This window comes from Rhamphochromis longiceps, linkage group LG3, assembly GCF_057381845.1.
Source record: "Rhamphochromis longiceps isolate RC_006_pf linkage group LG3, R_longiceps_female_GT1.1, whole genome shotgun sequence".
NCBI classification, from domain to species: Eukaryota; Metazoa; Chordata; class Actinopteri; order Cichliformes; family Cichlidae; genus Rhamphochromis; species Rhamphochromis longiceps.
In genome coordinates, this window is record NC_140559.1 from 26,096,540 (window position 1) to 26,168,628 (window position 72,089).

At 39.1% G+C, this 72,089-nt stretch overlaps 4 protein-coding genes across 4 annotated transcripts in view; all 4 read right to left on the reverse strand.

Moving 5' to 3' along the window:
• Positions 1 to 12,036: 12,036 nt before the first annotated feature.
• On the reverse strand, positions 12,037 to 13,510 carry LOC146673683 (Fc receptor-like protein 5). Its single transcript, XM_085384526.1, has 4 exons — positions 13,480 to 13,510; positions 13,196 to 13,255; positions 12,541 to 12,807; positions 12,037 to 12,305 (listed from the first exon to the last, which is right to left on the reverse strand). The coding sequence occupies exons 1-4, from the start codon at positions 13,508 to 13,510 to the stop codon at positions 12,037 to 12,039; spliced, it is 627 nt and encodes a 208-aa protein (XP_085240652.1).
• A 20,053-nt stretch (positions 13,511 to 33,563) lies between these two features.
• Positions 33,564 to 37,146, reverse strand: LOC146673684 (low affinity immunoglobulin gamma Fc region receptor II-like). The gene is made up of 10 exons (XM_085384532.1): positions 37,116 to 37,146; positions 36,940 to 36,984; positions 36,447 to 36,707; positions 36,123 to 36,368; positions 35,738 to 35,854; positions 35,496 to 35,552; positions 35,066 to 35,131; positions 34,420 to 34,488; positions 34,108 to 34,212; positions 33,564 to 33,742 (listed from the first exon to the last, which is right to left on the reverse strand). Exons 1-10 carry the CDS (start codon positions 37,144 to 37,146, stop codon positions 33,564 to 33,566), a joined length of 1,176 nt encoding a protein of 391 aa, XP_085240658.1.
• Positions 37,147 to 52,445: 15,299 nt separating this feature from the next.
• On the reverse strand, positions 52,446 to 56,096 carry LOC146673685 (low affinity immunoglobulin gamma Fc region receptor III-B-like). Its single transcript, XM_085384540.1, has 6 exons — positions 56,051 to 56,096; positions 55,805 to 55,849; positions 55,391 to 55,651; positions 55,054 to 55,299; positions 54,726 to 54,842; positions 52,446 to 52,576 (listed from the first exon to the last, which is right to left on the reverse strand). The coding sequence occupies exons 1-6, from the start codon at positions 56,079 to 56,081 to the stop codon at positions 52,446 to 52,448; spliced, it is 831 nt and encodes a 276-aa protein (XP_085240666.1). The 5' UTR covers positions 56,082 to 56,096.
• A 13,243-nt stretch (positions 56,097 to 69,339) lies between these two features.
• The window catches only part of LOC146673686 (uncharacterized), a 3,811-nt gene continuing 1,061 nt past the window's right edge, over positions 69,340 to 72,089 (reverse strand). The window contains exons 5-9 of the mRNA XM_085402310.1: positions 71,405 to 71,524; positions 71,142 to 71,198; positions 70,200 to 70,265; positions 69,971 to 70,056; positions 69,340 to 69,663 (exon numbers count right to left, since the gene is read on the reverse strand). Of these exons, the coding sequence (XP_085258436.1) occupies positions 69,619 to 69,663; positions 69,971 to 70,056; positions 70,200 to 70,265; positions 71,142 to 71,198; positions 71,405 to 71,524 (374 nt within the window). The 3' untranslated portion in view covers positions 69,340 to 69,618. The remainder of the gene's footprint in view (positions 69,664 to 69,970; positions 70,057 to 70,199; positions 70,266 to 71,141; positions 71,199 to 71,404; positions 71,525 to 72,089) is intronic.

Genomic DNA, 72,089 nt, shown 5'->3' on the forward strand with positions numbered 1-72,089 from the left:
TCTGTTCTTCCTCTGGTACCTGCACAAACTGTTTCCAGTCAGCTGGCTACTGCCGATTCAGTTTTAAATACAAATTACATTTCAAAATACACATTTGTTATTTTAAATGAAAGCTGAATCATTCTGGGAATTACACTTGCAACAACAAATAATTTATAAATGGTAAATGGCTTCACTAGTCCCTAAGGACCCCAAAGCGCTTTACATATCCAGTCATCCACCCATTCACACACACATTCACACACTGGTGATGGCAAGCTACATTGTAGCCACAGCCACCCAGGGGCGCACTGACAGAGGCGAGGCTGCCGGACACTGGCGCCACCGGGCCCTCTGACCACCACCAGTAGGCAACGGGTGAAGTGTCTTGCCCAAGGAAACAACGACCGAGACTGTCCAAGCCGGGGCTCAAACCGGTAACCTTCCAATTACAAGGCAAACTCCCAACTTTTAAGCCACGACTGTCCCATAATAAATGTGGCGTTATAAGTTGTTGCCCATCTAAATAATTTACTGTAATAAGTTTTGTTCATTTATGAAATGCAATTATGAAAAACATAATGTATAAAATTTAAAACTGTTATGTGTCCTGTTTGCTACTGTTGGTTTATATATTTTAAATATCCCACTCACGTGCAAACACACTGCTTGAGCTGTCAAGTAGCTGACCATGTGACCGCCAGTTAAAAATAAATCTGAGGTGCACAATACCACATAGCATTTTCATTATGCAAGTGTGGTTATTGTCAGAGATGTTAAAAAGGAAGCTGGTTACGTGTGTCTTTCTGTCTGTGAGAACATCTTCAGCTGCTGAAACACAGTGTAACAATGACTAAATAATGACAAGACTTTCGAAAATGCTCCAAAACCTCAGATATATTTAAGTCTTACTCACTAATTTCTGTCTGTAGCACTTAAGTGATGGACTCTTCAACACATTTTCTTTTTCTTTGATTATTATTATTATTTTATTCCACTAGCCTTTTAAGCAGCTAGGGATGTTATATTTTCAATATGTTCACATTTTAGGCAAAATACCTTTCATCATTCTAGGTTTTGTGATCAGGGTAATATGTCTGTGAAGGTTCTCAGGCATCCTTCACAGACAGGGTAATCATCACCTGATGAAAATTGTTTTCTCAGCTTCACTAGCACACATGAAAAACAATCTTAAAGTGCAGAGAGTGTAAAATAAAAAAAGCATTTGTAACATTATTTATTATGTAAACATTTTGTAAGTATTATGAGGTTACTGTGTTGCATACCAATCAATATGATCCAATTTGTAATGTTTCTGCTGCTAGAACTTCTTCGGTAATTTCATGACAGCAACATGTAATATTTATTCACAACCCCCACTATAAAAATTATATTTTTATGTAACCACCTAAGAACAGACTAAAATTGTAGCATGGGCATGTATTGATTAGTTTTCAGAATATGCTAAACAGATGTGTAAGTCTGCATTTTCCCTCTGGATTGACATTGGAAAGGACAGGGAAACTGGTGCTTATTATTATTATTTGTTTTAAAAGCTAAAAAAAAGTTCCGTAATGACAAACCACGTAGCGGCGCTAACGGCTACAGACAGGAAGATACTGCCAGCACCGGAAACGTGCTCGTCATCTCCGAGCATGAAGTAAGGAGAGCCTTCAAGAGAGTGAACACCAGGAAAGCAGCAGGACCAGACGGCATCCCAGGTCGTATCCTAAGAGACTGCGCATACCAGCTAGCTCCTGTGTTCACTGAGATATTCAACATCTCTTTATCTCAGTCGGTGATCCCCACATGCTTCAAAGAGTCCATCATTGTTCCTGTCCCGAAGAAACCCCACCCTGCTTCTCTCAATGACTATCGCCCTGTAGCCCTCACCTCAGTAGTGATGAAGTGCTTTGAACGCCTGGTCAGAGACTTCATCATTTCTTCACTACCAGACACACTGGACCCACTACAGTTCGCTTACCGTCCAAATCGTTCCACAGACGATGCCATCTCTCATCTCCTCCACACATCACTCACTCACTTGGACACTAGAAGGGGGAATTATATTAAAATGCTCTTCATAGACTACAGCTCTGCATTTAATACCATAATTCCCTCCACACTCACCACCAAGCTGGAGCATCTGGGACTCAGCTCATCTATGTGTCAGTGGATCTCCAACTTCCTAACTGGCAGACCACAGGCAGTAAGGATGGGCGGACATGTCTCAGCCTCCACCACTCTCAGCACTGGAGCCCCCCAGGGGTGTGTTCTGAGCCCCCTGCTGTACTCTCTGTACACATATGACTGCGTGGCCACTACCAGCTCCACCACCATCATCAAGTTTGCTGACGACACCGTCGTGGTGGGCCTGATCTCTGATAACAACGAGACGGCCTACCTGAAGGAGATTAGGAATCTGGAGAACTGGTGCCAGAGGAACAACCTCCTTCTAAACGTCAGTAAGACAAAGGAGCAGATAGTGGACTTCAGCACTAAGCAGGAGAGGAACTACCAGACCCCAGACCCCTGTCATCAACGAGTGCCCAGTGGAGAGAGTGGACAGCTTCAAATACCTCGGAGTTCACATCACGCAGGACCTGTCATGGTCCTGTCACATCAACACCGTGGTGAAAAAGGCCCGTCAGCGTCTCTACCACCTCAGACGCTTGAGAGACTTCCAACTGCCCTCCAAGGTGCTCAGGAACTTTTACTCGTGCACCATAGAGAGCATCCTGACGGGAAACATCTTAACCTGGTTCGGGAACAGCACCATGCAGGACAGACGAGCTCTACAGAGGGTTGTGCGATCAGCTGAGCGCACCATCCGCTCCGAGCTCCCTGACCTGCACTCAATCTACAGCAGGCGGTGCTGGACCAAGGCCAGGAAGATCGTGAAGGACCTCAGCCATCCCAACAACAGACTGTTCTCTCTGTTGAGGTCAGGAAAGCGATTCCGCTCCCTGAAGACCAACACAGAGAGACTGAGGAGGAGCTTCTTCCCGCAGGCGATACGGTCTCTCAATCACAATCACACCACCACACAGTACTGACCCACACATATAGTTCTTACACACACTGGACATTCTGGACTTTGTTTTCACTTCATCACTTAAATCACTGCTGCCGTTATTGTGTATATATTTATTTATACTTCTTGTGTATTTTGTTCATACATTCTTATATAGTTCTATATTGTGTATTGTGTATTTTGTTGTACAGTTATTTTATTTTCAATTTAATTTATATATTTTATCTTATTCTTTCCCAGTGTGTTGTACAGTTATTTCATTTTTAACCTTAATCTATATTTTATTCCTTCCTAGTTAAATTTACCCTTTTTAATTTTTCATACTTATTTCCTATTTTATTCATAGCCTTTTCCTTTTTTGTTTTCTTTAGGTCACGAGCAGTTGTCCAAGCATTTCACTACATATCGTACTGTGTATAACTGTGTATGTGACAAATAAAATTTGAATTTTTTTTTTTTTTGAATTTTTTTAAATTGTTGATAAAACGTATCTCCAACAGCTAGACAGCTCTTTAGTGATTTTTTTTTTTTTTTTTTTGTCTTTGAGATGTTACATTTTTCAAGCCCTTCACCAGACTTGGAAACTATGGGGCTCTAGCTTCAGTTTCCTTTTGTAGCTCTATTTTAGTCCAAAAATAAGTGCAATAGTGGCCGAACCTTTCAAGTTATCTTGAGATAATATTTAACCTATTATATTTTTGTTAGAAATACATAAATATACATTTTTAACTACTTGCTATGTGTGAGTCACTGAATTCAGCTACTGTAACCATCATCTACAGCACATTAATCATTGTAAGGATTAAAGATGACAGCTTTTTAAATTATATTTTCCTCATCATAAGTGTTGAGTCCTGTATTTATCACTGAGCCTTTACAAATTCCACAATGAATTCAAGAATGAAATAAAGCTGTGTTGCTTGTAAGAACTTCCTGTGTTTCTGACTAACTCACCAACAGGTTTTGGTCTTCCTTAGAGAGAGAAGGGTGGTCTGTGTTTAAAAGAACATCTATTTTGTAAAGTATATAATCTGGCAACACTGCCTAGTAAGTTTCTTTTTTATAGTGTTTTATACTATTAATAATACTAGTTGTATACGTTTACTGTGTAAGTTTTGACAGTGGTAGCTACATGATGTGAGTCAACACTTAGTCTGCTAAGCTAGTTGTTACTCTACAAAAGGTAAAAGGCAAAATGTATTTTTTTTCCATGTAATATGTGTTAACCGTATGACTGTTCCCACCACTAACACATGACCCTACGCTGTGTTCACTGCATCATTCCATGTTTGGCACTGATCACCACCTGCACTCATGTATATATCATGTATATATCTATCTACTTAGCACTTTTAATTCTTATTCTTATTTTTATTTTCATGTCTATTTAAGCGTAATTTATGACAGTATGTTTGCACTGAAGCACCGCAGCAATTTCCTAATGTTGTAAACCTGCTCAACATTTGGCAATAAAACCCTTTCTGATTCTGATTCTGAACAAGCCCCTAAAACAGTCAGTGATCACTGTCAGCCTCTCTCAGTTTTTATTACCACTGTTCATTTTAAAGTTTAGTTTTTAAAACCTTATGATGTAACTACAGCCCAGCTCATGCAGCAGCATATTAATGACTAACCTCATATTGTGGATGGATTATCTCGGTTGTTCTCCTGACTGAAGTTTGGTCTGTTTGCAGCATCCTGCCATGCGATTGCATTTGTCTCTAACCATCAGGAACCCTCACATTAACTTTTATCGAGTGGAAAAAAGTTAGCATTCATCCTCCAGATTCACTGTGTTTATATTAACATTAACATATAACATATGCTAACATAGCTGTGTAGCTAGCCACCACAGAGCACATCATTATATACAAGCTAGCCCAACTTCAGTAACCCTACAAACATCACTGTTGTTCAGTTGTCTGTCTTCATTTATGTCGTTAGTGAAAGCAGAGCTGTACGTTTTAATTTTTGCTGTGGATGTTAAGCTATGGATTTTTGGCTTCACACGTGGTTCGTGCACGTCGAAGCTCAGTTTGCGCTTCATGCCGTTTCAGCCAACGACCCGAAATACCATCATGCAGTGGCCTCACTGGATCTGCTGTACACCCACCATGTGATGACTCTCCTCCGGGATCCCCCCCACCCAAGGGAAATAGACCGCTTTCATAAATAAAGAAAATTGAATTGAATTGAAAAAGCCAGCCCAAGGGTAATGTCTCTTAATTACAAACCTGTGCCGTGAAACAAATGTGAATTAGACTGTAGTTTCAGTTGTGCCTCTTCTTATGTTTTATTATGCATTCATACATGAGTGTAGTTTTGAGAGTTCATAATACATATAACCTTACCTTTGGACTGTTGCGTTGTTGAACATTAAAATATTTTGTCATTTCCTTGATTCTGTAATATTTACCAAGTTGATAAGTTAAAGTTTAAAATAATAAGCAGATTTGCAAAAAGCAATTGCATTTTAGAAGGGCATGGCTTAAAATTATTGTAATTTGGAAGACTTTATATATTTATTGACCACATTTATTTATTTACAAATCTTTATAATGGTTCTCAAAGTCGGTAATCAGGCCCCACTGCTCTGCTTGTTTCCCAGCTATTAATACACTACACTCTGTTGATTGCCTGGTGTGTTCAGTCTTGCAGAATTAGAAGACTTAATTGTAGAGTAAGGAAAACAGTGAATTGGTATGTTTTAGCTTCTGATTCACTAAATGTGCCTTGTCCAGGTAATGAACATGCTACATTTTCTTTTGTTACTGACGTTGTTTGTGGAGGGATTGTAATGAAATACATTATTGTTTTGCCCACTCATTCATAATTCAATGGCTGCTGTAATGTTTGATTTATGTTCTATGACACAGAAGTGCATTACTTGGAAAATGTCTTGCATTGTTTTTTTTTTTTCTTATTTTTGCAGAAAAGTTACTCAATATTACCAGAAAATCTAAATTAACATTAGGTTGCTTAAACGTAACTATGCTTTTAGATGTCAAAGTAAATAATATTGGTTGGTTAAACCAGCTGAGTTAGCCAAAGCTGAAAAATAATAGCTGGATTTACTTAATAATATACAACGTTTATTACTTAAAAGCTGATTGTAAATTGTTGCAACAAATTTTTGAAATTGAGCCAACAAAACATTTTTTAGAGTGTGAGATGATATAATAATCATGTATACAATAATTAAAACAAAATTTAAACATAACTATGTAGCCTGTGTTAACTTTTATCCTTTTGATCCACTGAGTTATGAAAAACAGATACATATATAAATGATGATTGCTTTACTAATGCACTTACCTAACAATATTTCCATTTATTCACTGTAAAATTTAATTAGTTCCCAGAACTACAAAAAACAAAAAAACAAAACTATGCAAACTCATTGCCTCAAACAAAATTGAGTAACGCTTACTTGAGATGACAGTTAGGCAACTTTTTCTTTGCAAGTATGCAGTACTAAGAATAACTTGATGTTTCAGACTGGTCAATACTAATTGTTTACCCACTGATAAACACTCAAAGTTCTACTAAATTAAAAACAATTTGTGATTCAAAAAGTATAATTAACAACGCTTCTCGTAATTGTGTAAAAATCAGTCCAACTTTTATTTTCAAATGCAAAAAAGTATATCAGCCAACATACTGGACACTGTTCTGCTGAACAACAAACAATTATATTGTTACAATCTTACAGTGAAACAAAGTCTCATATTTAATTATTCCGAAACTAAGCTTAGGCTTTCCACAACTTTGTTTTGCAAGTTACATTACTTACATAATCAAAATATAATATACTTATTGTTCTGTCACAAGTGCAGTCTCTGGTTTAAACAAGACATTTGTTTTGCATTCAAACACAGAAGCTGGTATGTTGTAATATTTTAAGAATGGATTGTTTCCAGTCCTGGTATTAATGACTGTCATGGGTTTAGGCGATCCAAATGTAAGCGCAGAAGAAAGTCTTTAACTTCCCTTAAGTACAGTGGCACTGAATGTGAGTTGGAGATCCAATGAGCTGTAACCTGCAGGTGACCATTTTCACTTACCACACCATCTGTGATGGAGGACTCATCTCTCCTGGTGCCCTGCAAGCAAACAATCATATTTTGGCATGTTGGGGGAGCAGCTAGTTATTTCCCATCATGCCTTGGGACATGTTCTTGTTTTACTGTTTACGGTTACATGACTTTTAACTGTTCTCTTAACTGTTCTGCTTATACTGCGTTACAAAGTCACTGACAGTTAATCATAATGAATACAAAGTTTTATTTGGCTATCTGTCATTCAGTCAGTGTTTTCTTCTGCTTGTACATGATCCCTGAAAAAGAAATTAATAGAATGAAATGAAATGGAGGGATTTGTGTGTACCAGGGATCCCAGGGTCTATGATGTCTTTCAGGCTGCCCCGAACTGATTCTGGTAAGCCATCAGGAAGGGAAAGTGGTGGTAAACCCACATATGTATAGTGCAGGTGGAGTGCTGCTGATGCCCAACTAAGGATATTGTCAGGGGGTGGGAGGAATACTTGAGGCCCTCCTAAAGTTCAATGATCTGTCTTCTATAGAGCACAGTATGGAGATAAGGTAGATGACTCATCCACTCTGGGGTGAGGTCACACAGGCAGTACACAAATCCTTGATGGCAGAGCCTTTGGTCTGGATTAGACTCGCACAGTGTTCCTGAATGCTCTGTAGAGGCGTGTCAACCAAGACAGCTCTACAACATCCAATGTTCCATGGAAATCGGGCGGTACCTCTGGATTGGCAGATCAGGCCAGGCTGCTGGAAAAGAGAATTAGTCCATTAATTGAATCTCAGATACAAGAGGAACAATGCAGTTTTCATCCCAATCACAGAACATTGGACCAGCTCTTTACCCTCTAGAGGATATGTGAGTGTGCATGAAGGTTAGCCCAACTAGTCTACATATGCTTTGTGAACTTGGAGAAGCCATTCGACTGTGTCGCTTGTAGTTTTCTGTAGGAGGTGCTTCAGTCTGGGTTTTCTGGCCCGTTACAGTACGAGACATTCGGTCCTTATAAAACCATTGCAAAAGCTTGGACCACATTGTCAGCAATAAGTTGAACTCATTCCCAGTGGGTGGTGGATTCCTCCGGGACTAGACCTTGTCAGTGATTCTGTGTATATTTTTAAGGACAGAATTTTGAGGCCTAAACAAATGGCAGAAGACTTCGACTTGGTTGGTCTCAGGATCTCGCATTTGATTTTTGCAGATACAGTGGTCCCTCTCTAAAACATGGCTCGCCTATCGTGGCTGTTTCGTGGATTTTTTTTTTAGTGCAATTTTGCATGCCCTATTTTTTTATTTTATTTTTAAAGCGCATTGTGTTCTGCGTCCTGATTGGCTGTAAACCATGGTCAATCAATCTCCTCTGTGCCGTGTCTCCTGTACAGAACAGAATGCGTGAAATTTACATAAAACTTCAATTGTTAGAAGTGTGACTCTGAAGTGCGCAACTGTATGTTTGTAAGTTTTCTGCCCAACAAAAATAATATCGACTAAATTTTTTGCACAGTCAAAGGCACCTGTGGTAGCCCTAAAAGGCAGAGGAGGATGCTAACCATCGCACAAAAAGTTGGACTTCTGGGACACCGGATTATAAGGCGCATTAAGCGAAACAAAACAGTCAGATAAGTCAAATCTCACTCAACTCATTCTTCTTGCTTTCTTTACTTCCATACCATTGAGTCTGCCACCTGGCTGTAGCTCAGGTGGCAGAGCAGGTCAGCCACTAATCAGAAGGTCGGTGGTTCGATCCCAGGCTGCCTCCTGGCTGCATGTTAGTATCTGGCTTGCGCAAGATACTAACCCCGTGTTTGCCTACTGGTGGTGGTCAGAGGGCCCAGTGTCCGGCAGCCTCGCCTCTGTCAGTGTGCCCCAGGGCAGCTGCCAGTGTGTGAATGAATGACTGAATGTAGTGTGAAGCGCTTTGGGGTTCTTAAGGACTAGAAAAAGCGCTATACAAATGCAGGCCATTTACCATTCATTATGTTGAATTCTCTCGCAGCTGCTCTATTCCCAGGTTCTGGACCTGAAAACAGGGTCTGGACTTATTTTTCTACGGAGGTCTGACATGTGAGTGTGTTTAAACAAGGGAGAAAAATTTCAATTGTCTGTCTGAGAAAAGTGTATGAAGTGTGTAGTGAGGGGTTTTACAGCTTATAGCCTTAAAATACAATAATAATTAAAATAATAATAATTAAAAAATAAAGCTTGCTACTTGGCCACGCAGATTTCACCTATCGCGGGTTATTTTTAAAACTCCCGCGATAAATGAGGGACCACTGTAATGTGGTTCTGTTGGCTTCATCATGTGGTCATCTCCAGTTTGTGCTGGAGTAGTTAGCAGCCAAGTGTGAAGCAGCGGGAAGTATAATCAGACATCCAATGAGTTTAAGTATCTTTTGGTTCACGAGTGAGGGAAGAGGAGAGCGGGAGATTGGTAGACTGAGACAAATTGGTGCTGTGACTGCAGCTTTGTAGTGAAAAGAGAGCTGAGTGTAAAAGTGAAGCTCTCGATTTGCTGCTCACTCTACACCCCACCTTTGGTGATGAGTTCTGGGTAGTGACCAAAAGAGCAAGATCACAGATACACGAGCTTTCATGGAAGGGTGGTTGGCTTCTTCCAAGTTAGGATAAGGACTTAAATCATCCAGGATTGGCTCAGAGTAGAGCCACTACTCCTTCATATTGAAAGGAGCCAGTTCAAGTGGATGAGGCATCTGACAAGGATGCCTCTTGTGGAGGTGTCCTGACATGCCCCACCCAGAGGACGCTCTGGGGCAGAACCAGGAGAGACTGTATAATCTGTCACTGGTCTGAGAATGCCTTGGTGTCCCCATGGTCAAGCTAGAGAAGGTGGCTTGGTAGAAGGAGGTCTGGGCTTCTCTGATTAGGCTGCTGCTCTTACAAAAAGTTTCCTGAATAAAGTGTAACAAAATAAAATAATCAGACATCTACAAAAACTCACATTAGCTTATATAACTTTTCAGTAGCATTTGTAGAAAAATGTTTTTCAGACAGTTAAGATCTGCATGCTGGTTCAAAATGTAAAAATAATTGTCTTTCTCTTCTTTAAGTTAATTAAGTTCTAAAGACAAGTCAGTGACATACTGGAAACATCCACTAGGGAACTGCCCTAGTGAATTATAGCTTTCACCCTCAAATTAAAAGTTATGCCTTAATTTTTAATTTACCAGTTTATTGTTTCTACAAATTACACTTCATGTCTAGTCATAACGTATTAATTTTTTTATTAATTATTGTTTGTTTGTTTTTTGTGTGTTGATAATGTAATAACTAGAATTTAGATTGCATTGGCTTGATCTAGCATTGATATGTTTGATTTTGTTTTTTTAGATTTATACACAAATATATAAAATAATTCAGTTTTCCGTCTAATTTATTAACGATTTAGATAGACAAACTGTCTCACACCAGAGAGCATTCAAGCAACATGTGAAAAAGCAAAGGTTCAAATGCAGTCTTCCATTTTATATATGCCATTATTTATAAAATGACCATCTTACATAATTAGTAAAGACTTTGCTAGCTTAGATGGTGTAACATTGTTGTTGAGGGATTCATGTTGTCATTTTTATCTGTGCATTTCTAGGTCTGATTCTAAAATGCTTATGAACACTTGTATTCTCTCAGAAGACACTCTCCGACAATCTTAAAAGGAACAAACATTAAAACATGTTCTACAAAACCATTTTCTGGTTTTCACATTAGAGCAGTCTGATCATCAGGATTAACAGAAACTATAACTGAGAGGAGATGTGATTTAATGTTTAGTTCTATGTACAGTGGTCCCTCGTTATAACGTGTTTCACCTCTCGCGGCCTTGCTGTTTCGCAAATTTTTTTTGTGCAATTTCCAACAAAAACTATGTCGATGAAACCTTTTGCACCCAAAAGGCAGAGGAAGATGCTGACCATTGCACAAAATAGTTGGACTTCGGGAAAGACTAAAGGAAGGTCAAAGCCGCAGTATTTTTCGGACCATAAGGCACACTGAATTATAAGGTGCATTAAACGAAACAAAACAGTCAGATAAGTAAAACTGTACTCAACTCATTGTTCTTGCTTCCTCTACTTCTGTACGATTGATTCATTGATGTTGAATTCTCTGGCAGCTGCTCTATTCCCATGTTCTGGACCTGAAAACAGGGTTTGATCTTTGGTTTCATTCTATAATACTGGACTTATTTTTCTACAAAGGTTTGAACTTTGAGAGTGTTTAAACAAGAGGAAAAAGTGTGAAAATGTTCATGCCTTTGTAAGAAAAGTGTACAGCCTTACAACATCTATAATAATTGTAAAAAATAAAGTTGAATTGCATATGTTGTCTGTGGAGACAATGAAAAAAGTGTGAATCATTGTTGTTGGTTGGTTATGAACACTGACAAATATGAGGTAGATATCAATAAAGTTTTCCCTAAAGTAACTAATTAAGCAGTAAAACAGAAATTTTGTCAAAAAAAAGTTAGTTGTGGATGTACTAGCACTGTGTCAAGGTTATTAACGATGGATGTCTGTTATAACTGAACAGTTAAAATGTAAATGTAAAATTTATAAAACTTTATTTTTCTGTTTGAGTACCTCTAATGACAGTTTATGTTTCCAATATCGTGGTAGTCCCACCGACAGAAGACAAGTCACCAACAAACACATGAGACCAAGGGAGCGCAGCACAATAAGTCCGGTGGGTTGAGAAAGCCCATGTCCTTGAAATGAAATGTGATTCTTATTCACCAGTTCAATCAAATATATTTTCATTTACAATATTCTAAATGTTACGTAAACCACATTAACAATTAAAACCAGCTAGGAAAAAACAACAGTCAATATCACATTAAAAAAATATGTTTTTCTTTACAAAATCTGACTTTAGAAAGCCTTGAGTCTCAAAATGCTTCAGTTGTAGGTATTATCAGGTATCTGATAATTAGTTTCAGCTAAAACAAAATTAAAACAAAAGTATCACAGGTATAGCGCACCTTTGATGTTAAGCCAGCTCTCTGGTGAGTCTCCAGTATCGACAATACTACATTTGTAGAGTCCTCCATCAGATTTGGATACAGTCGGAATCATTATGTTTCCTGATGAGCTGCTCCCAATGGAGATGCTATTTTTATAGAATTTTGCAGTGTAGTTGGAGGTTGAATCCTTTTTTCTACAATGCAAGGTCACATTTTCTCCCTCGATCACAGGATAGACAGGACTTTCCAGAATTACATGACCCTCTAAATTTAAATGGCAGGAAATACGACAGTTATTTTGTCTGTAAAAGTGTTTTCTGTTTAAATTATACATATACATATATATATAAGTATATATATGTACATATGTGTGTGTGTCTGTGTGTGTGTGTGTGTGTGTGTGTGTTATTTTATTAAGGTTACGATGCATTTTCTGAAGAAAAATTATCACTTACTGCCAATGAAAGAATACAAATGGACTAAATAAGTTTTTTTATGTGCATACCAGTTACAGTGATGTTGACAGAGTTGCTTTTTTGTATTTCTCCATGTTCACACCAGTATTCTCCACTGTCTGTTGATGGATATGCATTAATAATATTGCAAGGTCCAGTGGGTGTTTTCCAGAATGAAGCACATCTTCTAACATCTCCTTTTGTCTTTTTCATCACTCTCCATCCAGTCAGCCCATTTAGCCCTTCACAGCTGATAGTGATGGGCTCTGTTTGAAAGAACTGCTGCCTGTTCGGAACAACTTGAGGAAAACCTGAATCTGAGACACAAAATCCAATAAAGACTCATTTTTCAATTTGAACAAAATAGTCTTAAACTTAAGGTTATTGCACATGTGCGCCTTCTTATTGTTGTTGTTGTTTTTTACTTTTTCAGACAAAGACAAAAGTATACACATTAAGCATGCAAGCTTTCAAATGATAAACATTTATGCATATATATATTTACTGTTATGGTAAATATAGATATGCAACTGTTTCAGAGGTTTATGTAGTATCTCTATTTTTATCTAGAAAATAATAACTGCAGTAATTTACAATAATTTCAGATTGTTAACAGATATATTAAATCTATTACAACACACTATTATACAAACATGCAGCCACACACCTAAAAATCCACACAAAATTTTTTTAAAAGAAACTTACAGTATGTTTGAGAATCACTGTATTCGACTACCATAACCAACAGAGTCAGAACATTCCTCACTGAAAAGATTGAGAATGACAGTTTTAATGTTTAACATGTTTTCATTTTTTCTCCATCAGTAGTAATAAGTCCTATGCATTTATTAGTGGGCAGTTACAAATGTGCAAAATGAATACATTGAAATATATGGGTGCATTTTGGATATATTAATTTCCCTTGTGTTCATTTTCTCTGTTGCTGACTCAATATCTCTTATTTATAAACAGACAAGGTCAGTACTCACAGAGTCTGATGGTGGGAAATCTGACCTCCATGTTGCCTTGCTGCTGACTGTGTAAGTGTCAGACTGAACTGAAGATATATATTTTTTGTCAGAACTTCCTCTTCCTCTGTTTCTGTGGTGACTGAGGCCCAACAGGGTTCCACTTCAGTCACAAGTGGTAGCGTCTCTCTGCAGCCTACTATTTGTTTTAGCCATTTCTCTCTCTCTCTCACACACACACACACACACACACACACACACACACACACACACACACACACACACACACACACACACACACACACATATATATATGTGTGTGTGTGTGTGTGTGTGTGTGTGTGTGTCTTCTTTATCATATCAAAACTGACATTTTTTATTGTAACAACCAACAATTTATACAGGAAAATCATGATTATTAACAAGGTTGCCCAAACTTTTGCATCCCACTGTACATATGGTGCATGGAGGCCAAGATAAAGGTAGCATCGGAGCTATTGAAGCTGCAGAAAGTTGCACAAGTAAAGACTCACTTGAAGAGACACACCAGAGAGACAAAGGGCAGGAGAATAAACCAGCTGGTCTCCACAGAACCATCCAAGGTGTACTCTCAGTGGCAGGGGGGCAACATGAGGACAGCATCACCAAGGCTGGAGACGGCCTGGAAGAGCATATAGGAGAAGGATGCAACCCATAACAGCAATGTTCAGTAGCTAGGATGGCTTCTTCTATGAAGATGAATAGTAGATGAATACAACACTGAAATCACAGACAAGTTCAGTGAGTTACTTAGATCCCTGGAATAACATCATAACATTCTTGTGACATCTACCAATTATGTGAACACGGCAGACTATGCACAAGGCATTGCCAACCATGCAAGAGATTTCCCCCATATCATATTGCAAAACTGCTTGATGAAGCACAACAAAGCACCGAAGGTGTTCACCCACCCTTCAAGCACTGCAGAAATCCACTGTGGAAAACACTTAATGCACTGAAGCCCCACTGCGTAATGCACAGAACCCAAATGATCCTGATAACTCCTGGTGGCACACACCATAGAAGTCCCCTGTTTAGGCCCCAGTGGGTTTGACCTGATGGGCACCCTCTAGAAACATGTTAACTGATGTATCACCTTTGTTTACTTTAACATCCATTTAAGCAGGAAGGTAGGCCAGTTGAGTGAGTATATACCAGTCTTTATTGGGCAACTTGACATTTTGGTAAGCAACCGTTTCAGTGTAATGCAAATTAAGAGTGTGAGCAGACCTCCCCCGTACAATCATTCTCTCACTGCTATTGATTATGTTGCTGCCATTTCCTGTGCAATATTTTGGCAGATTTGCAACTTCCATCCCTATCTTCAATGACCATAGCCCTTCCAGCCTTATTTATTATATGTACACATGCCCTTGTACACCCACACAATGCTTCCCGTAACTCACAAATTGTGTATATAGTGTTCTTATATTGTTCTTCCTTTTTTGTATATTTTTTTCTTTATTTGTGCACCTCTGTGGTGCTACCTAATTTTGCTGTGTAAGCAAATGTTCAATAACAATTCAAAAGTTCAAAGTTCTAATGTAATTATGATAATTCTGATGAATAAGAGTAAATCCTAAGTTTTGCAAAAGCTTAAGTTTTGCCAGATTTGCAGAGTAACTTTACCAACAGCTACATAAGTATGTACAAACTTACTCAGTCAGACACCCACAGACGGTGGAGTTTTAAGAAGTCTGCAGTTGTTGTGGCATTTTCCGGTTGCACTAAACAATTTGTTCATTCTCCTCATCACCTTCAGCAATGTCAGCAGTAAACACTAGATGGCAGCATAGGAGAAGCTTCTTCACTATGGTCTGTGGTCATCAACTGAACTGGAATTTTTATTTGTTAATTACCCACTCAAACACATATTTTGAGCTAAAACCACTTTGTTTATGAATGGATAATACAATTCTTCTAGCACAAACTGGATTTATTTTATTATAGGTGCAAATCCAGAACAAAGCAGAGTTGCACTCCTGTTAATACAACGTTTATAATCAAACATTAAGTTTGAAGTAACTACAACATTCTTAAATACAACTTTTTATTTTATGCTCACTGAAATCATTCACAGACTCTGACTTGTTCAGTTTTCTTTTTAAGCATGTGCACACAAATGTTTCTATCCCATCATGCTTTGCAGGAATGTCTGTTTTTAGTATAAGCAGTCTTAAAAAAGTCCCCTGAGGGTTGTACTTTAGTGGAGCCAGGTACAGTGTCAGTACATCAAAGTAGTACGTGTCTTCAGAGACAGCTCAAACTTGATATCGTGATACTCAGCTATGCCTTTATGCTGGTATGCAGGGCCTCAATAGGGGATGTATGGTGAGGCTCTTAATATGCCTCTCTATCTCTCCTTGTAGCTGGCACTTATATACTTTTTGACCTCAGAAAACAGAACTTATGTCTAAATAATAATTATAATATCCACATTTTAAGATTGAATTCATTATTTTGATTTGATTTGATATACCTTTATTAGTCCCACAAGGGGAAATTTCATAATTTCATAAGGCTGCTGACCTATTGCACGCAATGGCGGCGCCATCTTACCCTCCGACCATACATATATGACACAAAACATCACATGGGGAAGACAGGTCAGAGAGGTATAACAATGGAAAATGCACCACATGAGGCAAGAGAAGGAGAAGAAAATAACTCCCCCCAGACTGAGCTTCAACAGGGAGATCAGTTTGAGAACAGAAAAAAACACCTCTGCATATAGCACAAGAAAAAACTCTTAATACACCAAAGAAACACATGGCAAGCAACAGGGGAGGGTAAAATGGCCTGCCTGCATTTGTATAGCGCTTTACTAGTCCCTAAGGACCCCAAAGCGCTTTACACTACATTCAGTCATTCACCCATTCACACACACATTCACACACTGGCAATGGCAAGCTACATTGTAGCCACAGCTGCCCTGGGGCGCACTGACAGAGGCGAGGCTGCCGGACACTGGCGCCACCGAGCCCTCTGACCACCACCAGTAGGCAAACATGGGGTTAGTATCTTGCCCAAGGATATTTGGCATGCAGCCAGGAGGCAGCCTGGGATTGAACCACCGACCTTCTGATTAGTGGCTGACCTGCTCTGCCACCTGAGCTACAGCCACCCCAAAGGGTGAGAGACAGCCGATTTAGACAGTACATCCGGGCCTGCAGCCTGTGCGCTGGGCTCCTTGATCCACCGTCAGCATCGGAAGGGAATAAGCGTCGAAGGCGTTTGGAAAGGGAGGGGGGATCAGTGTGTGCATATCAGTGTATATGTATGTGTGTGTGTCCATAGTTCAGCTGAGACAGTGTCCTTCGCCCTGCTAGGCTAAGTAAACAGTCTTCCAGCCAACCCAGGTGGCCTTGCATGGATTGGGAAGGAACAGTCTAAACACAGTCGTTATCAGGGTCTTTTTTTGTTCGGCTCCAGCCTTGAGACCGCAGCTGGCGCCGAGAGGGTCTCCGCATGAAGTGATGGTGCTTTTTACTTTAGTTCGAACAGCTCATATGAATTTCAAAGCTGTTCTAACAGTCCAACACTGGTCTCTCAATCTCCCGTTGGAGAGCCGTGAGCTTTCTATGATGTTATCCAAATGTACGTTCCGTGATGTTGTCATTCGTTTTGCTCAAAGAGCAGGTTCTAAGAACTCACGACCACAGTGCACTTCCCTAAGATATGATCGAATTTGCGCTCAAAGGTGTTGTTCGAGCTAGCCCCTCCAGATGTAATCCAGTTTTTCACTCAGAGGTCTTGTTCTGAGTATTCACGGCAGCTGTGCGTTCTCCAAGATCTTCTCCGTGCTGCACTCAATGAACCCATTTTGAGAAACTCACGCCTCGTCCCATCATTTCAATCCCAGCGGGCAGCCTTGTGGGGGTTTGAACAGCTGGTTCCGCTTCCTTAATTCTTCGATAAGTCTGGGCCAAGCCAGCTCCGATCAGCAAGAACCCTGTTACCATGGTTCCGAATAGGTAGATATCTTCAGCAGTCAGGCTCACCCGAGCCCAGACTTCTCGTTGAGAAGGGGCGTCAATTGCATTCAGAGACCAGTTGATCAAATCCATAATTCCTCTTTTAGGTTTTAGAGAACAGACTGTGAGAGTATGTTCCAGGGAAAAGTAATACAAAAAACACGAGACTAGACAAGGACATAAGAGGCTAAGCAGGGAAGCTAAGGGAGAGGAGAAGAGAAGAGGAGAAAAGTGCGACCGCCGTCGTCAAGAGCAAGAGCAGAGATTATTTTCTTTACTTACTTTCAACACACTAAGGCACATATTACATACTGTCTTTCAGGTTCACATAGTTGTGTGATATTTGGCTTAAAGTTTCATAAAACAGTTTATTCTGTCCCCTGCGTGCGTGGTTCTGGTACACGAAGTGACAGATAGCTAAACATATGCAGGCACTGAAAATGTTGAATGATGAGTCAGACGTGAAATAAAGTTGAGGGTTGTTTACTTGTTTGTCTTCACCAATGTATACCTTACAGTGCTTTCCCAGAACTTGTGAAACTACAAAAAAGAAATATGCTCAACAAAAATAAAGAATTATGCATTTGCATAATGTACATATAGGCATGTATATACAAATACTTTTGATTTTACCTCTATATTTCACCTTTAAAATATGTTTTTCTTGCCTTGTTTGATATCATTATTTTCAGCACAACCTCAAATATCTGAAATTTGAGTTATTTTTTCATTTTGGTATACTATATTAGCACAGTTGACCTAAATTCAGACAAAGAATTCAAAACCCAAGTAGAAAACAGTTATATTTCTTACTGTAAAACCCACAAACATGTTTAACAAATCATTTTCATAACTTGAAATGCAAATAGAAATTGTACATTGCAAACAACAAAGTTATATGGTACTATTTACCTAAAAATGCAGCCAAGGCCTCAGGCCTTTATATAGCCATTTAAATCTATTTACAGAACAATCAGGTGTGCTGCATCAAATAAGAAGGCACACAAATTATTTATGCCAGTCCAGAAAAATTGTTTGTGTTCAGTATAAGACAGAGGAGAACAGCACAGGCCTAAACCCTGCAGGTCTGACAGCAGGAGGTGCATCAGTCCAGTTTTCCATGTGGGAACAGCATTTACACTGGAATCTGCCTTTGATGGCTTTTTTAGAGCAAATGTGAAATTCAGCAGTATAACTGACACACAATACAAGACAATAACTACACAACAAACTTATTATAGCCTCCAAACACGCTAAACGTCACTAATGTCTCACATATGAAAACTCTCTCTCTGTGTCTTTCACTCGCCTGCTTTCCTTCGCGGGTGTCACTCCTAAAAACTTCCCCTTCTCCCTAAACAACCAAATATCACATGTTGCCATATCATTTTTTTTGATTGGCTGACATGGTAAAGTCTAACACCAATAGGGAAGGGGTGTTTTCTCTTTTTTCACTCGGCGGAGACAGTGTTGCCAACTTTGCGAGTTTTCAGACCCCTTAGCGACTTTTTTTCTAAAGAAAGTAGCTAAAAAAAGACGTGAAAGTGCGTATCACTTTTACTCTCAACAAGCAGCAGGTGCTGTAACGCAGTCAGTTCTTCTTTTACTCTTATGCTGTTTTGTGGATCACAAGGTTTAAAACTACTTATAAACACACACACACACAGTAACTCCACCACAGTGCCTATTTCGGGTCACTTTTGCCGGTCCAAGCCCAGGTAAAGGAGCAGGGTTGGAATTGTGACATTAAAAAAACCAATAATTGCTAAAAGAAATTTAATTTGTAGTTCTAAATAAACTCTAAATGCATTTAGGACGTTTTTTACTCACTTTATGTCTCTTCCACGATGTTATTTCTCTCTCCAACAACATAGGTTACAATTAGATTAGCATGATCAATTATGCAAATTAGGCGATGACGTCATTTAGCGACTTCTAGCGACTTTTAGGACAACCAATAGCGATTTTCCTTACTGAGGAGTTGGCAACACTGGGCGGAGAGTGTTTGCTAGAGCTGTCGGTAGAAAACTCCATTTTTACCGTTCTTCCCGCTGTAAACACCACTGTTTTGGTCAGAAAAAAGCATTGTGTGTATTTTTTATCATTTACGTGGCCCATCGACACAATTCAAAAGCTGGTATATAGTTTGAAGTCTGCACTTTCGACCCAAGTTGAAATGGGGACTCTGACTTACTGCATCTTGCAGCTGTGTCGTCTTAAATTGGTCATGTGATTTTGACGCGCTGGTGCGTCCGGCGACCCCAGAGGGTTAAACTTCACCTAAACAATCTGCAGATTTCATTACAATTTAATAAAATATCATCTTGTCTTTATTTTTAGTTAGCACATATGTTACGACTGTGGCCGTAACTGTGTGGGGATTTGAGTGTCTAGGTGCTCCTCCGGGTATGTTACGATTTGGCGTTGGTAATGTGTTGTTTTTGCGTGACTGTTATGTGTTTCCTACTTTACTTTGAAAGTCTGTGTCATCTTAGTGTGTTCAGTTTACGTTTCCTTGTCTCGTCAGTTCTAATTTGCCCCGGCTGTGTTTCCCTCCTGTGGTCCATTCCCTGATTGCTCCTTCTATGTATTTAAGCCCTGTGTTTCTGTATGTCATGGTCGCGATCTTCCCCCCCGTTGTAAATAGTTTGACGTTTTGTGTTTTGATGTAAATAAATTCGTTTTGAGACACTTTTTGGGATTTTGGTGGAGAGCCTTAGTGTTTTTCTTCGTAGTTTTATTTTCCTTATCTTTGTTTTTCTACGTTGCACCCCGGTTGCCTAGGCCGGGGTGTAACATATGGGGGCTCGTCCAATCACTGTGGGGTCCGAGGACCGCTTCAGCCGTCCGCCGTCGCTGGAGGGTCCGGGGAGGGACCGCTTCAGCCGTCTGTCTTTGCTGGAGGGTCCGAGGGAGGGACCGCTTCAGCCGTCTGTCTTCGCTGGAGGGCCCGGGGGGGCCGCTTCAGCCGTTCGCCGTTGCTGGAGGGTCCGAGGGAGGGACCGCTTCTGCCTCCGTCTGTCTTCGCTGGAGGGCCCGGGGACCGCTCCAGCCTTCATCCGCCTTCGCTGGAGGGTCCGTGGGACCTCTCCAGCCTTCGTCGTCTGCTGGAGGGTCAGGGGGACCGCTCCAGCCTTCATCAATTTCGACCGCTTCAGTCTTCATTTGCCTTCGCTGGGGGGTCCGAGGGACCGCCTCAGCCTTCGTCGTCTGCTGGAGGGTCAGGGGGGCCGCTCCAGCCTCCATCAGTCTTCAGTCTTCGTTTGTCTTCGCTGGAGGGTCCGTGGGACCGCTCCAGACTTCATCCGTCTTCGCTGGAGGATCCGAGGGACCGCTCCAGCCTTCTGCAGCTGGTGGGCTGCTCGTTTGTCTTCGCTGGAGGATCCGAGGGACCGCTCCAGCCTTCGTTTGTCTTCGCTGGAGGATCCGAGGGACCGCTCCAGCCTTCGTTTGTCTTCGCTGGAGGGTCCGAGGGACCGCCTCAGCCTTCGTCGTCTGCTGGAGGGTCAGGGGGACCGCTCCAGCCTCCATCAGTTTCATCTGCCTCCGCTGGAGGGTCCGTGGGACCGCTTCAGTTTTCATTTGCCTTCGCTGGGGGGTCCGAGGGGCCGCCTCAGCCTTCGTCGTCTGCTGGAGGGTCCGTGGGACCGCTCCAGCCTTCATCCACCTTCGCTGGAGGATCCGAGGGACCGCCCCAGCCTTCGTCGTCTGCTGGAGGGTCCGTGGGACCGCTCCAGCCTTCATCCGTCTTCGCTGGGGGGTCCGAGGGGCCGCCTCAGCCTTCGTCGTCTGCTGGAGGGTCCGTGGGACCGCTCCAGCCTTCATCCACCTTCGCTGGAGGATCCGAGGGACCGCCCCAGCCTTCGTCGTCTGCTGGAGGGTCCGTGGGACCGCTCCAGCCTTCATCCGTCTTCGCTGGAGTGTCCGAGGGCCCGCTCCGGTTTTCAGTTTCCACTGGAGGACCCGTCCAGTCGTCAGCGTCGCCTGCGGGACGGTGGCCGGTGCCGTATGGGCTGGACATGGAACTTTTCATTTTTTTCGTTGGGGTTGTATGTTTTAAATGTTTGTTTTTTTTGGGTGGGGGGTATGTTAGGTCTATGCTGGGTCAAGTGTGCTGCCTGTGCAGGTGTTTACCGGTCACAACCCACTGGTGTTCCTTTCCCGAATGTGCAACTCCAATCAAAGACTTATGCGCTGGTCCTTGTTGTTGCAAGATTTTAACTTGGAGATCAGCTACAAGAAAGGGAAGGTTAACGTATTGGCTGACACCCTGTCTAGAGCACTGTCTCCTTGAATTAAACATTTTGGGGTTAATGTTAATTCTTGGGTAAGGGGGTGTTACGACTGTGGCCGTAACTGTGTGGGGATTTGAGTGTCTAGGTGCTCCTCCGGGTATGTTACGATTTGGCGTTGGTAATGTGTTGTTTTTGCGTGACTGTTATGTGTTTCCTACTTTACTTTGAAAGTCTGTGTCATCTTAGTGTGTTCAGTTTACGTTTCCTTGTCTCGTCAGTTCTAATTTGCCCCGGCTGTGTTTCCCTCCTGTGGTCCATTCCCTGATTGCTCCTTCTATGTATTTAAGCCCTGTGTTTCTGTATGTCATGGTCGCGATCTTCCCCCCCGTTGTAAATAGTTTGACGTTTTGTGTTTTGATGTAAATAAATTCGTTTTGAGACACTTTTTGGGATTTTGGTGGAGAGCCTTAGTGTTTTTCTTCGTAGTTTTATTTTCCTTATCTTTGTTTTTCTACGTTGCACCCCGGTTGCCTAGGCCGGGGTGTAACACATATCTTAAACACTTAAAGCTGTAAGCTAATGATAGTTGTATAAGAGCACATGCTGCTGGTGCAATAAGCTGTACGTCCAATGGATGCATGATCTGACTAATCGCGAAAATAATCGGTGACTAGTTGACTATCAAAATAATCGTTTGTGGCAGCCCTATCGCGAAGTCATGTTTACTTGTCTGGTTTGTGGATTGACGTGATAAAAGGAAGGCTCAATTTTATCCATATATTGATTATTGGGTTATCAATTATAAGCTTACTATAAATAATTAAAGTCAAGCATAAAGAGATGAGCATGATCTCTCAGCATCTTAATCATATCCTCTTCTTACTTCTGAAGACACAGTCTGACCTAAAAAAAATTGACTCATCTCCTTTGACTTTACTGAACAGAAACACGCTTTGCCGATCGGATCACCCTTGCTACATTGAAATAGATATCAGTGCGAACTATCACATGTCCGCCATTACCTGCCGTCATTTTTGCGGAAAATGTAGTTTTTTACTTGTAGACTTTATAAGCCTATACAGTGGAACCCCAACTTACGAATACCCAATTTAATGAAAAATTCAACATACATTCTGACCTAAAAACAATGTCTTATTTTCTTTGACTTCAGTGAACAGTTTCTGCTGACAAGCCACTAGTTACTCAGACTGTGCTCTAGACCACACTTCACATAGAGACATGCCCAGTAAACTTGGCAGGTGTACTTCACAGCTCTGTTTTGGAAAACAAAGCAATGCAACACATTTACATCAGCCGTTGACCACAGTGACCTCCTGCTGTGTAGAAGAACTGAGATGCAGCAGCTCTTTTCTTTTGAACGGCGTTCAGCAAAAAGATTACAAGAAACAAATAGTTTCATTTAGAATCCTACATAACAGACAGCATGTGAACTTTATTGGTACTTTACACATTCGTTATAAACTGTGACACAGATACCTGTGACAAACAGATACAGGCTGCGAGACAAAGACAGAGATCAATTTCATGTTAGGAGTGATAACAAATATATCAAAGCTAAATGTTTTAATCTATTTTCTGTAACTCTTCTGAATAGCTGCTGCTGCAGTATGACATCAGCCACAGCTTATGTAGCCTGTGCACTATATAATATTTTATGTAGAGACATGCTCAGTACCAAATTGTGCAGTTATACATACTTCACTGCTTACCATAAATTTGGTTCATCTGTTTCAGAAAACAAAGCAATGTAACACATATACATTTATGGTTGACCACAGTGAGTACCTGCTGTTTAAAAGGAGCTGCAGCAGCTGTTTGTTTTTTTATAACGCCATTCATGCACAAGCAAAAAGAGCAGAAGCAACAAGTGTTTTAAATTAAACATGTAAATAATAGACAGAAGTTTTTGTTAGCATGTGAACTTTATAAGTACTTATGATCTTATGTACTTATTGAACTCATCATCTGTATAAAAGACACCTGTCCACAGCCTCAAACAGTCAGATTCCAAACTAATGTTTGGACGCTAATGTTTTTGTCACTTTTTATGGAATCAAACTCAAAGTAAGGTCAGTACTTCCACGCTTTAAACGCTGCATGCTCATACTCTCTCCCACACTCGATATATGATCCATTGTTGATCTGCACACAGCTGTTGTCACAAACGTCGCACTTGCTTACGTCACTGTCATGAGACATTCTCGCAAAAAAAATCACGGTTTTAGTAACGCAGTAACGCAGCGTTCCTACGGGAAAGTAACGGTAATCTAATTACCGTTTTTGCCATAGTAATCCCTTACTTTACTTGTTACTCGAAAAAAGTAATCAGATTACACGTAACGCGTTACAGTGTACTTCACTAACACAACAGCATTTGTTTTCATTCAAAGGCTTTATGGCTTTAATACCTGGTGGGCTGGACTGTAGTCAAAATGCCCGATTTTCTGTCCCAGTCCAGCCCTGCAGGTTAATACTGGCAGTGTCACCATGCCAGCTGACTGTATTTCATCATCAGCCAGTGTTGTTCTTGATCAATATTACCAAAGTTTACCATAAGGCAGCATAGAAAGTATTTACTTGCTTTCAGGTTTTATTCAAATGTTAGTCTTTTCAGTTGTTTCCCCACTTTGTGAGAAGATTATCTTCTTTTTTTAACAGGCAGATAAAGTTTTACATTGGAACTGGCTAATTTGTCAATTGTTTGTTACAAATGTTCGTATTTTAATATTAAAAAATGTTTTTGCCCAAAACATATGTGCTATATTACTATGCAAATATTGCTGTCCTTGAATGCTGAGTAAACACTGATTGATTGTATCTCTTGTACTTTATCAACACAGTATCTAAAAACTTTGCACCATAGTGGTTAAAATCTCATTCTAATAAGAGTTAAAAGCGCATTCGGTTATTAGGTTTATAGGATTATTGAATTATGGTTAACGGTTGGTAGAATTGTTTTTAACATTATCTGCCAATTACATCTGCCGCCCTTCTCCAAATCTGTGCCCCTACCTGGCCCCCCCAACAAAAATTTTCTAGACACACCACTGGGTACATACCACTCTTTATTGGCCAATTTAACATTTTACTAAGCAACAGTTTAATACTGAATAACAGTAGATTTTAATTTTGTTTAATGTGAGCAAAAAATTCTTAAAGCCTGTTCCGTCATGGCTTTTCTCACTGTAATGACTACAGAGTACAAAATTTACCAACAGCTAGATAAGCAGTGTTGGGTAAGTTACTTTAAAATAGTAACTTAGTTACATTACTAGTTACTTCTCTCAAAAGTAACTCAGTTACTTCAAGTTACTCGTTACTTTCAAAGTAACTAGTTACTAGGGAAAGTAACTTTGGTTTTACTCAGAATTCTCTTGTTAATGTGTTTCTTCCATAACTTTGCCAGTCTTCTAGCTTGCTTACTTGCCACAAGTGCACTGTGCCACCTACCAATAGAAAGGAAAAGATAATGTGCATCTTTCCACGAGAGAAATCCCACGCCTGGACCGTCATTGACTGCTGCCATGATTCTAGCCTACATCACAGCGTCATGTGCGCCTTTTACATCCAACACAAAAACTGCAGTCGTGGTGCTTTCGATTGTACTCAGAACTCGGAAATTCTGCCTTCTGAATAGGAAGATGTTGGTAACACCAAACTGCAGATGAGCTGCATACATGGCTGGACTGGGACAGAAAATTGGCCCGGACATTTTGACTAGAGACCGGCCCACCATTATAGGAAAAATTATAAAGCCTTTGAATGAAAACAAACGCTGTTGTGACAGTGATGTACACTGTTTTGATGGTATATATGCATCAATCTATCAATCGTTTGTTGTAAGATTCAGATAATTATTTTTTAAAAGCTAGACATTTTAAATGAGAATAAGATAGAAAACTATTTCTTTGTGCCCACCTCTCCCTGTTAATGCCCTACCTGGCCCCCCTGGCAAAACTTTGCTAGATCCGCACCTGCACAGTTACCAGCTGTCAGCTACCTAAAAAAGGATCCTGGTGTTATTTGTCTCTCAGAAACAGTTCATAACTTCCGTTCAACTCATTCATGTCACCTAAAAGGTAAACCTGTTTCTCCATCACCTGTTCAGCTCTGATGATTCAGTAAGGACATCTCCTGGTTTCATCTTCATGTTTCCCTCTCACCAGATATACAAACCGATATCATGACCAGCAGCTTTTTTGCAGCTGTGGCTCCAGCAAACATCAGCTGATACTAGAAATTAATATTAAATAAATTCTAACAACAGCTGATCAAGCTTAAACGTGCTGCTGTTGTTTGGCGCGACATCCGCTGGTTTCCTCTTTCGGCGCAAAGTGGGCGATAAACAAACAAGAGAGCCGATCAGCTGATCATTGATCAGTTTTCATGATTGAAGTAGAAACGGGAGAGGGAGGGGGGAGAATGAGAGAATAAGAGGCAGCTGTGCAGCAAAGACACAGAATAACTCCAGCTTTGTGTCTTTTTCATTGTAGCTGAATTACGGGACAAACTGTTCCTTTTCACCTCAATAAGAAACGCGTAATATTTTCTCTGAATACCAGACGGGACGGTTGGCAACTCTAATAACTTATGAACAAAATAAAGTTCAACATCATTAACTTCATAGCACCACCCAGCTGTATAGAAATTCCGTCATGCTAGCTAGCACGCAGTACGGAAAAAGTCAGCATAACGAAAATAAACTCCACCTAAACTTGGTTTATATCTGACCCAGAGAGACTGCAGGTCATAACTTCTTACCTGAAGTTCAGTTCACACTTGGACCGGCGGCCGCCTCGGGTCTCTTTTCCTTCTGCGTCCCCTTTCTCCAGCCCGAGAACGTGTTGCTTTCTCTCATCCACCTGCTGGCCTCCACCACTTGCCAATGTTACTGAATCTGTGGAAGCTCCGCGATAGCCACCACACGAAGTAACGAGTAACGACCCTATCTAAATCCCAGTAACGACTAACGTGTTCCTGATTTTGGCATAATAACTAGTTACCGTGCTCGTTACCACAATAATACATCCAGCACCATCATTTTAAACACGGGGGCCCCGCAGGGATGTGTGCTGAGCCCCCTCCTCTTCACTCTGCTGACCCATGACTGCACTCCATCATACAGCTCCAACCTCTTCATCAAGTTTGCGGACGACACAACGGTGGTGGGTCTCATTAGCAACAGGGATGAGACCGACTACAGAAGTGAGGTGAGACGCCTGGCCACGTGGTGTGCTGACAACAATCTCTCTCTGAATGTGGAGAAGACGAAGGAGATTGTTGTGGACTTCAGGAGAATGCACACCCAACATGCTCCTCTGACCATTGACGGAGCGTCTGTGGAGAGAGTGAGCAGCACCAAGTTCTTGGGTGTGCACATCACAGAGGATCTCTCCTGGACGTACAACACCACAGCACTGGCCAAGAAATCACAGCAGCGTCTCTTCTTTCTCCGCAAACTAAGAAGAGCAGGAGCTCCAGCCCCCATCATGTACACTTTCTACAGAGGCACCATCGAGAGCATCCTGTCGAGCTGCATCACTGTGTGGTTTGGAGCCTGCAATGCGTCTGGTCATAGAACCCTCCAACGCATAGTGAGAGCTGCAGAGAGGATCATTGGTGTCTCTCTCCCCTCCCTCCAGGACATTTACAGCACCCGTCTCACTAAAAAAGCCCTTTGCATAGCGGCTGATCCCACGCACCCAATGCAAAGCTTCTTCAAGTTGCTGCCGTCGGGGAGGAGACTGCGGAGTCTCCAGGCCAGGACCAGCAGGCTGAAGGACAGCTTCATCCATCAGGCTGTCAGGAAGCTTAACTCCCTCCCGATTCTGCCCCCTCTCCCCTCTCTCCTCCACGGTCTCACTGAACTCTGTCACACACACACACACACACACTCTCTGACTCACTCACTGGCCTGCACCAGTTACCAGTCACTTTGTGGAGCATTGGACTGCCATTACCTCATAAGACTTTGTGTTACAATATCTCATACTGTACATTACTAAATCTCCATTTGCACTATTTGCCTATTTGCACTACTCTACCTGGTTTGCACTCAATGTCATTTACCCTTATATTGTATATTGTATAGCTTTCTTGTTATATGTAAAATTGTATTATATTTATTTATTTTTTTTTACTTTAAAATATTTTACTTGCATTTTTAATCACTCTTATATTTAAATGTTCATTTTCTATTTTATCTAGGGATTGAGAGTAACGAAGTTTCTATTCTCTGTATGTCCTGTACATGTGGCAGAATTGACAATAAAGTTGACTTTGACTTTGACTTTGACTAATAACGTAGTTACTGTAACGCGTTACTTAATAACGTGTTAGTCCCAACACTGTAGATAAGTATGTAAAAACATGCTGAGAAATCATAGTGCTGCCCAGAATATTCCAGTTTTCAACAATGGCTGCCGCTACTAAGTTTTAATATTACTCTTATTACTCTTTCTGTGTTTCTGGTAAATAAACTTTTAAGATATTTTTAGGCGAGAATGTAGTTGTTTAAACTTCACATATCTGCTCGGTTTATCAAGACATCACATATTTGCAAAAGTGCTCCGATGTTTTCGGCGATATCTGTTACCCACCAGCTCGATAGGTAGCCAGGGCGGTGACGCAAAACTGAAGTCCAATTTCAAATCCGCTTACTTCCGGCCTTCGGAGGTCCCGGCAGATTTCCTATGAAAATTGCTTAATAAACATTTATTTTGTTTATTTTTATTTTATTAGCATTTTCCTTAAGTGTGTTAAATATATATTTTCTCATCTAAATGTCCACTGAGCTGTGAGCCAGGGGGGCGGTAATGCACATTAACATGGATTGCCAACCAAGAAGAAGAAGAAGCTGTGAGCCAGGAGGGAGGGGGTGAGTGATTCGTTCGTGCTATGATTCAGCACAGGAGGGAGGGGGTGAGTAGCTCAAATGTGCTGTTAGGATGTTAGCGGAGTGATGCTACTGTGAACCGAGGAGTTATTTTCTTGATGTGAGCTTCTACTCAGGGTTTTTTCTTCCAGTTCAGAGCAGAAATTTTTTTGTTAAGATACTGGATGTTGTGTTTTTCTCCACAATTTTAATTATAAGCTAGATATATTGCTGCTAACAGCAACGGGGATGAGTCAGTTGGCCTTGTGAATCATGATTCATGAGTCAGTAAAGTGATTCTCGAGTACTGAACGATTCGTTCATGATTCGCGCATCACTAATCTGCAGCAATGTCAGCAGTAAACACTAGAAGGCAACATACCAGAAGCTTCTCATTATCTGTGGTCATCAAGTGAACAGTATGTTGTTGTTGTTTCTTCTGTTGTTTCTTCCTCAAACACATATTTTGAGTTAAACCCACTTTGTTCATGAATGGACAATAAAATTCTTGTAGCACAAACTGGATTTATTTTATTATAAAATATTTATAATCAATCATTAAGTTTGAAGTAAGTTGAACTCATTTAAATATAGCATCATCTAAAATCTTACCATTTTCTATTTCAGAACAGTAAATTGATTATTTTATGCTCAGTGAAATCATTCACAGACCCTGACTTGTTTTTTTTTTCATCTTAAGCATGTTCACACAAATATTTCTGTCCCATCATGCTTAGCAGGAATGTCTTTTTTCACTAGAAACAGTCTCCTTAGTAGGGATGGGTACCGGTATCCGGCCGTGATCGCACCGGATCTGACATAAACGGTAGTAACCAGACCGAAAAGCAGCGCACATTTCGGTGCTTTTTTTTCCTGAGCTGTGATACACTTTAGATTCTAGACAATCATTTTATGTTTCCGAGGTAGTCGGGGTCAGGTACGTACTTTCTTTTAGAGCAGAGCTACAGATTAAAAATGTCCAAGGCAAAGCAGTCAAAAGTCTGGCTGTACTTCACAGCAAAATATGCAAACTCAGCAGCCTGCAACAAGTGCTTTAAGCTGATACTGTGATACTGTCAAAGGAATTAACACCTCAAATCCGATGAAACACCTGGCTACGTATAGCGTGTTTTTTTTTAAAGCCAAGAAATGCGCCGTATTTGATAGCTTTGATAGCAAGATCCCCCCAAAACCCGAAGAGGAGCGTCCTGGCCCCTAGCCCTGCCAGTGTAGCAGAAATGATGATGGCAGCTGCGGCCGTTCTTCTCTGCGTGAGTAGCTTAATGTTGTTCGTGTGTAATTTACGTTGAGTAGGCTAACCACGTTATTACATTAATGCATGTAAGGTGAACTAGCAAACATCATCATAGCTACATGCCGCTGTCTTCTTGTTTGATGGCAGATACTCCCTTCACCCTGGCCAAAAAGGCTAAAATGACCAAAGAAAAAGTGAAAAAAAACAGCTAAACATGAGAGGTTTTTGGACAAAGTTTGTGTTTTTTCCATTGTTTAAGCACTGCTTCCAGCCAAGAGTGATACCATATATGCCCCATAGTTGCAGAAAAGGCTAACATTGTTATCTTTTTACAAAAAAACAGCTGAACATGAGAGGTTTTTGGACCAATTTTGTGTTCTCCATTCTTTAGAATGGAGAACTTAAACGGTGCTTAAACGGTTTGAGCACCGTTTAAGCACCGGCACCGTTTCAAAAGTACCGATTTGGCACCAGTATTGCATAAAACCAAAACGATACCCATCCCTACTCCTTAGTGGAACAAGGTACAGTGTCAGCATATTAAAGTATGGAGGACCACAAGAGCCACACGCATCGAAAAAGATGCGTGACAACTAAGAATTCTCAAATCAAATCAAATCAAATCAAATCACTTTTATTGTCACATCACATGTGCAGGTACATTGGTACAGCACATGTGAGTGAAATTCTTGTGTGCGAGCTTCACAAGCAACAGAGGTGTGCAAAATACAATAATGTAAACAAGCAAAATACAAGAATGGCTACATCTGAAACTAATAAATATATGTACAATATATAATAGTATATGCATTTCTGGATGTGTATACTAAATATTTTCCTACGTGTGTGTGTGTGTGTACACATATTTTACTAATTAAATAGAGTAAACAATAATAATATATAAAAATATACATAGTTGAATATGTGCAAAACAGTGGCATTACTGTACAGTGTGTAGTGCATAATGTTGAAGTTCCAGTAGTGAAGGTGAGGTGTCTATGACGTGTTCAGCAGTCTGATGGCCTGATGGAAAAAGCTGTCTCTCAGTCTGCTGGTACGGGACCGGATGCTGCAGAACCTCCTTCCTGATGGAAGCAGTCTGAACAGTTTATGGCTGGGGTGACTGGAGTCCTTGATGATCCTCCCCGCTTTCCTCAGGCAGCGCTTCCTGTAGATGTCTTGGAGGGAGGGAAGCTCACCTCCAATTATCCGTTCAGAGCACCGCACTACTCGCTGGAGAGCTTTGCAGTTGTAGGCGGTGCTGTTGCTGTACCAGGTGGTGATGCATCCAGTGAGGATGCTCTCAATGGCACAGTGATAGAAGGTCCTGAGGATGCGGGGGCTCATGCCGAATCTTTTCAGTCTCCTGAGAAAGAAGAGGCGCTGCTGCGCCTTCTTCACTGTTTTGTTTGTGTGTACTGACCACGTAAGATCCTCAGCCAGGTGTACGCCAAGGAACCGGAAGCTGCTCACTCTCTCCACAGCAGCGGCGTTGATGGTGATGGGGGTGTGTACTTCTCTGCACCTCCGGAAGTCCACTATCAACTCCTTTGTCTTTGCGACGTTGAGGGTGAGATGGTTGTCTTGACACCAGTGGGTCATGGCGCTGACCTCCTCCCTGTAAGCCGTCTCATCACCATTGGTGATAAGACCCACCACTGTAGTGTCGTCCGCAAACTTCACAATGATGTTGGAGCTGTTAGTGGCTGTGCAGTCGTAGGTGTAGAGTGAGTACAGGAGAGGGCTCAGTACACACCCCTGTGGAGCACCAGTGTTCAGTGTGATGGGGGATGAGGTGATGCTGCCCAGTCTGACCACTTGGCGTCTGTCAGACAGGAAGCTAAGGATCCAGCTGCAGAGGGAGCTGCTCAGTCCTAGATCCTGCAGTTTCCTGTCCAGCTTCGAGGGAACGATGGTATTGAATGCTGAGCTGTAATCTACAAACAGCATTCTCACATACGTGTCTCTCTTCTCCAGGTGTGACAGGGCAGTGTGTAGTGTCAGGGCTATGGCATCATCAGTGGACCTGTTGTGGCGGTATGCGAACTGTAGAGGGTCCAGTGAGTCGGGTAGTGCAGAGCAGATGAAGTCCCTGACCAGCTTCTCGAAGCTTTTGCTCACGATGGGGGTCAGGGCTACAGGTCGCCAGTCGTTCAATGAGGAGATGGTGGAGGATTTGGGTACAGGGACGATGGTGGCCATTTTGAAGCAGGCTGGGACTACAGACAGAGAGAGGGAAAGGTTGAAGATGTGCGTGAACACTCCAGCCAGCTGAGCCGCGCATGACTTGAGGACGCGGCCGGGAATCCCGTCCGGACCAGTAGCTTTGCGTGCGTTCACCTTCCTGAAGCACTTCCGCACATCCTCCTCAGACACTGTGCGTAAGTAATGAATTGTAGAATAAATTATGCATTTGTCAATACTTTTTGCTAACATGTTGTCATATCTATGTCGGGCAGAGTGTAAATCCCGAGGCTGAACGGCCTTTGTACAAGCACACACGCTTCTTAGCAGGGCAAAGCTATGAGCTGATTTTGTCTCTATCTGTCATTCTGCAATTCATTTCATGTAAACAATAACATGGTGCACAGATAGAGACAAAATCAGCTCATAGCTTTGCCCTGCCTGTGAAAAAAGGCACATACCTTTGACGTTGCATGATGAACTCTGTATTCCTCGTCCACACATATTCTTAAAAAAACCTGAGTTTTCGGTGGTTCGGCGCGACGTTTACATGTGGACGAAGGCCCAAACGCATAGAAACAGCTGCGTTTTCAAAAATACACTTGTAGGTGTGGACGTAGCGTAAAAGAGTTAGTAGTTTATTTTATTGCTACCTTTAATTTATTGCAGATTACTTGTATTTGCTTAATTGCTAAATGTTTGAGGTGTGAAATAAACCACAATGTGGCTGGAGGATATGTTTGTGCGCGCAGGGGGCCTAGCAAAAAACGTTTGGGAACCACTGATCTAATTGAACATAAGCAAGACAACAATTTATAGACATGCACACTATACCTATCTAAAGTAACCTGTGTTACTTTTTCACTCATGAAAACAAGTAACACGTGAGTGTGCTGTTTAACGCTCCTCCTTCATCAACTCTTTCTCTCTGCACCCTGCAAAGCACACAGGAAGTACAGAACAAATATAGATACAAGACCTTATGATTAAATCAAAACTGAACTTGAAATTGAAATTGAACTTTTCCACATTTTGTCACATCACAGCCACAAACATGAATCAATTTTATTGGAATTCCACGTGAAAGACCGACACAAAGTGGTGTACACATGAGAAGTGGAACGAAAATCATACATGATTCCGAACATTTTTTACAAATAGATAACTGCAAGCCATTGTGTGTGTAGTGAGACCTCTTATGTCATTTGATACGGCCAAATGGATTTGGACTCACTAAAAAAGTGAAATGAGTAATGGGTCCAGAGGTGGACCCATTTTACAAAAACTCTTTAAATGCTTGTAACTTCATTGCCATTTGAGCCAGACAGAAAATACAAATGTTTCCTGAAAGACCAGAGTTGTTTTAGTTATTATTTCACAAAATATAAAATAAATACATTAGGCCTTGCATAACCTTAGTCCATGTAGGGTTAGGCCACTTTACAGGACATCTACAATATAACACAGACATCATAACAATCAGATGATCAGGATAATGGCTTATCACCACTCTAAGATGATCAGTAGTGAAACAGGCTGGCCTTCTCTGAACTGCCGCCTATTTGCTTCTGGTCCTTCTGATGAGCAGCAGGATCATGGGTGGTGGACTGGATTTGCAGCAGTTTCTCAGTTTTTCCCGTTCCAGGCAATTTCTTTTTGCAAAGTACAATCTTACTGGTGTATCCATAACCATGGCTTACTGCACACAAAGAGATGGAATTAGTTACAACATATACACAGTTGTGGTGCTTCAGCATCTAACCAGCCCTACAGAAGAGGAACTAGCATCTTTAAGTTGCAGGCAGTTTCAAATGCAGCGTTTCTATCAGCCCAGCAAACACACAAACTGTTTTTGTTTTTGTGGGTTTTTTTTTCAAATGTCCTAATGAGGAGCTACTTTTTACTTTATTTTTAAATACATTTCCAAGCCTGTACTTTCAGTAAAATAACTTCATTAAAATAAGTTGCCAACATTAAAAGTACTTTTTGAAAAGTAATAATGTATTGAAATCTGTATTAACTGTCCACTCTTTAGTATCCATCACATATTATCTGCAATATAACACCACTGCCTCAGTTTTACCTCTTGTAATACAGAATAAAAAGCGTCATCTGGCACAAGTTGATAGACATGTGACGAAGTTCTTCTTGCAGTGGACTTTTCTGGTTCTGTTTTGACAACAGAATTAAATCGATAAATATAAATAAATAAATAAATATAAATATAAATATAAATCGATAAATCAGTCGATAGCAACAATTTCTACTCAATAAAACACTTATATTGCCTTACATTATTATAAGTTAATTGATAATGTATTTAATAGTGGTTGATCTGAATACAAATGGCTTTTAACAAGTCATAACAAGTCTCACCTTCATTTACTTCAGCGTACTCCTGTTCTACGAGGTAGTAACAGGGTCCAGAAGACAATCCATCTTCATCTAAAGGAGACACAGAGTGAGAGTAAAGTGAGGATATCAATATGTTGAAAACAATGAAGTCAAATTTGACATTTTCGAAATGCCTAATATACATATAAGTCAATACCTGCAGTTTTATACATTTTTATGCTACATGCATTGTTTTTGTCATTTCCAAATGAGTAAGATGATTGAATATTGATTATATCATGTTCCTATTCTTGTTTTGTTTAATTTATAGTTTATTATATAAACTTAATACAAAATTTCAATACAAAACTTTTAGTTTTGAGCTGTACAAAGCAAATTCACACCTCTCACTCTAGATGGGCGTCTAAAATACATGCTTGAACTGTATTAGCACTGTGGTTTTTATTTGAAGCACAAGTCCAGGAAACTCATGTTCTCACCACCGCCTACACATTTAGCAATAACAGATACACATCACAAGAAAGAGTAAGGCAATACCAGACAAACAAGTCTTGTTTGACTTCATACATCAAATTTGCGACAAACCTTATATCAACTTAAATTCTGTTAGTGTAAACTTAATAAGTTATTTTTTAACAGGAGATAACTATAATTTACATGACATTACCTGTTTTTTTCCTGTTTTTATTTACAGTAGCGTATGTTGCTCTGCTTGCATTTGGTGCACTGGCCTCTGTGATTAAAAAAACAACAACATAAAACATCACAACAGTCTTGCGACAAAATAGTCTAAACAGAGTTTTTTTTTTTACGTCAGGACATTTAGCTTCTGATTTTCACAATTAAAAATCTTTTAATGTATATTACTTTAACCAAGTATTTATTTCATGTTGGTCAAGAGGACACAAGTTTTTATTTATTAATACAATAACAATTAAGAGCACATTCTAATACATAGTTCTTGTCTTTCCTGTGTGGTGACTGTTAATGCTTGGTTTAAAGTACTTTATAGGTTCCAAGTTAAATTATGTTTGCATAGTTAAGTCTTTTGCAGGATGCCATACACATGGGTAATTAAACAGTGTTTGTGTTCTGACCTGTTTGACGCTCTGTTGAATCTGAAGTACGCACCTTAGTTGACAGATAGAGCAGTGCTATAGTACAAGGAAGAAAAACAACGTCACCAGTGAACAACATGGAAAAAATAAAGGTATTTTTTAAAACTTTAGACAACAACAGTGCTATGAAAAAGTTATGAGCCACTGCTATTTCTTTGTATTTTGTTAAAAGAATGAGCACAAAATTCTACATGAAATGTAATGTTTGTTATTTTCTTTACCTCTGTCCCAGTAATCTTTCCCAAAGCGACGCAGTGCCCCCACCACCAACACAACACCCAATAAAACAGTGACAATAATCCAAGGTGTGGCAGGATGGCTTTCCTTTTTGGAACTATCTGTAAATATATTTGTAAATATGAATAAAGTCGTTTAATTTATCTTTTGAAAAAAATGGAAAAAAAGCAAAAACAAAAAGGTCAAACAGGAAGATGAAAATCAGTCAGAGGGTATGTGAAAGTTTAGTACACCTGTTCCATTTCCTTAAAGTGATACTGCACACTGGAAATTCCACAGTATTTCAAAAAGCTACAGATTTGAATGACAGCAATCAAATGTATCTATGGGATTTATTTTAAAACGTTGTTGATTCTCATGTGTTCTGACCTGTGACATTCAGCCAGCTCACTGGTGACTCTCCAGCTCCTGAAATGCTGCATTTGTAATGTCCTTCATGAAAATTTAAAACTCTGCCGATGGTCATGTATCCTGTGGAGCTCTTCCTGATGAGGATTCCATCTTTGTAGAAATCAGCTGTGAAGTTGGAGGAAGTTGTCTTGTTCCTGCAGCTCAGAGTCACAGCTTCTCCCTCCATCACAGGAACAGCAGGACTCTCCAGGATCACAGGACCAGCTGAAAACCAACATGTATAAATCTATTCAATGATGTGCTTGATTATTACAGCATATTGCTTACTAAATGGAAACTTACCAGTAACAGTGATGTTGATAATGTTGCTTTTCTCCCCTCCTCCAGTCTCACATATGAACTCTCCACCTTCTTCTGTATAAACATTTTTTATAGAGCAGGACAATCCTGCTGCTGTTTTCTCATTAGTGTAGCTGCATGATTTCATTTTCCCTCTCAGCTTATGTACAATATTAGAATGAGAGACGCCCTCACAGTAAAAAGTTACTGACTCATATTCAAAGAACTGTGATCTGTTTGGAACAACACGAAGAAAAACTGCACCTGAGATAAGGAAAAGGAGAAATTCAGTTCAGTTTTATTGTTTAATAAAAATGTTGTCAAACTATACAGAACAAAATAACAACAGATAAAAATAACAGCAAATATGTATCAAATATACATGAGGGATGAACACATGTCCTACATCTAATTTCTAAATTATCTACTTCTCCATCAAACAATTGCAAAAAAATAAATAAATACTGATATCAGTGAGCAGGTAGCTGGGACTCACCAACGTTGTCATCATGTGCACACAGCAGGATCTTGACAGTTATCACTGAAGAGAATTAAAGAGCTATTATAATAAATACTTTATTATGATCTTAATAATTACTGACATTTTAAAAGCATCAGTACCTTTAACCTTTATATTGCTTAGTTTTATTGCGGATGTAAGACCGTACTCACACAGCTTGATGCAGGTAGCTCTGAACACCATGATGTCGTGCTGCAGACTGAATACTAAGTGTGAAAACTGAGAGCAGGGGCGTCTTCTTGTTTGTCTTCCTGTTCCTAAAGCAGTTTTACTACCACTACTACTTTCTACTATTTCTGTTACAACTCAATGCTAATTAATGTAATCATTTAACTTTACTAAAGTAGTTTCCACAGTAACCAAGTTGATCTTGTGTCAACTTAGGAAACTGAAACACTGAAGCTTATCTGTGGGTTGAGCAAGGAACTGCTTCAGTGTCTGAAAAATGGTGGTTAGACTCCAATGGCCCATCACAGCATAATGGATTCCTATCAGTGATAGGGATTAGGAAACCCCTGGTGGTTGTGGTGGTGGTGGAGCCCGAGTGACATAGGAGGGGTGATGATGGGGAGGAGGTGGGTTACACAAAGGTGTCTGCAAGAGAAAGTCTTAGGTGTGAAGGAGTAAAAAAAGTGCCAAGTAAAGACCGATTGGCCAGCTAGATGATTTGAACCAGACCAGTGATGTTACAGTCGGCCTGACAGTGTTGTAACCACTTTAGATATACTTTATAGTCTTTAGTGATACTTGTCAACAATCAGGAGTCCTATTTTAAAATGTCTTAGTAGTTTCAAAACACATGAACCAAAGCAAGGCAAGGCATTTAAATATGATCGATATATTATTGAAGCGGAAGCAATACTCCAAAAACAACCACACAACCAGGTAAAAAACAGAAAGACAAAATTAGGGAAGCATATCAGAGAAAAGTTACCACAACACAGCTACAGAGATGCTTCTGCAAAAATAAAGGGGAATACTGGGCTATGTACACTGAGGAACTGAATGGAGGTGTAAGTAATCTCCAAACACAGAGACATGACGGATAAAACTCATGCTAAACACGACAAACATGACACAGACTACACAAAAATACTCAGTCTGAGGCAGGATCAAAACTCCATATTACTAGACCTGAAAACCAGTAAATCAGCCTCTGTGTCACAATCAGCAGGGCTGGGGCTGTGTGTAGCGTGAAAGGTGGACCCAAATGCAGATACCAAATGTACTCAGAGCACTAGGTCAGAGACCCAACCTGTGATACTTTGCAGTAACGTCGGTTAACAACTGTAAAACTCTGATCCCTGCGATTCATTACCCAGCAGTCATTTCATTCAGTTTTTTCTTATCACAAATAAAGTTTTTCTTTATTATTTCAAATATATTTATTTCAACTACATAAAATGCAAAGCGACCTTAAACCCAACAAGTGATAGGAGAAATACACATTTCAATAAAGAGAAAATAACCACATAATCTATGAGTGTAGAAATAACAATGCTGTGGTTGGGTTGCACATCTCATACATGCACACGTTTGAGATCAGCAAGTTAGAGGTGAGGCGTGTGATTGGACTGACACATGGTTTAAGCTGGGAGAAAATTAGATCAGGTTGAGAGATGAGGTCAGGCAGGAGTTTCGGTAGATTATGACTTTCACAAACCACAGTGTGATCGGCAGTAGAGCTGATGTTTATCACGTATGTTCAAAGTGACAAAAAGGAGTATAAAAAAGTTTTTTGTAGAAACAACAGATCAACCAGTTCATTTCTTGAGACAGTCACTATTACCAGCAAAATTAATGAATCAGTAAGTTATTCATTAACTACAAGAAGTATGATGGGATAATTGGTTTTATTGCTCTATTTTTCACAATTGCATGGACTATTATCCGCTTCATGGCAATTACACTAACACATAGGTGAACACGAGTTAGTTGGTCTAGCTTTGACTTTCTATCAGTGAAGAACAGCAGCAGAACCACAATCACAACTATGAAAAGAGTCTATAAGATGAGGTGACCGCTGTGCTCTGAGGCATGATCTCACTCAATGTGTCTGCAGAGATTATTTATCATGTATAAAGGACACGGGCAGATTTAAATGTGTTTTTCTGATCAAAATATATTAAACATATTTGTTTTTAAATTATGTAATAATATTGGATGTGTTAAATCTGCCCCCTGCAGTAAATCAACCAGCATTACAACACTGGCAGAAATAAAAGTTACACACAGTTTGACTTTGAGTTGATTTCAATATTTCTTCAGTGGAGGTTTTACTTAGTGCAGTGTCAGTGCCAGCAGCTCTTAATGGCAGAGAAAGTTGAGTCTTTAACTCATCTGACTCAGGTACAGCCTCAGGCTGGCATTGAGGGCTTCACCATATAGAGTATCGTAACTTGTAGCATACTGGAACATACATGGTGGAATTAGAAGGGGATGTTTTTTGTAACATGAACAACACACATTTCTGTAATGTCTAAATTCCAAGAGATAATTGATTTAAAAAAGTAATGGTAATACTTTGCATACTGATATGACTTAAATATTTTAAATATGCTTGATAAATTATCCATATTGCAGTTCACCATAAAACATGATGAAGCTTTCTATCTTTTAAGAAGACTTATCACTCACTCACAAGATTCTATTTACTTCCCTGCTTTGTGGATGTTTTTTTAAAGAAGACAGAAAGATTAAATAAAGGCTAATTTTTATCCTTCTTAGTAGTAGTAGCTCAGAAAGTGACCTTTTGAGGCCCATCATATATACTACAAACAATTAAGGTCAAGCTGAAACAAGCTGAGCTCCACCTCAGCATCACATCCTCTTCTCACTTCTGCTTTTACAAAGTCTAACAAATAAAACAAACAAACAAAAAAAAAACCCAGCTTATTTTCTTTACTTTACTGAACAGCTGCTGCTACAACATGAAATAAGCCACCAGATATTTAGTCTGTGCACTAGACCACAATTCACATAGAGACAGTAAACGTTGCAGGTGTATTTCACTGCTTACCACAAATTTGGTTCATCTGTTTTGGAAAACAAAGCAATGCAACACATTTACATTAGCGGTTACCACGGTGACAACCTGCTGTCTAGAAGAAATGAGCTGCAGTTGTTCTTTTCTTTTAAACAACATTCACACACAAGCAAAAAGAACACAAGAAACAAGTGGTTTAATTTTAACTTCTACACAAGAGCCAGATACATTTGTTACTATGTGAACATTATCTGTTCTTATAACCATGTGAGTCTGACAGCTGTTTCTAGCTGAAGAGGCACATAACAGTTTGTTGACTTTCACACCAAACGCAGCAGATGACGTACAGCTTGTTCAATTGCACTATTAATAATACGTGATAAATGTCTTCACTTTCACTCAGATGTTATTTTGTCTTCATTCCGCTCTTTTTTTGAGACCTGTCAAGAAGTACAGAACAAAAAAATATTTATATATTTATTTTGTTTAAAGGATAGAAAACATGCTGTTGTTAGTATTAACTTCACACCAATATTAACTTCACAGGGCAGCTACTAAACAAGCATTAACATTTTGTCATGGACTATTAGTGTTCTTAGTATTGCTAGAATTTGGGCGACCGTGGCTCAGGGGATTGGGAAGCTCATCTGTAACCGGACGGTTGCCGGTTTGATCCCCCTGCTCTCTTTGTCCTGGTCGTTGTGTCCTTGGGCAAGACACTTTACCCTACCGCCTACTGGTGTTGGCCAGAGGGGACGATGGCGCGATATGGCAGCCTCGCTTCTGTCAGTCTGCCCCAGGGCAGCTGTGGCTACAACTGTAGCTGTCTCCACCAGTGTGTGAATGTGAGAGTGAATGAATAGTGGAATTGTAAAGCGCTTTGGGTGCCTAGAAAAGCGCTATGTAATTTAATTTAATTTAATATTTACCACACATCACATATTACATGTTATCTGAATGCAACACATAAGGAATGATTAATAACGGTTAATCTTACCTTTGAGTTCAGTCTCACCCGGGTGTAAGGTGTAATAAATGGTTCTAGAATATAACGTGTCATCATCTAAAGGAGGGATGCAGCCAGAGTGAGAGGACAGACAACCACAGTAACATCAGTGATAACACTATTTTCTATTCACTGAATTCATTTGAAATCTTAGGAAAATCTGGTAATGACAAGAAAATAATATCACCTTTTTTTCAGATACTTATAAGGCACCACTAAAACGACAATGCACTATAATCTTTAACCAAGTCTGGGGCTTCATCTTGATACAAACAGTATCATCTGCTTTGAACAATTTCTTAAATATCTGCACTATATTTCATTAATCTAGCTACTGAAGCTTTAATGTTGCTTTGCTAGCATCATAGAGTTAATTACAACACGCAAAAGCAGATTTGTGTGTGTGTGTTTTACTGTTTTAAAATGCATTAGAAAAATGTATTCCTTTCCTGCAAAAATAAAATTAAATAAATAAGAGAAATAATAGCATGCAAAGAAGAGAAGTCACTGAGTAGCCATAGTTTATTTCTTAATTTAAGTTATTTAGCTCAGCAGTCCCAGACCTTTTTTGCCCCACGGACCGGTTTAATATCAGACAGTATTTTCACAGACCAGCCTTTGCCGATAAATCCAACAAAATAAAATGATATGAGAGACAAAAACTGTGGAATTTTGTAAATATAATAGTAAACACGAATTCACTGTGTAACTGTGTAACTTTCTTAGCAGCGTCATCCTGAAATGTGCCAACAATATTGAGAGTAACATCCTCCTCTGTGCCCCTTAATGCTCTCTGGTCACTATTGTAACGCGTAAATATTTCTTTCAAAGACCCAGTGAAACCTAGTTATCTGATTCTGAATGATAAAAACCCTGAAACCCATACATTTCACACCTGAGCCTCCACTCCCGAGGCCCGGTGCCAAGCGACTCACATGCCAGTACCGATCCATGGCCTGGGGTTTGGGGACCACTGATTTAGCTTACAGCAATTACCTTTCTTCTTAAACTTTGAAAAAAAAATTACAGCATTGCCAAAATTTCCTTGTGAAATTTGTCTCATAATAGGTAATATTGTGTTTCTATTTCCAAGTTTGATAACAATTAATAGGAAATATTGGCACAACATTCATGTTCTGACTTGTCGACAGACAGAGTAATGCTGCAGCACAGGAGTTCCATTTAAAAATACTTGTGGTGCAATGATTTAATAAAGCATGATGAGAACGCAATGAACACAAAGATGTGCAAAAAATATTACTTTGTACTTTCTTTTACCTCTGTCCCACGAATCGTTGCCAAGGTACACTCCAAATGTCAGCACCACAGCGCTCAAGAAAGCAATGGCAATAAGCCAAGGTGTGTCCTCAGAAGAGAAAAGGTTCGGCTCTTTGGTATGATCTGGATTAAATGTTGTATCTAAAAAAATTCAAAGGGAAGAGAAAGCTAAAATACATCTTGCACATGCATTAAAAAACTGTCTTTGATATTGTGTAACTGTGATTAACTTATATCAGTCAGTACAACAACAAAAAATTGCATACTACTTAAACCTACTGGACTGTATTTTTTTTTATGAAAGAAACAAAAGACTAAATAAAATAAACAAACAAAACAAAAGAAAAACTGCATCACAACTCCTCTGATCATTAAGAAATGGACAAAGAACCTGTTTCCCACTTTTTTTTCTTGAATTGTTTGCTCCTCCAAATTGGAAAATGAAGTTCATATACGAATATAGCTGGCACTCACCAACTCTCTGACCTTGAACCCCCAGTAGTAACATAATCGTCATCACTGAAGAGATAAAAAAGCTGCAGATTTATGAAGGGACTTACAGCTAACAGTAACGCATGTCAAAACTGTCAGAAAAAAATCAGAAAAATGCAGTTCTTTCACTTCTCACAAAAAAATGGCACATTTCCTTTTTAACTTTGATTAAAAATTATTATTTATTTTTGTATAATTTTATGTTGTTATTCTTTAAATATGAAAAATACTTACAGAGTTTGGTGCCGAAAGCTTTGACTTCCATTGTTTTGCTGTTGTTTCACTGCTAACTGAAGACTGAAGTGTTACAGCAGTGAGCACAGGTGTCTTACTGCTGCTTAAACAGTTTTAATATCAAATATTTTTAAAACTTCATGCAATTAAACAAAGTAGTTTTACAAAATTAGCTTCCACTGAGTCTGATTTGCTTTTGTGACAAGTCAGTCCTCAGTGATTAAGTTCACCATCAGTGGGTGGAACAAGTAACCACTTATGTCTAACGCTGCATTTGACGTAACTAGCAGGCTGGTTCATGTTTTCTGTTGTTAGTTTGAAGTTTATCATGTTAATACAGTACAACTGATGGTAGTGTCATCAAAGAAGTACAAGACACACTTAAATATTTATTTTGTCCATAGTTTACGGTCCATAGACTATACAGAGTGTAAACTATACCGAATTCTTATTTAATGAGATACTTCAATGAGATATATGCCTAAATGTACTTATTTTGTTGTCATGTGACCAGCTTACAAGGTGTTTGCATTGTGGATTTTTTTAAGAGAATATCCACTTTGACCTTTTAAGTCTGATTTGTGTGGAAAGTATTAATATCATTATTATTATTATCATTATTATTGTGACCTTTGACCCATTTAGCATGACCTATTTTTTATTAAAATAGCAATAGATTTAAAAATGTAGTTTAATGTAGGGATGGACCGATCCGATATTACATATCGGTATTGGCACAACACCATTAATGAGCACATGTGAATGAAAGTACAATACTTCAGATTCTTTTGCTGGTTTTTCACACCAAAGACCAAAGAATCAAGTTTTATGAATACTTGTAATGGTGTCTAGGGTAGATTCAAGTCGTTGAGTAAGTGTTATGTGAAAACAGCAAATCATGCATTTCTTAAATTTAAAAAATTGCATAAATATCAGGATTATTATATAGGCCACATATGTAGTTTTATAACTTGTTTTCTTTGAATTTTGTATTTTGCAAGAGTTGCTGTGATATCTGCCCTTTGCAACAGGGGGTGCTGCAGCACCTTTACTTCACTGTGCCTTGCTCTGATGTGTCATCGACATGGTCCTCTACCTCTAAAACATCACACAATTTTGACAACGTAATTTTAACAAACTCTGTAGTTTAGTTCTTTTTTTTATATGGAAATGGAGACAAAGCTCTCAGAGTCTGATGCAGAAAGCTTAACAGTCTTAACAGTCTCTTCCTGTGTAGGTTTATCCTGGCGCTGAAGCAATACTTAATATCCAAAAATAGCTTCAGGGTTCATTTCTCTATCAGAGGGTAAAAAGACACAGTTTAATTTTGATGCATTTTAATAAACCAATATTAGTTTATTACCACTAAGCCCAGAGTAAAGATCTGGATGGTGGGAAAGTCATTATTATTATCAACGTCAGGGCACAACTTCATTACAAGCAACTCTTGAGTTAAAGAGAAATTTAACTTTTGAGTAAGTCCTAACTACTAAAAATTTAAATTCTTGTTAACAAGTAATATAGCCACACAACTGTAACGAATGCCTGTACACTTATCAGTTTTAAAGCTTAACTTGAAGATAAGAACAACAAGGATACACAACTGGTTATGGAGATGTAAGTATATCAAAAAAGGGCACAAATTCAAACCAATACTTCAGAGTTGGCTGTAATTTAGACATTTTTTTTACACACTAAATAAACATGTTTACATGTGTACTTGTTTTACAGCTTTGCCCAGATATACTACAAATAGTACATATTATTGACACAATACAAATGCAAGAAAAAGTATTCAGTACTTTTCAAAAGGATTAGTTTAACAGACTGTGAATACTGAATAGTAACATTATGAATATGAATAAGAAATGAGCATGAATAAATAAAAAAATACACAAGGTGGCAGAATGAAATTTTTCAGCTCAATTAAACTAACATGTTTGTCCAAGCACACCCAAGTAATAAATTGGTCAGAGCATGCTTACCTTACATCCGTAAACAGCTCAGCTCTGAAGAGTCAGTGAATGTGATGAGAGAATCTGTTTAATCACACAAAGCTAGAGATTGAAGTGAGCTGTAATCTTTGGACTAGAATTTCTGACTTTGTGTGAAAGACTGGAAACTCAGTTACGAGTCATTACATGATGCAGTTGTAATACTGCTGCCATTAAAAAGGGAAAACACAAAAGGAAATGATAAACACTTCTTCAGGGTATCACACGTGACAGTCAGCCAGCTCTCTGGTGATTCAGCTCCTGCTGCACTTGTAAAGTCCTTTATCTGCCTTCAAAACTCTATGAATGATCATGCTTCCTGTGAAGACATTCTGAATTTCGGTTGTCTTTTGCACTGTAAATAAACGCACTGTCTTCATTCAAAGAGTCTCCTGCTCCTGTATCTGCAATTCTGACATCAGGTCCTTTATTCAGGTAGAAATTTGCCTTTGTGTATGCTAAATCTGAGTCTCATTGTCCTTATTATAGCCTCATCAACACTTACTTGGCTAGCGACTTCAGCTTTTACACAATCTGGCCAAACAAGTGTTGAAAGTTAGCTCATTTCCTTTTTTTTCTCAAACACCTAAAACAAGCTACAGTACTGTGATTTGAATACATTCATGGTCTCTGGCTCTAGGAACTACATATAGCCAATGTTGGGAAGGTTACTTTTAAAATATAATCCACTACAGATTACAGAATACATGTCCCAAAATGTATTTTGTAATGTATTCCGTTATGTAACATATTCTGAATACTTTGGATTACTTAATATATTATCTAGCTTTTTAAAACTAAGTGACTGTACTATTGCTGTGTGATTTATTACTATTGCTGAAGGGTACTCGCAAAACAAATACCAACTAAATTTTTAAATCTTATTATAAAATGAGTAACAGTAGGGTGGACATCATGTAAGGCTGCACTTATTGCAGCGATCTCGTATAGAAAACTATTCAGCGCATATATAAAACAGGTCTGCGGCTCCGAACCGTAGTAAAGGGACCTCTGGCTAATATGTCGGGTTCGTGTCGGGCTCGTAGCCGAAAACTAGCTTTACTTTGTTGTCTGGGTCACACGGCAGTAAATGTTACTATAGCTAAAGTAATGCCATCCTGAGATCAGATTGAAAAAATAGTAATGATAAAAATACTGAATGTCTTAATCTTTATAAAAAACAGAGGAAAGGTAATGAGATAAAAATATAACAAAAATAATAAAATATAAAAAACCATCAAATTTCTTTGAAATTATATCAACAAAACAATACCTCATTGTGCCTAAATATGGTTAAAAGTTAATAGAAACTTTTCTCGTTAACCTCTCAGCAATGTCTTCAGAAAACCAGAGTATATGGCAGTAATACAGTTTGACTATGTAGAGGCTTAAACAAATGAGCTCTTCATGCAACACACAACGAGACGACCACATGGAAAACATCATTTCAATGTGGCTGCTTTATTAGGTACAAACAAACAACCTGAAAAGTTTGTTATATCATTTAGTAACATTACTGCATGCTGTATTATCATGGCATTTGATGCTCACCTGGTCTTGCTCCACAATCGGTGTTCCCCTTATTCTCATGCAAAGCTCTGTAGTGCCTGAGCATGGATGAGGTGTTGTTATATCCCAGCTCCCTGGCACAGAGCAAACACTTCACCTTGTACAAAAGTAAAGCCGCTTAACATAAATTGTATTGCACCATCAGTATCATGAAAATACATCTTCTGTAGAAATTTACATACCTTGTTGGGAGGAATAAGATCAAAATGTTCCCACACAGGGGAGGACATCCTCCTCTTCTTAGCTGGCTCCATTCTCTCCTGACTTTCTCTCCTCACTCTCATAAACCTCCAAACTGTCTCCAAACTCTCACTAACCGCAACTCTCCATCAAACACCCACATTTTGAATGAAGTCTGAGGGGTTTATATCGCTGTCATATCTCGCGGCAAAGTTCGAACCGCTTCATGAACCAGTCACGTGGTACAGCTGGGCAGCGAGGCTTCGGACGTCATCATTTTCAGCTCCTCCCATAAATGAAGAAAGGCCTCGATACGCGCATCGCGGACGCCCCCTCCATTACTCGACACAAGCTTCGAAGTCTCGATACAGAACGTCACATCACTACTATACACTGGCTGCAGGTTTTAAACTGTTAGACACACTAGGTTATGCAGTTGATGCCACTTTTGTATGTTTTCACTAACCTTTTCTAGTAGCTAGATAGGCCTTTTGTTTTGCATTTTTGTTTCAGTTAGGCCCTGGAAGCTATCGACCTCTTTTTGTTTTATTAATTTCTTTGATTTGGCTCAACCACCCAGTCCTCCTCCCCCACCTTTTGTTTGTTAAGTTTGACGATCAAGGCAAGCAACCAATAAATCCTGCCTGATTCTTAACTGTCCTGTTGTCTCCTCCTTCATCGTGGCTCAAAAGTTGGGAGTTCGCCTTGTAATCGGAAGGTTGCAGGTTCGAGCCCCGGCTTGGACAGTCTCGGTTGTTGTGTCCTTGGGCAAGACACTTCACCTGTTGCCTACTGGTGGTGGTCAGAGGGCCCGGTGGCGCCAGTGTCCGGCAGCCTCACCTCTGTCAGTGCGCCCCAGGGTGACTGTGGCTACAATGTAGCTGCCATCACCAGTGTGTGAATGTGTGTGTGAATGGGTGGATGACTGGATGTGTAAAGCGCTTTGGGGTCCTTAGGGACTAGTAAAGCGCTATATAAATACAGGCCATTTACCATTTCATTGATTGTGGTTGTCCGGTGTTGCTGTCTCCTTCCTACCTTTGCCTCCACCATGATGGTGGGTGGTGGTGGGGGGGACGTAACACCTGGTAATGAACTAATCATTTTATTCAGGTGTATTGACTCAGGGTGATATCTAAAACCTGCAAGACACCGGCCCTCGAGGCCTTGAATTTGACAGCACTGCCACTGCCTTAATGAATACTTTAACCTCCTAAGACCTGAACTCTGCCATCGCATGCATTTTTAATTTCTCTCTGATATTTGGGCTGATTGACACCTGATAAATGTAAATACAAAGAATTTTTTTTAATCTAATTTTTGTTTCTGAGAAAAATGAGATCCACATGTGAGCATATTTGTTTAAAATTTCAATAGAACAGTGGCAGTATGATGTCCTCGTAAGTGGATATCAGGCCCTTGTAGAGCAAAATGCAGTATTTTGGTCTAGACAACCCAAAATGTGATGTCCACATCTGTGGACCCCAGGTCCCATGAGGTTAAGTTTAGGTTACTCACACCTTAATTAATAAACATGAAGAAAAGGCTTCACAAGGGTGGAATGGACTCAGTTGAATTTAGAATCAAAGTCACAAGTTAAATTGCAATCACACCAGGTGAAATTATACAGAGTGCACGGGACTGGAGTTTCCAGGAATCCAGGGATGGAAGGAAAACGGATCCAAAACACACTCCACACTCCACACATCCACTTTAATAATCCTTTTCAGCACTCACGCTAACATCCTTTTCACACCTCACTGCCATACTCAGGGGAACAGATCAGGAAACAGGGACGGGTCAAGGAATTTCTATACTAGGAAACGCAGTAAGAACAGACTGGAACTTCACATGGAAAACAGAGGTTAATAGAGCTCTACTGACTAGAGTTACTCAACAATCCAGCAAAGAAGCATTCTGAGCCATCATCTTAATTAAATAGCAGCTCAGGCAGATTCCCAGCAGGTGAGTGATTACAACAGGTGCATGGGCCAAGGGCGGGAGCCCAGCTGAGCTCAGGTCAGGCAGATAGGAGACACAGGAGAGTTAGGAGAGAGAGAGAAAAACAAAAACAACATGTGGCCTGAAACTAGTTAACATGGAATGTATTGTTTTTAAGTACTTTTCTTAACTTCATCTGTATAGGTGTTCCATGCACTAACTCCTGTGACTGTAATGCTGTAATATTTTACATTAGTCCTTACTAAAGGCTACCTGAACATAAGGATTCCTCTCAGGTCATGAGTATTTGGTCTTATTTGGAACAGGTTCTGAATGTTGTGGGGCAAAAATGTGTTTGACGCTTTATACGTTGTGTGTGCAGTTCTGAGGTCAACCAAATCCTTAATTTTAAGAACATTAAATTTAATAAAAAGTGGATTTGATGGTTCTCTTGAAGTGGTTTTATTTATGATCCTTATTGCTCTCTTTTGCAGAATGTGTATTGGATGGCTGTGTCTTTTATAGGTGTTCCCCCTCACATCCACACAATATATCGTGTATTGTCTAATTCAATGTTCTTTATTGTCCGTTTACTATTGGTAGAATGTTATGAATACTTTGAAACCCGAATTTATTTGTATTTATTACGTATTATTTGAATTCAGCACATAAGGTATAACTGTCTCCAGTCTTACCAACTACATTGCAGAATAGAAGGGATTTTCTGCTATGGGCTGGTTTATACCTGGTGACGGGATCTTTCTGCTTTGATAGCTGAAATTAATTAGTTGGTAGCCCAGTTTTTTTATGTAATAAAATGCTTATTCACCTTAGATTGTTACACATTGCTAGGTGATGTCTGCTGTTGGTTTGCTGGCAATGCCACCATTAAATAGCTCTTAATCACAATGAGTCTCACCTTGTGGCTGAGTATGTGGGCTAAGCTGTAGTAAATGGGTTTAGAAGTCAGAAGACAATATTCATCTGCTAGAGAAAAACAGTGGGAGTGAAAGGATAGACAACGACAGAAATATTGGTGGTGAGACTTTAAAAAAAAAAAGAAGAAGATGCTTCAGAATTACAATCTATGTGGTTTTCCTTTGAGCTGTAAGTTCAGTAAGGTCAAATTATCATAATAGTATAAAAACATATAAACATAACCCCCATTCGGCACTTTTTTTTCTGCTTGCAACTTCATATAAATAATTTCCTACCCTTGTTAATAAAATCTCATCCTGCCATCCTGTTTTGTTTTGTTTTTTCTCACAGCAGCAGATGTTGATATACCTGTATTCAGTCTGCTGGCCTTTATGGACAGGGAAACTCAAAACAAGAAAAACTTTAAAACACGTATAAAGTTCTCAAATATCGATACTTTTCGAATACTGGTGACGCCCGTATAATGTAATTCATCCACAATGCTTGGAGTTATTTAAAGAAAAGTAACCATTATTCTGGAATTGTATTTATTTATTACAACTTTTTAAACTCAAGGAGGAGATGCAAATCCCTTTGATGTTGCATCCGCTAAATAAAACATGTGGAGTTATCCACTGTAATGACTCCTTGTGACAAGGGAGCTTTATTACATATTTTATTATTACATCTTCTAAATCTAAAGCCACATATTTCTGAGATAAAATAATAAAAGACCCTAACCCTAAAACAAAGCTTTGTTCTTTTTTCTTTTTTTACAATATATTTTACAAGGGGTACTGTAACAGCTGCCTTTTGTGACAGGGGGTGCTGCCGCACTTGTATTTCACATGGCCTTTCTCTCAGGCGTCACCAAATGATTAATTTGCATGCAATATTGGAATCACATTTCAACAACGTTAGTCATATAAATGTTTAATCTTAAACTCTATTGTCAGTGATGCTTACAGAATTAAAATCACTGGCTCATTTTTGCTGCTGAAAGAAAACATAGCATTTAAAAAATGTATATTTTCTGTGTTTTCTATCAAACCAAACTAATGCTGCATTAAATACACCTTGTAATGTAATGTTCCCCATGTTCACATTCTGCCTGTGATGCATTGACATTATAAACAGTCTTATTACCACGAACCCTACAAGTAAACAGTTTTACACATATTTACTCCTTTTTGTTTTGACCAAGATATACTACAGATAATTGATATTTTTAAAGGATACAAATGACAGGAAATGTATACAAATATATTCCCAGCTATGGTGTGGGTACTTTAGAGATGTTTAACAGAGTTATGTTGGAATTTTACAGACATTTACATTTTTTCAAACTCCACAGGATGCATCTGCTTATAGAAATCTAAAGTTACAGCCGTCGAAGTAATCAGTAATGTATGAATGATAAAATCAATGGTTTATATTTTGGTTTATGGTTTTTGTATATGGTTTATATAATGGTTTGTATTTTCCATTTATGGTATTTATCATCATTTCTCTGATTTTCCTACAGCGAGGGAGTCCCACCAGCAGCAGCAGAGCTGCCATTGCTATGCACGACGAGATGCATGTTGGCTGTAGGCTGTGAGAAGGAATCTTTCTGAGTCGCTTTGACTCAGAAAGATTCTTTGACTATGACTGCAGAGATGATATAAAGAAACTATTGGATGTGCTCACATTTGGTAACGCTTTAATATATAAATCATCATTATTGTTTATCACTGGCAAATTCAAGAACTGACAATTGACCTGAAACTGCAGTTCCTCTAATGTCCACATGAGGCTGTCTCCACTGTCTCCCTGGCTGTGACCCAATCCAGCGACTGCACGCTTCGTAGTACGCGCACTTCACGGACTACGTATGACGGGTACTACGAAGTACGAGAAGTGCGGAAGAAAGAGGCTCGTGAAATGGGACGGCCTACCCTTCCAAATTTTCACCACCAGCTTTACCTTCCCATACCACTCCTCCCGATCAGCAAAATGGATACAGACCACGTCCTTGCGTGTGTCATCTCTCTGCTAATTGAAGAGATCCAACAACTCACCTGTCACAGACAGTAACTAATTACTGATTACTTCCCCCAAAAAAGTAATCCCGTTACTTATTTTCAAAAGTAATTAATTATTTAGTTACTTAGTTACTTTTTAAAAACACGATTTACAACCTGAATAGGTGATAAAGCGATAGATCTTTCAGCCCAATTCTACTTTTTCTGCATAATCCATCATACAAAATGTAATCAAATGGAAAGGTCCCTTTTTTTTAACTTGTTTTATCAGTTTTAATCTTTTAACTTTAATCATCAAGCAAAAATTTAATTATATGCAACATTCTCTGAGTTGAATAAATGAGTTTAACATTTAAACCTATTTTCTGCACATTCCAGCACATAAAATAAAATATTTTTTGTGTTTACACTCAGTCTTTCAAATAAATGGAAGTAGAACACAGCAGAAAATAAATAAAATCAAAGACTCAGCGGTCCTGTTGCTCTATTTTCACCTGTATAGCAGGAGGAGGTTTGCCCTGGTGCAGGTGTGCCACGGTCAGTGGAAGAAGCCGCGAGTTTGTCTGTGAATTTCCCATTAGGTGGTAACGTACTCGGTGCTTGCTCGGAAGTTAAGGGGTTTTTTCGCTGTAAAAAGAAGTTTTCTTCCCACGCAGTGAACAGCGGACACTAACAGCGGTCACTTTTTACGGAATCAAACTCAAAGTAAGGTCAGTACTTCCACGCTTTAAACGCTGCACTCTCATACTCTCTCCCACACTCCATATATTATCCATTGTTGATCTGCACACAGCTTTTGCCGCGAATGTCGCACTCGCTTACGTCATTGTCATGAGACACTCTCGCAACAAATCGCGGTTTTAGTAGCGCAGTAACACAGCGTGCTTACGGGAAAGTTCGTAACTCCGTTGCATCACTGTGATGTAATCGTCCCACAAATGTGGCCTTAGAAGGATGCAGCCCATGAATTTGGACATCCTATTGTGTAAAACTAATGGCATAGGGAGAGGAAATTCTGCTGAAATAAATCATATAGTCACTGACCTTATTTAGCCTCTCAAAATATAATCTACTGTAACCTATTGAGGCCAAGCCCACAGGAGTTGAGCACTTCCTTCCTCACTCAGCTCCTGACTTCTGCTTTTCACACAGTCTGACCAAACAAAAGTAGAAATTCACATAATTTCTTTGGCTTTATTGAAGAGAAATTGCAGAATGAAATAAGACACCACTTATTTGTTTCGGTACTAGACCACACTTAAAGTCAGTTAAAGTCATTCTCAGTATCAAACATGACAGTTATATTTGATTGCTGACCACAAACTCAGTGCATCTGTTTTGGAAGAAAGTAATGTGACACTTATTAGATTAGAGGTTGACCTCAGTGAAAAGCTGCAAAAGCTCTTTCCGTGTAACAGCATTCATACATGTCTAAAAACAGAAAGAAGATCAAACAAGTTGGCTAAGCTTCAACGTCTGTATTTCAGGCAGGTGCCTTTGCTTGTGTTCAAACTTTATATATACTTATAACCAAATAGGAATGGCAAATAGTTGTATCTGACTAATTAAAGAAAAGCTATAACTGTCCATACACTTGTACATCAAACCCAGTTGACAATAACAAAAACAATATATGATAAAACCAGGTTACTTCTTTGTTTTCGCTCTCACTCAGAGGTGATGATGTCTTCAGACAGCTCTCTCACTCTGAAAACCTGTAAGACACACAAAAGAAGAGTAGAAGATAAAACAGAATAGAAAAAGTTAACAATAGTTTAATAATAAAGTAGTAATAAGATAAGCTAAGACAATTTTTTTGTCAATGTAAAGTCATAATTAGCACAATAGCACAAAGATATTGGAAGGTATAGTAGCGCAACAACGCAGAAACAAAAACATAACAATGTTCTAAGTATTACCACCCAATTCCCAAAGTAGTAACCACTTAATGTCCAATTAATATCATAGTACAGTGGAGCTATACTACATCAAAAATGCTTCTTCATCTTGTAATGAAGAAGGACAGTGGGGGTGATGGGAATAATAACCACATCAACATTGGTGATGATGGTCTCTGTCTGTTATTCAATCTGTTTCTTAGGCTTGATTTAAAATTTTAGGAAAATCTGATATTGAGGGCTACAAAAAATCATTCCTACATCACCCCATTTTGTAAGACTGCTAACAGAACAGTGAGCTAATGAAAACCTTACATTTCTAAATGAATTTTTGCTGTTTGCCTGATAACTCTCCATCAGTCACAAGAATATCAGCTATTCATAACTGTTTGTTGTATTTAATGTTGCCTTTGTACGAAACTAATAATAATAATAATGGACTGGATTTATATAGCGCTTTTCAAGGCACGCAAAGCGCTTTACAATGCCACTATTCATTCACTCTCACATTCATACACTGGTGGAGTCAAGCTACAGTATTTGTATTAGATTTACTGTACAACATATCCTCTATGCCCTAGAAATCTCAGTTCTAATATGTTTAACTTTTTTTTTAAATATATGATGACCTCTACATCATATATATTTTTGTTTTATGGGTGGTCCAATGGTAAAATTCTTAATTGTATTCTACTTTTTTTTTTCTTCTGTAGTAGAACGATTTGCTACTCACTGAATATTATTATTTAAAAGTAATTGGGTTCAATTTAAAGTGAATTTTAAAACTGAATGCATGTTTGAAGTTGTACTTCATGCCACATGTAACTACTGTATCTTGAGCTGTCTGAGATACAGTATGTGTCTAAAATAAGAGCTTTAAAATTGCATTTATAGTATTTATTTATAGTTGTATGGTTTTCATTTACGGTCTACGTTTTGGAAACTCAAATTATCACTCGCATCTATACATAATAAATACATAAAAGTCAAACAAAGCTACAGACAACATCACATGAGAAAACAAATGCAATCCTTTTCTTCACAGAAGTATTTTTGTGATATTGTTGTTCAGTAAAATACCTCCTGTCTTTCTATTTGTATTTCTTTTGTTTTATTATTTCTTACAGCTTTCACTTTTATTTAAAAAACCTTTGGGAAAGAAAATCAGACACAGTATCTGCCTTACAGGCTAATTTTTAATATAATAATAATAATAATAATAATAATAATAATTTTAATTACCTCTCTTCCAGTAGCCTTTGCCAATATGATACAGGCCCGCTGTCACCAACAGAGCACTGACTAAAATGGTGGAAATTATCCGTGTGGCAGGAGAGGAGGAATGGCTCCCCTGTTTCTCTGGATTGGTTGTGTAATTTAAATTTTGAGAATCTGAATGATGGTTAGCAAAATAACAAAGGTTTAAATGAGGCAAGAATGGTAAACCATGAAATGTTAATTTCAACTTCTTCATAAAGACATTACACAACAGCTTTGCATAAAGAGGATCAACTTTTATTCATATTACAATTATAAATAAACCTTATTTTAAAACATCCCAGTGTCTCACCTGTGATGTTCAGCCAGCTCACTGGTGATTCTCCAGCTCCTGAGATAACACACTTGTAAAGTCCTTCATCTGACTTGGAAAGTCTCGGGATGGTCATGTTTCCTGTGGAGCTTCTGTGGATGAGATATCCATTTTCATAGAAATCAGCTTTGAAGTTGGAGGATGGAATTTGGTTTCTGCAGCTCAGTGTCACAGTTTCTTCCATTAACACAGGAACAGCAGGACTCTCCAAGATCACAGGACCAGCTAAATGAGATGCATTTATCAATTAAATACAGGAAATTAAATGTAATTATAATATATCATAAAATATTGTCCTTCTTTAAAAGTAGGCTACCAGTGACAGAGAGGTTGATAATGTTGCTCCTTGTCCCTCCTTCAGTCTCATACCAGTACTCTCCACTGTGGTCTATATAAACAATTTGAATGGAGCAGGATGATCCTGTTGGTGTCCTCTTGTTAGCTTTACTACATGATTCTACTTTCCCATTAATTTTATGCACAACTTCACAATAATTGACTCCTTCACAGTGAAATGTCACTGGTTCATATTCAAAGAACTGCAATCTGTTTGGAACAACACGAAGAGAAACTGCATCTGAAACAAAGAAAAAAGTAAGACTGTTGAGAGTTTCAGTACTAAAACTGGCATACTGCACTTAAACATTGAACAAATAAAAAGGTCAAAACAAGTAAAGTTCCTCCTTCATCCGCAACATGTATTAATGCAAGCAAAACCATTGGTACTCACCAACTTTATGATCCAGTACACACAACAGAATCATGATGGTAATCACTGAAGAGAGATAAAAGAGTGGAGTACTGTATAATTACTAAATATACTAAAATTAAAGTATTACTACATCTTATACATAGTCCATAAAAATACCATAGCCTACTTTTCTTACCTAAAACATAAGAAATAAAACTGTCATGTTTTTAATCAGAATGAATGACCTAAATTTTATAATGATGTAGAAATAGAGCAACTACTCACACTGTCTGATGCAGAGAGCTCTGATCTCCATGTCGTCTTGATGTAGATGGAAGACTTAACAATAGTGAGCACAGGTGTCTCTTTCCTACTGAAAGTATTTTTAAAATAATTAAATAGTTTTCAGACTTAATGCTATTATATAGTTTTACAAAACAAGCGTTCCCAAAGAAGCTGAGCTGTTTGTGTGTCAAGTCAAGCCTCACTGTTTCAGTTCACTGTCAGTGGGCGGAACAACAAACCAGTTCAAGATTAATACTGTGTTTGATGCAGCTTGTTGACTGGTTTATGTTTCCTGTGCTCAGTTTGGTGTACGGTGCTGAGATATAGCACAAAAGTAGAAATCTCGTCTAGGGGTACTCAGCCCACTCAGGGAATCACCAAAGTCATTAAAGTTATTTTCAATCACAGGATAGCAAATGTTACTATAGTGTGTGATTGGATGGATAGATAAAACAGCAGCCATTGCATTCTCCATCCCAAGACCAAATAAACAGATGTATGGTTTTGCCATGTTTTTGGTTGAATAGTTATTTGCATTAATGAGAAGCTGAACAAGTGCGAAGTAGCTGATAAATGTTTATATAAATATCGTTAGGGTGGCATAAAGAATTACCATCTGATTTGTTACTTGTTGCTAAAGTGAATAGTGTATGTAATATTTATATAAAATGTTAAATGTTGTACCAAATAAATAAATAAAAATAAAAATAATGGCTTCCATCTTTCAAACAATAGCTGTTCGTGATTTAGTATCTTTCTCATCTTTAAAACTGATTACTTTTACTTTTCTCATTCTGATAAGATCATGTCAGGTTCTTTAAGGAGCCAACATTTCCTTCTGCCAATCAACTTCATAAATAATATGTAAAATGTATCACAGTCAAAAAACTTGTTTTTAAAATGTAACTTTACATTTTCTTGATTATGTTCAAGTAAAGAAAGAACTGCAGACCTGAAACTGAAAGTAAAATCAATGACACTTTTATAACTATTTTGCAATCATGTGAAATAAGCTGACAAATGAAATTATAACAGAAGACAATTCACCAAAATGCAACAAATACAGGTTTTAAAAAGCTGGTTTTGCAGATTGTTGTTTACTGGGAACATTTACAAATCGTGTTGTGTTCTAGAGCAGGTCGATCAAACTCACTCACAAATTTAGTTTTAAAATTATCTACCCTCAAGTCCAACGTGGTATGTGTGTGTGTGTGTTTGATATCCACCTTGTATTGTATGAGTAATCCTTAAAATATATAATAAAATCTTTTTTTTAAATTTATTATTTCAGTAATATAAAATACAATCAGATAAAAGTATATATCAATATATACAAAATCATAGGTCACACAGTGTTCACAGATGTTTCCAGATGTTTGTCAGAATTATGGTGGCTGTTTTAAAAATTGCACTTACAAAGATGACTTTTATTTTTTTATTTTTTTTAAAATATTGTCATTTCTTAACACAGTCACAGAACATGAAGCATCTGCTTCTAGAAGCTTAAAAAGACAGAACACAAAGTAATGAGTATCTGGATGAAACATGATGGGATACTAACTATTTAGCTTTCATGTTTCCATTTGTCATCATTAGCTGAATCATGTTCTCTCATCATCTGTCATCTGTAGATTTGATTTTCCCAAAGTGAAGACATCCCAACAAAAGCAGAAGCAAAGCCAACATCATGATAGTGAGGGCAGTTCATAAGATGAGGTAAATATGGCAGCTGCGTTTTTCTGCGTTCTCTGTGTGAGGGGTTTCAGAGATGATAGAAATAATTTGTGAGACACAATTAACTTTCAGTGCGTTGTATACATTTTGTATAAAGGTCTGGATACAACAATATTTAGTAGACAGAAATGCATAACAATGGTAAGATTTTAGAAAGCGTTATACCTGACTAGCTAACAGTCGTCTTTGACAAATATTTTACTTGACACATTTCATTTTGGTTTTCATAAATCTCATGTTCTTTCTAGAGTGTCAGGTGACATTTTTACCCAAAGCGATGCAACTGTATTTTGCTGATGTTGGAGCTGACCTCCGTTAATCAACAAACTTTTCTTAATTTATTAATTAATGAAATAAGCAAAAGTGTTTTTGGATCTGCTTTGGTCTGCATCATATCTGTAAGCATGTGCACCATCACGCAAATAATAATAATGGATTGGATTTATATAGCGCTTTTCAAGGCACCCAAAGCGCTTTACAATACCACTATTCATTCACATTCATACACTGGTGGAGGCAAGCTACAGTTGTAGCCACAGCTGCCCTGGGGCAGACTGACAGAAGTGAGGCTGCCATATCGCTCCATCGGCCCCTCTGGACAACACCAGTAGGCGGTAGGGTAAAGTGTCTTGCCCAAGGACACAACGACCAGGACAGAGAGCCCGGGGATCGAACCGGCGACCTTCCGGTTACAGATACGCTTCCCAACCCCCTGAGCCACACACACACACACACACACACACACATCTATCTATCTATCTATCTATCTATCTATCTATCTATCTATCTATCTATCTATCTATATATATATATATATATATATATATATATATATATATATATATATATATATATATATATATATATATATATATATATATATATATATATATATATATATATATATATATATATATCCATAGGTCCCTCATCCTATTCATGTAGCCCCTTCCGCCGGGGTTACTTGCATAGTAGCATTCCTCCAATGGCTAGAGGATCTGAGGGCTGACCACAGCGACCTCCCTGAACAGGGTCCAGTAACCATCACAGTGGCAGATATCCAAGAAAGGGTCTCCAGTATGAAGAGTTGGACAGCTCCAGGGCCCGACATGGTTCACGCCTACTGGCTGAAGAAGCTGACTGCACTCCACGAGCGTCTGGCAGCACAAATGAACCAGCTGCTAGTTAACGAGAGACACCCGGAATGGCTAACTGAAGGCCGGACGGTCCTGATCCCCAAGGACCCCAAGAAGGGACCGGTCCCCTCCAACTACCGACCAATAACCTGCCTCAGTACTACATGGAAGCTCCTGTCAGGCATCATATCGGCTAAGATGAACAGGCACATGGGTCAATACATGAGCGGGACACAGAAAGGAATTGGCAAGAATACCAGAGGCGCAAAACACCAGCTACTGGTAGACAGAACAATCAGCCGAGACTGCAAGACCAGACTGACCAACCTGTGCACTGCCTGGATTGATTACAAGAAGGCCTATGACTCAATGCCCCACAGCTGGATACTGGAATGCCTAGAATTGTACAAGATCAATGGGACCCTAAGAGCCTTCATCAGGAACTCAATGGGGATGTGGCGTACAACACTAGAGGCCAACTCCAAGCCCATAGCACAAGTCACCATCAAGTGCGGGATCTACCAAGGAGATGCTCTGTCCCCACTGCTGTTCTGCATAGGCCTGAACCCCCTCAGTGAGGTCATTAACAAGACTGGCTACGGATACCGACTACGGAACGGCGCAGTTGTCAGCCACCTCCTGTACATGGATGACATCAAGCTGTATGCCAAGAGTGAACGAGACATCGATTCACTGATCCACACTACCAGGCTATACAGCAATGACATTGGAATGTCGTTCGGACTGGAGAAGTGTAGTCGGATGGTATCAAAGAGAGGGAAGGTAGTCAGAACTGAGGGGATTGAACTACCAGAAGGCAACATTGCAGACATAGAGGACAGTTACAAGTACCTGGGGATCCCGCAGGCAAATGGGAACCATGAAGAGGCCGCTAGAAAGGCTGCAACCACCAAGTACCTGCAGAGGGTCAGGCAAGTCCTGAGGAGTCAGCTGAATGGTAAGAACAAGATCCGAGCCATCAACACGTACGCCCTGCCCGTGATCAGGTACCCTGCTGGGGTAATAGGCTGGCCAAAGGAGGAGATAGAAGCCACTGACATAAAGACAAGAAAGCTCCTTACCATGCATGGAGGGTTTCACCCCAAGTCCAGCACCCTGAGGCTGTACGCTAAGCGGAAGGAAGGGGGCCGGGGACTGGTGAGTGTCAGCACCACAGTCCAGGATGAGACAAGGAACATCCAAGAATACATTGGGAAGATGGCCCCAACTGACCGAGTGCTCAGTGAATACCTCAGGCAGCAGAAACCCAAGAAAGAGGAGGGAGACGAGGAACCATCATGGAAGGACAGGCCCCTGCACGGTATGTACCACCGGCAGATAGAGGAGGTGGCTGATATCCAGAAATCCTACCAGTGGCTGGACAAAGCTGGACTGAAAGACAGCACAGAGGCACTAATCATGGCAGCACAAGAACAAGCTCTGAGTACAAGATCCATAGAGGCTGGGGTCTATCACACCAGGCAAGACCCCAGGTGCAGGCTGTGTAAAGATGCCCCAGAGACAATCCAGCACATAACAGCAGGGTGCAAGATGCTAGCAGGCAAGGCATACATGGAACGCCATAACCAAGTGGCCGGCATAGTGTACAGGAACATCTGTGCCGAGTATAACCTGGAAGTCCCGAGGTCAAAATGGGAGATGCCCCCAAGGGTGGTGGAGAATGACCGAGCTAAGATCCTGTGGGACTTCCAGATACAGACAGACAAAATGGTGGTGGCTAACCAACCGGACATAGTGGTGGTAGACAAACAGAAGAAGACGGCCGTAGTGATCGATGTAGCGGTTCCGAATGACAGCAATATCAGGAAGAAGGAACACGAGAAGCTGGAGAAATACCAAGGGCTCAGAGAAGAGCTCGAGAGGATGTGGAGGGTGAAGGTAACGGTGGTCCCCGTGGTAATCGGAGCACTAGGTGCGGTGACTCCCAAGCTAGGCGAGTGGCTCCAGCAGATCCCGGGAACAACATCGGAGATCTCTGTCCAGAAGAGCGCAGTCCTGGGAACAGCTAAGATACTGCGCAGGACCCTCAAGCTCCCAGGCCTCTGGTAGAGGACCCGAGCTTGAAGGATAAACCGCCCGCAGGGGCGTGCTGGGTGTTTTATATATATATATATATATATATATATATATATATATATATATATATATATATATATATATATATATATGGCCAATGAACTTTTTGAAACAATGTGATGTTCTTGATGATAATGTTTAGAAACATGTAAATATTATAAGTGACTGGTAATCCAGATGGTACCTGTAATTTGAAAGTGAATACAGACTTCGTAGTCATGCTCGTAGGCAAGAAGTGAAGCAGCACATGGCAGGGAGAAGTGAGGAGGAGAACAGACACAATTTTGCGCTGGAGGCTTTCGGAAAGCTTTTATTTTGGTATTTCCGCTGATCCGTGCAATAAATTTGCATGTTAGCCTAAACATTTAGATTTAACATTTAACATTTAGCATTTAGATTTAACATTTATATTTAGATTTAAATATAATATTTAGATTTAACATTTAACATTTAGATTTAAATATAATATTTAGATTTAAATATAATATTTAGATTTAACATTTAACATTTAGATTGAATATTTAACATTTAGATTTAACATCTGTTTTAAATATGAAAAGTTACTAATATTTTACTAAATGTTGTAAAAAATGACTTGTTTTGAGCTAAATGTGGAAAAATGTTGCTGTTAATTTCAGCATGTTTCACTTTACAAACGGCGCCCCATAAAGCTTTGGTTAGAGGAAAAACTAAAGCTCAAAGCTGAAAAAAGAAAAGAGTTAGTAATATTGACCTACTGAAGGCTTCATTATTTACCAAGAGAAAAAAAAACAAACAAATCTTGACCCGTTATTTCTTAGCAGTTACCGACTTAGCACGTACCTACCAATCTCAAAATTACTGTTTATTGCTAAGATTTTAGAAAGGCTTGTAGCCAACCAGCTAGCAAATGTTTTCGGCAAATACAGTGTACGTTGCAAATTTTCTTTCCTTCTTCAAATTCAAATTGATTTTAGAATTTTTGTTAGAATTCTTGTTTTAACATATAGAATAATAAATGGCCGGGTCCCACATTATTTATCCAAGCTTCTTATAAAATACACTGCTGCTCATTGTCTCTGCTCACAGACTCAGAGTTTGTTGGTTGTTCCCAGTACCGGACTGAAGACGAAAGGGGACAGAGCCTTTTAGTCTGTGTCACCAAGGCTGTGGAACAGTCTACCACCAACCACAACTATCTTTGGTTGACTCTGTGGAATCCTTTAAAAAGCAGTTAAACTTTTCTGTTTAAACAAGCCTTCTGTTTATCAATGCTTTTGAAATTTTACATTTTGTATTTACCTTTAACGTTTTATATTGCGATTGTTGTCTATTTTGTTACTCAACTTTCTGTTTATTTTAATCTTTGTGTACAGCCTATCTATGAAAAGCGCTTAATAAATGAAGTTTACTTACTTACTTACTTAAATTGTCTTTTCCTCAAGGTATTTTCTGCTTGTATTTTGTTTCGAAGTAAATCCACAAGTGAGCCCTGTGTCTGCCAGGCTTGGTGAACAAGTTTTAAATTATTTTGGATTTTTTATAAGCCACACAGGGTAAAAAAAGCGTAGATGCTTCTGATATAATTTGGTCTGGATACTTGACCACTCTTCTTGCCAAAATTAGTAGTTAATTCAAACTGGTTATTTTCCTGCCACAAACTTTACTTTTAAGCACAGTCAACAAATTTTAAGTAGGGATAAGGGAAGCAGGCTTTAGAAAGTTCATACAACAACTTTTCCACCAAGCCCAGAGTAAAGGTTTGGCTGGTCAGAAAAATCAGTATGATCAGCGTTGCAAGTTGCCTACAGAGAAATTTTGCATTTGACAACCAACAGTTGAGTGAACGTCTGCAGCACATTTCACCAGTCCTACTCTTCCCCCTGCTGTGCAGTATTAAATATTGCAGCATTTTCTCCAAGGCAAGTACTGTAGTAAAGTTACTTAACGTTAGACACTGAATTTATATAGATGGTATTTTTTGGCTGTTAACAACAGTACTGGCTAAATCAACAGAACTGACCTCCCAGCCCATTGTTCCTTCAGTGGGCTGGTTTCAGTCATTATGCAAATGTACTGTTTATAAGATTGGAGAAACCTGCAGTCAGCTGAGACTGAAGAAGTGACTTGGATGAGTGATGAAACGTTTCTTCCACTGAAAACACTGTGTACAGATGAACAGAATCAGCTTTTGGGGATATACATAGATGATTAAGCACAGGTGGATAATTCATTATCAAATCACAAAAAAACAAACAAAAAACAAAAAAACAAAAACAAAAACAAATTAAAAAAACCCACTAATTACTATTTCAGTTTCTTCATCATTAATAATGATTATTCTAATATGGGAAACTAAGGTCAAATATCACCTGTACTCATACAATGCACACTTTCATCTTCTCTATAACATATCCATAAATTAAAAAAAAAAGAGAGAAAATGTTGAATATTTAGTTTATTGATGAATTACCAAACTGACGATCTTTAACTGTACAATAACAAAATTAATTTTTAAAGCATGATAGGAGACCAGAGGCATTTTTAGCCTATTTTGGGGGTTAAATGAATCAAAGCACCCCAAAAGATTTCTTACTGTTTTGAGAATATTAGGTTGAAATTTAATATTTTACCAACCCATTTCAAGGACTCTTCTATTTTTGGAGTGTATTTTTTTATGTATCTGTATTATATTATACATACACATTAAAAGTGAATCTCTGTCCAAAAAATGCACTCAGTTTACTTGTTACTCACTATGAGCATCATGCTTTATTCTCCCCCAGTAATTAAGGTTAGGATATGTATTTTCTTTTTTACATTCCAATCCATTCTTCATTTGCAGTAGTAGTCTTTGCAGTATTTAAATAACCTTTATCAGATTTGATGGTTTTGTTACAGACTTTTCAAAAAAGTGTTTTGCTTTTCTTTCACAAATGTGGGGATTAAATTGTGTTAAAATCAGAATCAGAATCAGAATCAGAATACTTTATTGATCCCTGGGGGAAATTATTTTTTGTTACAGTGCTCCATTTTAAACCAACATTAAGACAAGACAGACAATACGCTAACTAAGAATAGTACAATATATACATATATATACATACATACATACATAAGTCACTTATAAATAAATATTTGGAAAAGAAACATGTGTAGCTGTAGCAGCAAACAGTGTGTTAAGTGGATGCGTTGTACAGGGAGATGGCCACAGGCAGGAATGATTTCCTGTGTCGTTCAGTGGTGCTTTTCGGTAATCTCAGTCTCTCACTGAACGAGCTCCTGTGACTGACCAACATGTCATGGAGTGGGTGGGAGGTGTTATCCAACATTGTCTTTATCTTGGACAGCATCCGCCTCTCCGACACCACCTTGAGGGAGTCCAGCTCCATCCCCACAACATTGCTGGCCTTACGGATCAGTTTATTAAGTCTGTTGGCATCTGCGACCCTCAGCCTGCTCCCCCAGCATGCAACAGCATAGAGGATCGCACTGGCCACCACAGACTCATAGAAAATCCTCAGCATTTTCTGGCAGATGTTGAAGGACCTCAGTCGCCTCAAAAAATAGAGACGACTCTGGCCCTTCCTGTAAAGTGCTGTGGTGTTTTTAGCCCAGTCCAGTTTATTGTCAATGTGTACTCCAAGGTATTTATAGTCCTCCACAATGTCAACACTGACCCCCTGGATTGAAACAGGGGTCAAGTGTTTCCTGGTCTTCCTGAAGTCCACGATCAGTTCCTTGGTCTTTGCCACGTTGAGCTGCAGATGATTCTGCTCACACCACGTGACAAAGGAGTCGACCACAGCCCGGTACTCTGTCTCATCATCCCTGCTGATGCATCCAACCACCGCAGAGTCATCAGAAAACTTCTGAAGATGGCAGGTCTCTGTGCAGTGGCTGAAGTCTGTGGTGTAGAGGGTGAAGAGGAAGGGGGAGAGGACAGTCCCCTGTGGTGCCCCTGTGTTGCTAATTACCTTGTCAGACACACACTGTGGGAGACGTACATATTGTGGTCTTCCTGTCAGGTAATCAACAATCCAGGACACCAGAGAAGCATCCACCTGCATCGCTGCTAAAATGCTAAAAATGCACAAAACAGTGTGTCTGTAAAGGTTCTCAGTCATCCAGGTCATCGTAGTCCAAGGAGCTTCCACTAGGTTTAAATCTGGGACTCCCCACCCTTTGACCTTAGAACTGAAGAAGCTTCTCGGATGAGAGATGAAACATCTTCAAGCAACTTAAAGAAGTCCAGACGCTTTTCTTTGCAAGCTCCTTTGAGTACAAAACAGTGATGTCATGTTTTGTGACGAGAACCCAGGCACAGAGAGACTTGATGAATTTAAGAATCTTATTATTTAATAAAGAAATTTGCAGACATGCACAGAGATGTTAAAACTCTGATGACTCTGATGATGATCCACAGCATGTCTTTATCCTGTCTTCCTTCTCTCACCCCAACCGGTCGCAGCAGATGGCCGCCCCTCCCTGAGCCTGGTTCTGCCGGAGGTTTCTTCCTGTTAAAAGGGAGTTTTTCCTTCCCACTGTCGCCAAAGTGCTTGCTCATAGGGGGTCATATGATTGTTGGGTTTTTCTCTGTATCTATGAAGCGCCTTGAGGTGACTTTTGTTGTGATTTGGCGCTATATAAATAAAATTGAATTGAATTGAATTGAATTGAATATGGAGACGAAGACAACAGACGACAAGGACAGGAAGAAACAGGGGTTTAAATGCAGCAAAGAGACAGTCAAAGAGAACTTGGGACAACTGGAGACATTTAAGGATGCGGGGACCTAAGGGAACTAAACAGGGAATCACAGATAACTGAAATTTTGCCACATGTCCACAGACACTGGATCTTTACAGTTTAATGAGTCTGCAGATGACGTGACATAATTTGTGGTTCTGGTATCCTCACATTTCAGGACCAAGAGTAACCACTAGATTGCAGCAAAAGAAAGTTTTTTTCTCTTCACTGCATAATGATCAGTGACCATCCACAGATTATCACTTATCAGTAAAACAGCTAAAGAAACTTCTTTAGTACTTTATTAGTTAACGCTTCTGTGGTGTTTATTTTTTATGCTACTCAAGTAATGTTGGTGCATTAGTTTCTTTACTTACTGGCTCTTGTTTTTTTATGAAGAAGGCCGACATAGTCCATGTACATTATTCTCTGTGCAATTGAAGAATCAAAGCAATTTTTCTAAGATGAAATACAAAAAGTGCAACATTAAGACATCTTTCACATGGATATCTACTTTTTTGTAGAAACTTGTGGGGTTTTTTTGTCAACTACTTCAAATTCAAATTTTTTAATGAAATTTGAATATGCAGCGTAACAATTTACTTTGCATATTGTCAATCATGACAAAACATGATAAAGCTTCGTAATGTCATAAAAAGACATGCAAACAGTGCAACAAAGGACTGAACAGAATTATGCAGACACAAGACAGTGCCTGCAATAGAAAATATGAATAATGACAGTGAGCTGTGCAACAATGAATGTAAAAAAGGTATTTGGTAATTGGAATGTATAAAGGTGTGTGTGTGTGTGTGTGTGTGTGTGTGTGTGTGTGTGTGTGTGTGTGTGTGTGTGTGTGTGTGTGTGGGCGTGCATGTCAGTCCAATCACTGAGTATTCAGGGGTCTGACAGCTTGGGAGAGGAAACTGTTTCGCAGGCTGGCAGTGAGGCCCAAATGCTCCAGTACCTCTTGCCAGAAGACAGCAGGGTGAAGAGTGTGTGTGAGGGATGTGTGGGGTCCTCCACAATGCTGGTGGCTTTGTGGACCAAAGTTGAGTCCAAAAGTCTGCAAAACTACAGATAACAATCCAGCTGAAGAGCAAACACAATTAATCTTTCAACTTTGTTGGGTTTGCCGCCAGAGGTAGGCTACTGTATTTGTTAAGGAAGGGCTTTTCACATATTTGGGCAGTGGAGATGGGCAAAGGGAGTCTCAGCTGCATTCTCAGCAGGGAAAAGATTGATTACTATATTTGTTAAAGATATAGCATTCATAACATTAAGCAGCGAAGACGGGGCAAGAAACTCCCATGAGAATCTTTAGCAGTGCCACATTCAATTAATTATTTTTGGACTTGTCACCGTTGGCCATAACCCTAACCCTAACACCATAACCCTAAGCATCCTGATGACACTCGGTTTATGCTCCAGTGGATGATGAGAATCAGACCTTAAATACTGATCTGTATGCTTTGATTCCTGTACTCAACTTTTAAATGTCCCCCATTACTGATGGAAATCTCACAGTCTACGAAGGCTAACCTGACACTTTTCATATCTTCACTGGAGAATGTTGTGTTGGTCCACCGAGTTAATGTGATCAGCAAATTGTGGTACGTCCTGAGATTTGATTTTCAGCGAGGTGTCATCCACATCTGAATCAATAAATCGTGGTGTTCCAGGGTAGATAACACAGCCGTCTTTCCCAAACACACGTTTCTGTCTTTAGTACTGACCCTTGTATGTGAAATATGTTGAATGAAAAGACATTCTCCATATTTTGCTGTGTTTTCCAAAGCACAACAAGTAATTCAAACTATCATGCAGTTCCAGCTGGACCACACTTAAAGTCAGTTAAAGTCATGCTCTGTTACAGTTCTTGGTAATTTTGACCGAGTATTTTGAGGTGGCTGTTTTGGTTTCTGTTTGTTTTTTTGAGCCCCTTTGTTCTGTGCCTACTGTGATATTATTCTGTTATCATATGTTACCTTATATATGTAATCAAAGTAGTTGAAGTATGATACTGCTGTAGATCATATTATACCCTTTAATATAGAGTGTGTGATCAGTATGTAGTTTTAGTTGTTCATTATACTTCTGACTTAAAAGAGTGTGAAAATCATTAGATCTATTGGTTTGACCTGTATTACTCAACACTGTTGAATGTGTTATACTGTTTCTTGACATGTCATACTGCTGAATCATGAAGAGAATGTTGTGTGCAGAGGACCTTGGGCAGATAATAGAAGAAACAGACCACATTCCAGACCCCCACCTTTCAGAAGAGCAGAAAGACAGGGAGCCGAGGTCATAACTTAGGCGCCGTAAGAGAGAAAGAATGTGAATGTTTAGGCTTTTACGACTAGGTGGGGGCCACTAGAGAGTATAAAAAGCTGAGTAACCCGTCACCATTTTGAAACTTGCTGTGACCCTCTGCAGGCAGGTCTCCCCATCATGATGGTTCTAATGCTCATAAGTATTGAATTATATGGAAATAAATGATTGTTGATTGAGCATTTATACACCGAGTATTGTCCTTCCTTCAGCCCAAAGACTCAAAGAATTGGGAGATTTCAACACTACCCTGGACCCTCCTGTGGGTCCCCTCTGTCAAGTCAGTCATACTGTCTCCTCATGAGTCTGTTCAGCATACATACTTAACTGGATAAAAAATAAAAAAATAAAAATAATCTTAATTCTAACCAATATAAAAACCATCTAATAGATCACATTAGTCTTGATACAGCCTCTGCCATCACATTTGATCAATCCCTTTGGGCTCCTATGATCGGCTTCATCACCTAGTGGGGGTGGGGGGTCATGGTTTGGTCCTGCCTTTGCTATTGTGGTTGATATGGGGCCTGGATCTCCTCCATACCTGCTTCATGCACTGGGGGATGGGGCTATGACTCCCCACACTCCCTAGCAGATCATTACATGGAGAAACCTTTGGAATACAAGCATGCTGATCCTCACAGGTATGCACACAGGTGTACGCACAGGTGTACACACAGGTGTTCACAGACACGGACTACAGCTTTCTTGGCTGCTGCCTCAAAGCACATTGTGCGCTGTCTATCTTGCATGCTGCACAATATCGTTTAATATTTAGTATCTACTGTTATCTACTGCTAGCTAGTTTATTGTGATGGTGCTGTTTGTTATTATGTTGCTCTTTTTTGTTTGTTTTCTCTTCTGTTTTTTTTCCTCCATACAGGTGATCCAGGTGTTTTGTTTGTTTTTCTTTCTTTCTTCCCCCCCTTCTCACCGTCTCTTCTCCCCTCTGGTTTTCTTTCTCTCCCCCTCTTTCTTTCATTCTTTCTCCCTGTCCTATCCCCCAGTCATGTCTTTCCCGTTTGTAGCAACCAAAAATAAAATAAAATAAATACATAATTATAATAAAGGTCAATCAAATGGACCAATATGGCAAGGCCATGATGATCCACTTGGTAAAATAAATCCGCTTGGCATCTTTCTTGGCCTTAAGACAACAATTCTGATGGCTAAAGATCCAAACGGGACAACAAAAAAAATAAAAAATAAAAAAAAATAAATTAGCGGCTGACCACAGTGGGCTCTTTTAAAAGCTGCAGTACCTCTTTTATTGTAACAGCATTCATACATGTCTAAAAATGGAAAGAAGATAGACCAAGTTGGTTAAAGATAAACTTATAATTATCAGGCAGGTGCCTTTGCTTGTCTTCAAACTTTAGATCTACTTGTAACAACATAGGAAAGGCAACTAGCCGGATCTGATTGAACAAAAAAAATAAGCTAAAACAGTTTATGTACTTGAACACCAAACTAAGATGATAATGTACAAATTTCTTAGCAACAAAAACAATATGTGAAAATGCTTCTTTGTTTTTGCTCTCATTCAGATGTGACTATTTTTTCAGGCAGCTCTCTCTTAGCAACCTGTAAGACACAAAAAAAGTGTAGAAGACACAATTAAAAACATGGAACAAACAAAAAATGACTATGGTGCATATTACACACCAATATTCACTCCTTTGAGAAGTTCCCAAACAAGTATGTTCAGTGTAACAAATTACTTTTCTTATTCTATGTAGTGAAATCAGCATTTTTACATATATACATCACCATAAATTGAATATTATGAAGTTGTCAGTTTTACCAATCCCAGACTTATACATCTCTATTATCCAACACATATTGTGTGACTGGATCACATAAGTTATCTGTTACCTGTTCCCAGTCTTACCTGTGGTTTAGTGGAAATGAGGGGATACTCTGCTCTGGGTTTGCAGGGACCTGCTGAGGACATCTCTGTGCTGGTTCCAGCTTCTGCTTTGACACATGATGGAAATAAATGAATTGATAGCAAAAAGACTTTACATAATTAAAAAAAAGCACTTATTTGTCATTTCAATTTTTTTTTCTGATGTCTCAATGCTATAAAGGAAATGGCTTTAAATCACAATTAGTCTTACCTTGCGGCTGAGTATCACCAAGGCCTACGCTGTGGCAACTAGGTTTAGAGGGCAATGTATCTTCATCTTGTAAAAAGGACAGTGGGATGAGGGAAATAATAACCACAGCAATATTAGTGATGATCCCTGTCTGTTATTCAATGTATTCATTAGGTTTACAATTTTTTGAAAATTGGAAATTCAGGGTTGGAAAGAAAAGAAAATCAGTGTTGTTTCTACATGGGCCCACCATTATGCAAGGTAAGAAGTACTGAGTTAACTAAAAATTTAAATTTCTATTTGAATTTCTGATGTTTGTCTGGTAATTCCACTTTGAACACAAGGATATCAGATGCTCTTAACAGCTTCTTGGTTTTTTAATTCTGCCTTTTTACAAAACAAAGATATTACACTTTACACTTCTGAGTGATTTATATTAGATTTTATGTACAAAATATACTCTTTCTCCCAAAAAGTCTGATATTTTTTAATGTCTTTTATTTTATTATGTTTTAAATTTATAACTACTCCATCATATATTTTTTGGTTTAATTGGTTGTCAAATGGTAAAATTCTTGGTTGTATTCTGCATTTTTTTTTCTCCTGCAGTACAACACTTTGTGAGAAACTTAATCCTAGTCACTGAATGTTATCGTCAAAAAGAGAAAGTAATATGATTCAACTTAATTTTGAAGCTGAATTCAAAACTGAAGTTGTCATTTATGTCACATGCAACTATTTTGAACTGTATGAAATACAGCATGTGTCTAAAAGAAGAGCTTTAAAATTATATTCTATGTGGTTTTCATTTGAGGCGCAAGTTTTGGAAGCTCAAATTATCACTGACATTTATACATAATATATATGCGTTGAATAAAGGTACAGACAACACCACATGAGAAAAGAAGTGTGAAACTTTTCTTCACAGAAGTAATTTTGTGATATTGTTTCTCAGTAAAATACCTCCTGTCTTTCTTACAACAGCATATGTTTCTCTGTCTGCATCCACTGTGCCCGTCTCTATCAAGATACATAAAAAAAGAAAAAGTTTTGTGTTTTGTTTTTTAAACACAAAAAATAAAAGGATTTCTTGTTTCAAGTCTTTTAGTCCATGACATTCACTTTTATGTAAAAAGTTTCCACTTAATAATAAAAACAGTAATAATAATAATAATAATAATAATAATAATAATAATAATAATAATAATAATAATAATTTTCATTACCTCTCTTCCAGTAACCTTTGCCAAAGTGATGCAGTCCCACTGCCACCAACAGAGCACTGACTAAAATGGTGGTAATGATGCAAGGTGTGGCAGCAGATGAGGAATGGCACACATTCTTGTCTAGATTATTTGTGTATTTTAAATTAAAAGAATCGAAATGATGGTTAGAACAGATAGGAAGGCTTAAATGAGACAAGAATGGTAAACGATCAAATGTTATTTTTAGCTTCTTCATAATGACATTAAAAACCTTTCAAAACAACTTAAAGCTTCTAAAAACCCATGGAAAGTTTGGCACACCTGTTTTAGTTGTTTAAATTTGCATTTTAGATGTGCACACTGGAAACTTCAAAGTATTTCAAAAATTATCATACAAACAGATTTAACCTCTTTGTTTAAAGAGGTAATTCTTATACTGTACAGAGCTTTTCTACTCTTCTGGAGCTTTATACAATATGTCACATCGACTCTTTCACAATAGCAATTCCTCCTATGCTTTAAAGCTAACATTCACATTTGGTTTGATGCATCGGAGAGTTATCTTAAGCTTATGCAGACTGGGGGAGCCAGAAATAGAACCAACAACATTCTGATCAACAGATAACCTGCTCTACCTACTATCTACTGTGCAACAGCCTCCCCCAAATCATATGTTATTTATGTAGAAACACATTATTTTAAAACA

What these genes read in the sequence shown, in the direction of transcription:
- LOC146673685 (XM_085384540.1), bottom strand. Translation starts at nt 56,081, where the DNA reads ATGGAGATCAGAGCTCTCTGCATCAGACAGT. An exon ending in TATCAACCTCTCTGTCACTG is followed by an intron (nt 55,300 to 55,390) that starts GTAGCCTACTTT and finishes CATCTCATTTAG; the next exon opens with CTGGTCCTGTGATCTTGGAG. An exon ending in GAGCTGGCTGAACATCACAG is followed by an intron (nt 54,843 to 55,053) that starts GTGAGACACTGG and finishes CAACCAATCCAG; the next exon opens with AGAAACAGGGGAGCCATTCC.
- LOC146673684 (XM_085384532.1), bottom strand. Translation starts at nt 37,146, where the DNA reads ATGGTGTTCAGAGCTACCTGCATCAAGCTGT. An exon ending in TGCACATGATGACAACGTTG is followed by an intron (nt 36,708 to 36,939) that starts GTGAGTCCCAGC and finishes TCCTTATCTCAG; the next exon opens with GTGCAGTTTTTCTTCGTGTT. An exon ending in TTCAACAGAGCGTCAAACAG is followed by an intron (nt 35,132 to 35,495) that starts GTCAGAACACAA and finishes TTTTAATCACAG; the next exon opens with AGGCCAGTGCACCAAATGCA.
- LOC146673683 (XM_085384526.1), bottom strand. Translation starts at nt 13,510, where the DNA reads ATGGAGGTCAGATTTCCCACCATCAGACTCT. An exon ending in CAGTGATTCTCAAACATACT is followed by an intron (nt 12,808 to 13,195) that starts GTAAGTTTCTTT and finishes TTTGTGTCTCAG; the next exon opens with ATTCAGGTTTTCCTCAAGTT. An exon ending in TGTCAACATCACTGTAACTG is followed by an intron (nt 12,306 to 12,540) that starts GTATGCACATAA and finishes CCTGCCATTTAA; the next exon opens with ATTTAGAGGGTCATGTAATT.